The sequence below is a fragment of the Triticum urartu genome, chromosome 5A (genome assembly GCF_056163025.1).
Source record: "Triticum urartu cultivar PI428250 chromosome 5A, HENAU_Tu73, whole genome shotgun sequence".
Classification (NCBI taxonomy): Eukaryota; Viridiplantae; Streptophyta; class Magnoliopsida; order Poales; family Poaceae; genus Triticum; species Triticum urartu.
The window spans coordinates 379,269,599-379,341,687 of record NC_141877.1 but is presented as its reverse complement, the minus strand read 5'-3'; the positions used below and the strand labels follow the sequence as shown (position 1 = coordinate 379,341,687).

Sequence of the window (72,089 nt, the reverse complement as noted above, 5' to 3'; positions counted from 1 at the left end):
GTTCCATGCCCCTCCTCTAACCTCCATTAGTGCACCGCTCCAGCTCGGTTGTGAGCTCGAGAAGCCTCCGCTTGGCTATATAAGGCATACCCGAGGTCCCCCGCTCCTCATTGCTCCCTCCCTCGCCTCATTTGCTCTCTGGAATCGCCCCACCTCGCCTCGGATCACCTCCGTCCTCCATGGCCCCCTCGGCCTGGGCATGATTCTGGCCAACCCAAGCTCCCTCTCGCCTCCCTGACCTGTCCACCGACTTCCCCTCTTTCTACTCAGCCGCCCCACCCCCTTGCCCCCTCACCGGAGTGGCCGCAACGCCGAGCCCCTCCACCACCGGCCGCCTCTGTCTCCCTTCGGTCCTCCTCCGCCCCCGCGTCCTCCTCTCCTCCCCGGGGCCGGCCGACCCCCTGAACGGACGCGCCACGCCGGGTCGCACCCTCTGGTGGCCTCGCCCTGGCCAGGGACGGCCGGAGCCGGCCAGGCCGCCGCCGCTCCCTTCCCTGCTCCTCTCCTCTGTTCACGTGAGAACAGGAGCGAGAGGAGGAAGACGACGTGCGCCCGTGCCTCCCTCCCTTGTCCCTGGGCCCAGCCCGTCAGTGGCCCAGGCGCCCCCGCTGACGTGTCAAGTGGACACGTATTACGGTGAGTGCGTGTTCAGTTCCCGTAACTGTATTTCTTTCCTTCTTTGCCGAAAATGTGTTTTCCGTTAAGGGAAACGGATTTCTGTCTACTGCGGCACGGAATGCGTTTTCTTTTCCAGAAAACGTAAACAGCCCGAAGACGTTTTCAGTTTTCTCCCAGGGGCCTGTTTGCTGAAGTTTATTCACAGATTGGTCCCTGATCTTCTACACCTCATAACTCCGCAACCGTAACTCCGATTGAGGTGAAACCAGCGCTCACTTCTTCGTCTCGTCGAGCTCTATCTTTTGGTAACATTTTCACCAAGTGGTTTCATAGTGAAAATGACAATTTTGCCCTTTTCTCTAATCAGCCTCCTTCGAGAGAAAACCGTCCGACGTTTCGTTCCGCGGCTTCACCGCACTTCTTCCTGGAGTCTCCGTCACCCCAGGCAAGCCACAATACCCACTTGCATCATAGTCATGCAGTAGACATGGTTTTCAACTTGAATATTTATTAAATGACTGCTTGTTTAAAATATGGTTATCGTTGTTTCGGAAATGCTTCTGGGATTGTGCTTACTTGTTTGCTATGTTGTTATGCACCTGGTTATCCTGCCCTGCTAGTTGCTAGTATTGCTTTCATATTGCCATGCTTGATAGTAGTACATGTTGGGTTGGTCATGTTCTTCGGTGCATGATTAACGTCGGTTATCGAGTACTGTTACTATGCGTTGTTCCTTTGCTGTTAGTTGGTTAAGCGTTACTCGGTAATATTATTGATGGGTTCTTGCATGTTATTTATGGTTGATGATAATGGTCATGTTATGTTATACTATGAGTAGTGTTGCACTTGTAATATTTATGCTCGTCATTATGCCATGTTCAGTTGGAGATTATTTCATAGTTGATGTGGTGGATAGTTATGTTGCATCCCGTGATTATGTTGATATCATGCTCATGCATTGTAATCGCATCATGTTATTTTATCATGGCTCAACATTTTGCATTCAAGTTTAACCGGATTTAATTGAACTTGAACAACTGTTGGCTGAGTCATGGTGCCGCCAGATCAAAACTGACCAGTGCAACCACACTTACCGTATGGGTAAGGTCCTAACTGGGTCTATTGTCGTGCATCTCGCCGGTGCCTCCCACGAGGGAAGGTTATGGGCGTGCTTACCCTGATCAGGTAGGCGGACATAACCTTGTGTGCCCTTTGTTTTTATTTTTATGGATCTGATCCCCGTGAGGGAGTTTTGACCATGACGGTGGTCGGGGTGTCTTTGGTAGACATGGGGCCACCCAGGACTAGCCCAGTTGGGAGTGTGTCGGAGTGACCGGGAGAGTGTCACGACAGTAGATCCGTTTTGTCGGAACGCCGTTGGTCCACCCGAATGGGAGTGCGAGGCCATGGGTTCCGTGGTGTGGGTACAGTGTGCTACCTCTGCAGAGTGTATATTAAGTCTATCGATAGCAACAGTTCGTGTCGGTCCCACCGTGAGTCAACAGTATTAATAATAACTTGATTAATGACAACCCCGGTTCCATGAGGAGATAAGTTGGTTGTGATCGCTGGAATGATCACTGTTTGAGAACAAGTGTTGGTCATGGTTGTGATCGCCGGAATGATCACCGTGGTATCGAGGATACCAAGTTGTTGGATATTCATGATGTTGTGCGAGAAATCATGGGTAAAGATCAAGCTCCTTGTGGTCATTTAATGATTACTACGGTATTGTATATACCAAGCTTGATTTGATCCTGAGATGATCGTGTAATGTCCGAGGTGGGTAAGTGATGCGCGTGATGGTTACGAGATAACCCGAGCAGAATAATTGGTGCATATAGTGTCATCATGTTGCATGCTAGTATCGTCAGATTTATATGTTCATGCCATGCTCATATTGTTCTAGCTGTATCAGGTTCATATTGCCTTTGGATTGTTTGTGGCTATTATGATTATTTTCATGATGGTATCTGGTATTATTTGGAGTATTACTTTGGATATCATGTGCTCATGTCATGTTGTTATAATGATCTCATGTTAATTCCTGCTTAACCTATAATTGCCTTGCTGTTGTTTGTCTTGAATGCTTCTGGTTATTGTGAGCTTGCAAGTACATTCAATGTACTGACCTGGTGTGTCATGCTAGCTTGCAGGTCGTGCCTGGATTGCTTGCTTGTTTGGTGTTGTTCCTGTGTTCGCGAGCTAGGATAAACGTTCCAGCCAGAGTCCCTGCGGACTGGAGTCCATCATCGTCGTTCGTTGTTCCGCTGCTTCGAGTTATTATGCTGCTTGTATAGAGCAATCGTGGTTGGCGTAGTGTCGCCGTGCCGGTGTTATTCATTGTAATATCGGAACCCTTGTAATCATATTCGTGTTGTAATACAGAGTTGGTTTGTTCTATGCTAAGCAGTGTCGTATTCCAGAAGACTTCACCTCGATCTCTGGGCTGGAATACGGGGCATTCCGGTTTTCTCTGAGCTGGGGTGCCACAGTAAAAGGAGGGTAGAGAAGGTTGTGCCTTCTAGTTTCATCCATCTCATGCTCATCAAAAGGAATCCACTAACAAGGTTGATCAAGTCTTGTTAACGAACTCATTCCGAATAACATGGAACCAGAGAAATTTCGAATAACACTACGTTACCTCAACGGGGATATGCACATCCCCAATAATAAGAATATCATATTTCTTCTTGGCAGTAGGAAGAGGAAATTCAAAACCTCCAAATATAATCGATGTAATTTTTCCAATAGAGTTGATACTATGAACTTGAGGTTGTTTCCTCGGAAAGTGTACCGTATGCTCATTACCATTAACATGAAAAGTGACATTGCCTTTAGTGCAATCAATAACAGCCCCTGCAGTATTCAAAAAGGGTCTTCCAAGAATAATAGACATACTATTGTCCTTGGGAATATCAAGAATAACAACGTCCGTTAAAATAGTAACGTTTGCAACTACAACAGGCACATCCTCACAAATACCGACAGGTATAGCAGTTGATTTATCAGCCATTTGCAAAGATATTTCAGTAGGTGTCAACTTATTCAAATCAGGTCTACGGTATAAAGAGAGAGGCATAACACTAACACCGGCTCCAAGATCACATAAAGCAATTTTAACATAATTTCTTTTAATGGAGCATGGTATAGTGGGTACTCCTGGATCTCCTAGTTTCTTAGGTATTCCACCTTTAAAAGTATAATTATCAAGCATGGTGGAAATTTCAGCTTCTGGTATCTTTCTCTTATTTGTAACAATTTCTTTCATATACTTAGCATAAGGATTCATTTTAAGCATATCAGTTAATCGCATATGCAAAAAGATAGGTCTAGTCATTTCAGCAAAGCGCTCAAAATTCTCATCATCCTTTTTCTTGGATGGTTTGGGAGGAAAAGGCATGGGTTTCTGAACCCATGGTTCTCTTTCTTTACCATGTTTCCTAGCAACAAAGTCTTTCTTATCATAACGTCGATTCTTTGATTGTGGGTTATCAAGATCAACATCAGGTTCAATTTCTATATCATTATCATTACTAGGTTGAGCATCATCATGAACATTATCACTAGTTTCAGGTTCATTACCAGATTGTGTTTCAGCATCAGAAATAGAAATATCATATGGATTCTCAGGTGTTTCAGCAATAGGTTCACTAGAAGCATGCAAAGTCCTATCATTTTTCTTTTTCTTCCTTTTAGAAGGACTAGGTGCATCTATATTATTTATCTGGGAATCTTGCTCAATTCTCTTAGGATGGCCTTCAGGATACAGAGGTTCCTGATTCATTCTACCAGCTGTAGTAGCCACTCTAACAGCATAATCATTATTCTTACTATTCAATTCATTGAGCAAATCATTTTGAGCTTTAAGTACTTGTTCTACTTGAGTGGTAACCATATAAGCATGTTTACTAATAAGTTTAAGTTCACCTTTAACATTAGCCATATAATCACCCAAGTGTTCAAGCATATTTGAATTGTATTTCAATTGTCTACCAAAATAAGCATTGAGGTCTTCTTGCTTAACCATAAATTATCAAACTCATCTAAGCATGGGCTAGCAAACTTAGTAAATGGGATTTCAGCTTTATCATATCTATAGAGAGAATTTACCTTTACTACCTGTGTCGGGTTATCAAGACCATGTATTTCTTCAATAGGTAATGGATTAAGATCATATGTTTCTTCAACAGGCGGTAAATTAAGACCGTGTATTTCTTCAATAGGAGGTAAATTCTTAACATCTTCGGCTTTAATACCTTTTTCTTTCATAGATTTCTTTGCCTCTTACATATCTTCAGGACTGAGAAATAGAACACCTCTCTTCTTCGGAGTTGGTTTAGGAATAGGCTCAGGAAGTGTCCAATTATTTTCGTTAGTCAACATATTATTCAATAGAATTTCAGCTTCATCCGGTGTTCTTTCCCTGAAAACAGAACCAGCACAACTATCCAGGTAATCTCTGGAAGCATCGGTTAGTCCATTATAAAAGATATCAAGTATTTCATTTTTCTTAAGACGATGATCAGGCAAAGCATTAAGTAATTGGAGAAGCCTCCCCCAAGCTTGTGGGAGACTCTCTTCTTCAATTTGCACAAAATTATATATACCCCTTAAAGCAGCTTGTTTCTTATGAGCAGGGAAATATTTAGCAGAGAAGTAATAAATCATATCCTGGGGACTACGCACACAACCAGGATCCAGAGAATTAAACCATATCTTAGCATCACCCTTTAATGAGAACGGAAATATTTTAAGGATATAAAAGTAGTGAGTTCTCTCATCTTTAGTGAATAGGGTGGCAATATCATTTAATTTAGTAAGATGTGCCTGACAGTTTCAGATTCATAGCCATGAAAAGGATCAGATTCAACCAAAGTAATTATATCAGGATCAACAAAGAATTCATAATCCTTATTAGTAACACAGATAGGTGAAGTAGCAAAAGCAGGGTCATGTTTCATTCTAGCATCAAGAGATTGCTGCTTCCATTTAGCTAATAACCTCTTAAGCTCGTATCTATCTTTGCAAGCTAAAATAGATAAAGTAGCTTCCTTTTCAAAAAATAACCCTCGGGAATAACAAGTGATTCATATTCATTAGAGGGAGAGTCTTCATCATCACTTTCATCAATATTATCAGATTCAATATTTTCACTCTCTCTAAACCTAGCAAGTTGTTCATCAAGAAATACACCAAGTGGCACAGTAGTATCAAGCATAGAAGTAGTTTCATCAAAAGTATCATGCATAGCAGTAGTGGCATCATCAATAACATGCGACATATCAGAACGAATACCAGAAGAAGGTTTAGGTGTCGCAAGCTTACTCAAAACAGAAGGTGAATCAAGTGCAGAGCTAGATGGTAGTTCCTTTCCTCCCCTCGTAGTTGAGGGATAAATCTTAGTTTTTGGATCTCTCAAGTTCTTCATAATGATAAGCAGATATAAATCCCAAGTGACTCAAAGAATAGAGCTATGCTCCCCGGCAACGGCACCAGAAAATAGTCTTGATAACCCACAAGTATAGGGGATCGCAACAGTTTTCGAGGGTAGAGTATTCAACCCAAATTTATTGATTCGACACAAGGGGAGCCAAAGAATATTCTCAAGTATTAGCTGCTGAGTTGTCAATTCAACCACACCTGGAAACTTAATATCTGCAGCAAAGTATTTAGTAGCAAAGTAATATGATAGTAGTGGTAACGGTAGCAAAAGTTAATGATAGCAAAAGTAATGTTTTTTGTATTTTGTAGTGATAATAGCAATAGCAACAGAAAAGTAAATAAGCGAAGAACAATATATGGAAAGCTCGTAGGCAATGGATCGGTGATAGAGAATTATGTCGGATGCGGTTCATCATGTAACAGTCATAACCTAGGGTGACACAAAACTAGCTCCAATTCATCAATGTAATGTAGGCATGTATTCCGAATATAGTCATACGTGCTTATGGAAAAGAACTTGCATGACATCTTTTGTCCTACCCTCCCGTGGCAGCGGGGTCCTAGCGGAAACTAAGGGATATTAAGGCCTCCTTTTAATAGAGTACCGGACCAAAGCATTAACACATAGTGAATACATGAACTCCTCAAACTACGGTCATCACCGGTAAGTATCCCGATTATTGTCACTTCGGGGTTAACGGATCATAACACATAATAGGTGACTATAGACTTGCAAGATAGGATCAAACTCTCATATATTGATGAAAACACAATAGGTTCAGATCTGAAATCATGGCACTCGGGCCCTAGTGACAAGCATTAAGCATAGCAAATCATAGCAACATCAATGTCAGAACATAGTGGATACTAGGGATCAAACCCTAACAAAACTAACTCGATTACATGATAAATCTCATCCAACCCATCACCGTCCAGCAAGCCTACGATGGAATTACTCACGCTCGGCGGTGAGCATCATGAAATTGGTGATGGAGGAAGGTTGATGATGACGATGGCAACGGATTCCCCTCTCCGGAGCCCCGAACGGACTCCAGATCATCCCTCCCGAGAGGTTTTAGGGCTTGGTGGCAGCTCCGTATCGTAAAACGCAATGAATCCTTCTTCCTTATTTTTTCTCCCCAAAAGTAAATATATAGAGTTGGAGTCGAGGTCGGAGGAGCTCCAGGGGGCCCACGAGGTAGGGGGGCGCGCCCTAGGGGGTAGGCACGCCCCCACCCTCGTGGCTAGGGTGTGGGCCCCCTGGTCTTCATCTTTTGCAAGGATTTTTTATTATTTCTGAAAAGATGTTCCGTGAAGTTTCAGGTCATTCCGAGAACTTTTGTTTCTGCACATAAACAACACCATGGCAATTCTGCTGAAAACAACGTCAGTCCGAGTTAGTTCCATTCAAATCATGCAAGTTAGAGTTCAAAACAAGGGCAAAAGTGTTTGGAAAAGTAGATACGATGGAGACGTATCAGCCGGCTAGGCTCTCAGCGTAAGCCGGTGCCACCTAATACCTTTTTAGATATTCTGCATAACCGCTAAGTCAAATTGCCTACAGAGGAAGACCTTGCTATTCCTGACCCGGAACACAATTTGTGGCGGCTCTTCATGTAATTCATGATTGGACAGTTCCATATTTGGCTTATATGACACGGGGTGAGTTACCTGAGGATGAAACTCCGGCCAAGCAGATAACCCGGCGGTCCAAGTCAATGACCATTGTCAATGGAGAGCTAAATCATCGTAGTGTCACATGGGCGTTTCAATGTTGTGTTTCACCCGAAGAAGCCCATGAGATTCTGCGAGAGATTCATGAAGGAGATTGTGGTCATCATGCCGGTTCTAAATTTCTTGTGGCTAAAGCTTTTCGTCATGGATTTTATTGGCTGACGGCTCATGGTGATACTGAAGACCTGGTCAGTAAGTGTGATGGATGTCAGAAATTTTCACGATGAGCCCATGTGCCGGCTCAAGAATTGAGGATGATTCCAATTACTTGGCCGTTTGCAGTCTGGGGGCTTGATATGGTTGGACCTTTCAAAAGGTCCAAGGATAAAAAATACGCCTCCTGGTGGCAGTTGACAAATTTACAAAGTGGGTTGAGGCAGAGCCAGTCAGTAAATGTGATGCGGCAACAGCGGTTCAGTTCATTAAAAAGGTGATTTTTTGTTTTGGCTTTCCCCACAGTATCGTAACTGATAATGGCACTGAGGGAGTCCTGGATTAGGGGGTCTCCGGACAGCCGGACTATCTCCATTGGCCGGACTGTTAGACTATGAAGATACAAGATTGAAGACTTCGTCTCGTGTCCGGATGGGACTCTACTTGGCTTGGAAGGCAAGCTAGGCAATACGGATATGAATATCTCCTCCTTTGTGACCGACCTTGTGTAACCCTAACCCTCTCCGGTGTCTATATAAACCGAAGGGTTTTAGTCCGTAGGACAACAACCATAACATACAATCATACCATAGGCTAGCTTCTAGGGTTTAGCCTCTCTGATCTCGTGGTAGATCTACTCTTGTACTACCCATATCATCAATATTAATCAAGCAGGACATAGGGTTTTACCTCCATCAAGAGGGCCCGAACTTGGGTAAAACATCGTGTCCCCTGCCTCCTGTTACCATCCGGCCTAGACGCACAGTTCGGGACCCCCTACCCGAGATCTGCCGGTTTTGACACCGACATTGGTGCTTTCATTGAGAGTTCCTCTGTGTCGTCGCCGTTAGGCTTGATGGCTCCTACTATCATCGATAGCGATGTGGTCCAGGGTGAGACTTTTCTCCCCGGACAGATCTTCGTATTCAGCGGCTTTGCACTGCGGACTAATTCGCTTGGCCATCTGGAGCAGATTGAAAGCTACGCCCCTGGCCATCAGGTCAGATTTGGAAGTTTGAACTACACGGCCGACATCCGTGGAGACTCGATCTTCGACGGATTCGAGCCACAGCCGGGCGCGCCGCACTGTCGCGATGGGTATGACCTAGCTCTGCCGCCGAACAATACCCCAGAGGCCGCGCCCGCATCAGCTCCGACCCTTAGCTCGGAGCCAACTACGCCAATCAAGGACGGGTGGCTAGACACCGCCTCAGGGGCTGCAGTCTCGACGGCGATCGAGCGAAACACCAACATAATCCTCTACGCAGCCCGTGACTCCAAGGTGCCGGACTCTTTTCCGGACTCCGAACCATCCGCGCCCCTGCCAATCGAATCCGATTGGGCGCCGATCATGGAATTCACCGCCACGGATTTCTTTCAACACTCGCCCTTCGGCGACATTCTGAATTCACTAAGGTCTCTCTCTTTGTCAGGAGAGCCCTGGCCGGATTATGGCCAACAGGATTGGGATGCGGACGACGAAGAAATTCGACGCCCACCCACCACCCACTTCGTAGCCACTGTCGATGATTTAACCGACATGCTCGACTTCGACTCCGAAGACATCGACGGTATGGACGACGATGCGGGAGACGAAGAGGAACCACTACCCACAGGGCACTGGAAAGCCACCTCGTCATATGACATATACATGGTGGATACACCCAACGAAGGCAATGGCGACGAGATAGCGGAGGATGACCCCTCCAAGAAGCAACCCAAGCGCCGACGTCAGCGGCGCCGCTCTAAGTCCCGCCAAAGAAAAAGTGGTGATACCGGCACAGGAGATAATAACACTCCGGATAGTGCCGAAGACAACAACAATCCCCTCCAGCAAGATTTAGAGCAGGAGGATGAAGGAGCCAGCTCTCCTGAGAGAGCGGCAGACGGAGAGGAGGAGGATGATCACATGCCCCCCTCCGAAGATGAGGCAAGCCTTGGCGATGATGAATTCGCCGTACCAGAGGATCTCGTCGAACAAGAGCGCTTCAAGCGCCGGCTTATGGCCACGGCAAATAGCCTGAAGAAAAAGCAGCAGCAGCTTCAAGCTGATCAAGATTTGCTAGCTGACAAATGGACTGAAGTCCTCGTGGCCGAGGAATATAAACTCGAGCGTCCCTCCAAGAGTTACCCAAGGCGCAGGTTACTACCCCAACTGGAGGAAGAAGCGTATGATATGGCTGATCGGCCACCTAGTGGCCGCGATAGAGAGGCATTCCAGCCAAAAGCTCAGCCTCCACCCCGACGCCATTCAAATAAAAAGGCATGGGGAGATACGCCAGACCTGCGAGACATATTGGAGGACAAGGGAAAGCATTCAAGACCGATCTACGGATCACGAGGGCGCACCACTCTGCGAGACGACAAACGTCACGCCGGATACAGTAAATGCAAATCCGGCCGGGCCGAACACAGTGGGCAAGACCCATTCGAGCTGCGTCGCGATATAGCCCAATACAGAGGCGCCGCACACCCCTTATGCTTCACAGACGAAGTAATGGAACATCAATTCCCAGAAGGTTTCAAACCTGTAAATATTGAATCATATGACGGCACAACAGATCCCGCAGTATGGATTGAGGATTTCCTCCTCCACATCCACATGGCCCGCGGCGATGACTTACACGCCATCAAATACCTCCCACTAAAGCTCAAAGGACCAGCACGGCATTGGCTTAACAGCTTGCCAGTGGACTCCATTAGCTGTTGGAAAGATCTGGAAGCCGCATTCCTCGACAACTTTTAGGGCACTTATGTGCGACCACCAGACGCCGATGACTTGAGCCACATAATTCAGCAGCCAGAAGAGTCGGCTAGGCAATTCTGGACTCGGTTCCTTACAAAGAAAAATCAAATCATCGACTGTCCAGATGCGGAGTCCTTAGCGGCTTTCAAGCACAACATCCGAGACGAGTGGCTAGCCCGGCACCTTGGTCAGGAAAAGCCGAAATCTATGGCAGCTCTCATGACGCTCATGACCTGCTTTTGTGCGGGAGAAGACAGCTGGCTGGCTCGCAGTAATATATCAAAGAACCATGGTACCTCAGATACCAAGGACGGCAATAGCAGGTCACGTCGCAACAAGCATAAGCGCCGCATTAACAGCGAAAATACTGAGGATACGTCAGTCAATGCCGGATTCAAAGGCTCTAAACCCGGTCAGCGGAAAAAGCCATTCAAACAAAGTATGCCGGGTCCGTCCAGCTTGGACCGTATACTCGATCTCTCATGTCAAATACACGGCACCCCAGACAAGCCAACCAATCACACCAACAGGGATTTTTGGGTGTTCAAGCAGGCCGGCAAGTTAATTGCCGAAAACAAGGACAAGGGGCCGCATAGCGATGACGAGGAGGAGCCCCGGCAACAGCACACTGGAGGACAGAAGAGGTTTCCCCTGCAAGTGCGGACGGTGAACATGATATACGCAACCCACATCCCCAAGAGGGAGCGGAAGCGTGCGCTCAGGGACGTATATGCGTTGGAGCCAGTCGCCCCAAAGTTCAACCCTTGGTCCTCCTGTCCGATCACCTTCGATCGAAGGGACCACCCCACTAGTATCCGTCATGGCGGATTCACCGCACTGGTCCTAGACCCAATCATCGACGGATTTCACCTCACTCGAGTCCTTATGGACGGCGGCAGCAGCTTGAACCTGCTTTATCAGGACACAGTGCGCAAAATGGGTATAGACCCCTCAAGGATCAAACCCACAAAAACAACCTTTAAGGGCGTCATTCCAGGCGTAGAGGCCCATTGCACAGGCTCAATTACACTGGAAGTGGTCTTCGGATCCCCGGATAACTTCCGAAGCGAAGAGTTAATCTTCGATATAGTCCCGTTCCGTAGTGGTTATCACGCGCTGCTCGGGCGAACCGCATTTGCTAGATTCAATGCGGTACCACATTATGCATACCTCAAGCTCAAGATGCCAGGACCTCGCGGAGTTATTACAGTCAATGGAAACACAGAGCGCTCTCTCCGAACAGAGGAGCACACCGCGGCCCTCACAACAGAAGCGCAAAGCAGCCTCTCAAGGCAATCAACCAGTTCGGCGCTTCAAAGCCCGGACACCTTCAAGCGTGCTCGGGGCAATCGGCAAGTAGACCGCCTGGCGCGATCTGAGCTCGTGTAGCAATACGGCGGTCACCCCAATCCCAGCCCAACAGCGATATCCGTGCCGCGCGTACATAATTACGCATTAAAAATACCATGGGCACAGGTGGGGAGGGGGGCACAACTGCGGCACGCCCCAAAACATGGCCTCAACCGCACTAGGGGCTTCCCGTTTGGTTATTTTTCTTTTTCTTTCAGGATCTTAATCTCTGGAAACACTGTCCGTTAGCACTATTGCCGAACACATGATGCAACAACCAAGGAGGCAGATAGCTACGTCATACCACGGAATTCCCAGGTTGATTACAGTAACGAGTGAAATATTCAATTTAATATCATTCCTCAGCTTGCCCTTGGAAGGGACATAGTCCTACTCTTTGCTTATCGCACTATCTGTATCACTCTGCTTTAATGCAATTTTTCAATAAACAATGCATGACATTATGACTATTATTGCATTCTTGTTGTATATATATATATATGTGTGTGTGTTCATTAATGATGCCTTGCAACCATACACTATGGTACGACCAATACACCAGGGGCTTACGTACCCCACAATGCGGTGTGAAAAGTCCGAACACTTTCACAAGTGCGGCACCCCGAACTTATAGCATTATATGCATCAGCTCCGAATCATGTCTTTGATCAAATGTTGGGTTTGCCCGGCTCCTATGTTTTGGTACCTTACGTTCTGCTCTATCGGCTAAGGTAGCGCTAGGAGAACTACTGCGATTGTGCCCCGGTTCTGCTGGGTTTAGCACCTCAGTAGAGAAAGCTAAAACTGACTGTCATGATAAGGCGAGAGACTGGTCGCTGTTCGGCGAGGTTTTTCGAGTCCCTAAAGACTTATGCCGCTTAGGGCGAGGGGCCGGCCCTGTCCGACTTACAGGCGTGTATCGCGCCCCGAATTCGGCCTTCCGAATACCAGGGGCTTCGCCGAAATTTAAAATTATAGAATTCTATGGCTAAGTGAGAGTGATAAAGCATTATTAGTCCGGTTGCCTTGTTCGTTGTGCTGAACACCTCCATCGAAGGACCCAAATATGGGAACAAGAGTGCTCAGGTTTATCCCGAACACCCCAGCACTCGTGGCATGGGGGCAGAAGCCGAGGGCTAGCCATCTCTTAGATTGGATAAACAGCCAAACAGAAGGTAATATTTTAAATTCAAGCAAGCGTTGCATAGCGCATATGAAACAAGTTTTCATAAATACAGGATAAAACGAGAAAGTTTACTCAAATATTACATCTTTTGAACACTCATCCGCGATGAGACGGGCACCCGGCAGAACACCCTCGTAGTACATCTCGGGGTGGCGGTGCTCCTTGCCCTCCGGTGGCCCCTCCTTGATCATCTTCACGGCGTCTAGCTTGACCCACTGCAATTTCACACGGGCGAAAGCCCGACGTGCACCTTCAATGCAGACAGATCGCTTGACGACCTCCAGCCGCGGACAGGCATCCACAAGCCGCCGCACCAGGCCGAAGAAGCTGTTCGGAAGGGCGTCGCTAGGGCAAAGCCGGATAATAAAGCTCTGCATGGCCCGATCGGCCGCCTTATGTAGCTCGACCATCTGCTTCAGCTGGTCGCTCATTGGCACCGGGTGTTCGGCCTCAGCATACTGAGACCAGAACAACTTCTCCATTGAGCTTCCATCCTCGGCCTGGTAAAATTGTGCGGCATCGAACACACTGCGGGGCAGATCTGCGAATGCTCCTGGAGAGCTCCAGATTCGGGTAAGTAATAGGTAATTTACTTTTACATGCTTTCTTTGCATATAGAAAGCCTTACCCGCTGCTATCTTCTTCATCGTGTCGATCTCTTGGAGGGCCTTTTGGGCTTCGGCCTTGGCACTTTTTACACTCTCGAGGGCCGCGGCAAGCTCAGACTGCCGCGTCTTGGAGTCAAGCTCCAACGCCTTGTGCTTCGCCACAAGAGCCTGGAGCTCTTGCTGCACCTCGCCCACCCGAGCCTCGTGCTTCTCTCGCTCGGTGCGCTCCTTGGCCGCTTTATCTTCGGCCGAGGTTAGCGCTTGCTTCAAGGTCACCACCTAGGTCGTGGCCCCTGGCAAACATACGATGATCCTGTCATTTTGAAATCGCGTCCTCTTTTATATATATATATACATATCTGTAGACAGGGTATTACTTACCCTTGTTCTCCTCGAGCTGCCTCTTGGCAAGGCCAAGCTCTTTCCTGGACCCCTCGAGGTCCTGCTTTAGTACGGCGACCTTCGCAGCCAGTGCGGCGGACGCCAGCAGTGAAGCCTGCATATGCATATTGACACAATTATTTTAGACTCCTGCGATATTATTTGATCCTCTGTTCGGCTTTTCTTTGTGAACACCGAACAAAGCATCAGGGGCTACTGTCTATGCGGTAATACTTCTACTACATTTTAAAACACTTACCTCGAAGCCTGTTAGAAGGCTGGCACAGGCTTCAGTCAATCCGCTCTTGGCGGACTGAACCTTCTGGATCACTGCACTCATGATAGTGCGGTGCTCCTCGTCGATGGAAGCGATGCGAAGCGCTTCCAGCAGATTGTCCGGCGCCTCTGGATGGACAGAGGTCACCGGCACAGGCGTCTTGCCCCTCTTAGAAGGAGGCCGCCTGCCCGAGCCTGGAACCACTGGAGGTTCCGGTGCGGTGTTCGGCTGAGGGCCGAACTCGGAGCTCTCAGGGGCTCCGTCCCCTCGGCTCCCGGAGTCCGGAAGGTCGCCTTGAGGTGCCTCCGGGACTGTCTCTCCGGTGCCTCTTGAGACAACACCTCGGCGTCGTCGGCAGGATGAGGGGAGGTGGCGGTCGGGACTGGATCGCTATCCATGTCCGACAAGCCCAAGGAGCCGTCCGATGATACATTGATGCTGGTTCGCGGTGGCCTGCATAATCATGTTCGGTGTTAGGGAAAGCAGTGCGACAAAGGAATGCTATGAGTTACTCTGGTATCCGAATACTTACGATCTCCCCGGGGGCTTGGCCCGGGGCAACCACTCGCCTTCGCCCTCGTCGGCGGCGGTGGAACTGTCCGGAAGGAGAGTCCTCCCCTTCTTGGACCCTCCGGCCTCCCCAGTTAGGGCGGCCTTCCTTTTCTTGTCTCCCCCATTCGGTGGGGGAGCATCTTCTTCTTCTTCCACGTCTTCGGGGGAAGAGTGCGCCGCAGAGTTATCGAACGGTGAGTCCGACGACGCCTCGCGTCGGGAACTCTTTCGGGTTCCCTTGGCCTTCTTGGTCTTCTCCGGCACCTTATAAGGGGCCGGAGTCAGCATCTTCGCCAGATGAGTGTCTGCGGGGCCTTCGGGCAAAGGTGCCCGACAGTCGATCTGTCCGGCCATCTTCTGCCAGTCGTGTCAAAGGTACGGGAGTTTAGATCCCGCATAGAGTCAATCTATATAAAAAATAAGTATCCTATGAAAGGTAAAGCAGCTTACCTCACTGGCTTGGCGCTTCGCGCTGAATCCGCGATCCTCAGTAATAGGGGGAGGGACCTCGACACTTTTGAACAGCACCCTCCAGGCGTCTTCATGAGTCGTGTCGAAGAGCCTGTTCAGAGTTCGGTGTTGCGCCGGATTAAACTCCCACAAATTGAACTCCCGTTGTTGGCATGGGAGTATCCGGCGGATGAGCATAACTTGGACTATGTTGACAAGCTTGAGCTTCTTGTCCACCATGTTTTGAATACATGTTTGGAGTCCGGTCAGCTCTTTAGAACTACCCTAGGATAGGCCCTTCTCTTTCCAGGAGGTGAGCCGCATGGGGATGCCAGATCGGAACTCGGGGGCCGCTACCCATGCGGGGTCGCGCAGCTCGGTGATATAGAACCACCCCGACTGCCACCCCTTTATGGTTTCCACAAAGGAGCCCTCGAGCCATGTTACGTTGGGCATCTTGCCCACCATGGCGCCTTCGCACTCCGCCTGGCGGCCGCCCACCACCTTCGGCTTGACATTGAAGGTCTTCAGCCATAAGCCAAAGTGGGGTTTGATGTGGAGGAAGGCCTCGCACACGACGATAAACGCCGAGATGTTGAAGATGAAGTTCAGGGCCAGATCGTGGAAATCCAGGCCGTAATAAAACATGATCCCCCGGACGAAGGGATGGAGAGGGAATCCCAGTCCGCGGAGGAAATGGGTGAGGAATACTACCCTCTCATGGGGCCTGGGGGTGGGGATGAGCTGCCCCTCATCCGGGAGCCGGTGCGCGATGTCGTCGGGCAGGTATCCGGCTCTCCTCAGTTTCTTGATGTCTCCCTCCGTGACGGAGGAGACCATCCACTTGCCTCCCGCTCCGGACATGATTGGAGAAGGTCGAGGTGGGAAGTGCGGACTTGGGCGCTAGAGCTCGAGTGTGCGAAAATGGATGGGTAAGGGAGGAAGAAGGCGTGGATAGAAAGGTGAATCCTTATCCCTTTATATGGGCGGACGAAACTAAGCGTCCCCACTTGCCTGGTAAAACTCGCTTATCCCCCAAGCGCCGCAATTGATGGCGCAGTTGGGTTACCCACGCCCGTATTGATGAGAATCCCGTAATAAGGGGACACGATCTCTGCTTTGACAAGACGTGTCGAAAAACTGCCTCGCGTTATGTCGGGGCTGGTTAAAAGGAACGGTTCGAATAATCACCGGGCCATGACGTAACGTCATGCTGCGGGTTCGGACGCCATCCTCGTCACGGAGGCCATGACAAGCCAGCAAATTAGATCTGTGAAAATATTATTCTCTCTACGGTGGAATGTGGAACTTATTTTGCAGGGTCGGACACTATCCTCGTATTCAAATTCTTCTGTGATGTATTCGGAGAAGGAACCTGCCTTGCAATGCCGAAGACAATACTGCGCGTCGGACTCATCGCCATTGAAGCCTGGTTCAGGGGCTACTGAGGGAGTCCTGGATTAGGGGGTCTCTGGACAGCCGGACTATCTCCATTGGCCGTACTGTTAGACAATGAAGATACAAGATTGAAGACTTCGTCTCATGTTCGGATGGGACTCTACTTGGCGTGGAAGGCAAGCTAGGCAATACGGATATGAATATCTCCTCCTTTGTAACCGACCTTGTGTAACCCTAACCCTCTCCGATGTCTATATAAACCAAAGGGTTTTAGTCCATAGGACAACAACCATAACATACAATCATACCATAGGCTAGCTTCTAGGGTTTAGCCTCTCTGATCTCGTGGTAGATCTACTCTTGTACTACCCATATCATCAATATTAATCAAGCAGGACGTAGGGTTTTACCTCCATCAAGAGGGCCCGAACCTGGGTAAAACATCGTGTCCCCTGCCTCCTGTTACCATCCGGCCTAGACGCACAGTTCGGGACCCCCTACCCGAGATCCGCCGGTTTTGACACCGACAGGCACTAATATATCCAAGGGTGCTATGAAAGAATTTTGTCAACATGAGCATATCCGGCTTGACGTGTCATCAGTGGCTCACCCCCAATCTAATGGTCAAGCCGAGAGAGCCAATAAAGAGATCCTGAGAGGCATCAAGCCCCGGCTTATGGTTCCCCTGCAAAGAACGCCGGGCTGTTGGGTAGAGGAGCTACCTTCCGTGTTATGGAGCATTAATACCACCCCCAACAGATCTATGGGTTACACGCCTTTCTTCATGGTTTACGGAGCAGAGGCAGTTCTCCCTAGTGACATCCGGCATAACTCGCCCCGTGTGCCGGCTTATGTTAAAGCTGACAATGAAAAAGTACGCCAGGAAGCACTTACCTACTAGATGAGGAGTGTGATATCATGGCGGTTCGTTCAGCCATTTACCAGCAAGATCTACGCCGTTATCACAGGCGCCGGGTTAAAACCAGAACTTTTCAAGAAGGAAATGTGGTGCTCCGGCTCATCCAGGATCAAACTGACATACACAAGTTATCCCCACCTTGGGAAGGACCTTTTGTGGTCAATAAAAATCTGAACAACAGATCATACTACCTTATCGACATTCGGGAACACAAGGATTCACGTAAGTCAGAAGAGGAGACCCACCGGCCGTGGAATATTGCTCATCTTCGGCCTTACTATACTTGAGTCACCGGCTCTTCCAATGTACACATTTTTGACAATGTATGTATTATATTTTTAATAAAGCCGGCATCCCTGAGAAAGCAGGGCCTCTGCTGTTTCATTTCCAAGAATAATGAGTCTTTGTTACTTACAATATGATCACTTGGGGGCTTTCTGTTCAAACATAGGTGTATTCACCAAAGAGAACATAGCATCACTACCCTTTTGATCCGGTGCAATGCCACAATTATGGTTACTTGGGGGCTTCCTGATCGTATTCGAATCATAGCGTTACTACCCTCTTGACTGAATATGTCACTTGGGGGCTTCCTATTCAAACATAGGTGTATTCACCAAAGAGAACATAGCGTTACTACCCACTTGATCTTCGTAATTCGGTTATCAAGCCAATATGATAATGTCATAAGAGCACAACTCTGGTTATCTTGGTAATTCGGCTACCAAGCCAATATGAAAATTCATAAGAGCACAGCTCTGGTTATCCTGGTAACTCGGCTACCAAGCCAATATGATAAATTCATAAGAGCACAGCTCTGGTTACCTTGATAATTTGGCTACTAAGCCAATATGATAGTTTCATAAGAGCACAACTCTGATTACCTTCATAATTTGGCTACCAAGACAATATGATAATTTCATGAGAGCACAACTCTGATTACCTTGGGATTTCGGCTCTCAAGCCAGTATTATAATTTCGTATGGGCATAGCTCTAACCTACTTGGCAGATTAATGACCGGTTTACACAGACCAAAGAGAGTCTGACTGCGTAGCACAGCTCAAAAATAGGTTTGTGATAACCCGACAGCATATGATGGCATTCAGTACTTGGAATTATTCTCCTCTAAGTTTTGGGTCATCACCCATACTGCATTGACATAATAAGCCAGCAGTTTTTTTATCATATATCACAGGTATGATATTTTTGAATATATTCAATCATGATTAAACCGGCCCTGGTTATGAACTATTTTAGTCACCAGCGGTTTTATATTGGGCATTATGACCCATCCTGCGGTAAACCGCCAGGACACTTGTGATCTGTTTGTATGCAGGAACAGATTCAAATTGCTAAATAACATAAGCACAAGTGGCAGATCTTACATTGGCGGATCAACAGTGTCATGCAAAGCAAAATATGCACGATGGCATAGTCAACAAAGAATTCAAGGTAGCCTATTACAAGGCATTGAATGGCCCAATGAGAATAAGCACTCATCAAAATTATCCGTACATTAAAGTATTCTGATAAGTACACCGGCTTATGATTCTTGGCGGGTTGAGGCCTCAGGATCTCCCTGCACCTCTTCTTCCTCTTCAACTCCTTGCTCATCCATCGGCTGGAAGTCAGGCATAGCCCAATTGATACCGGTCAACGCTCTAAACACAGCTTCATCATCAATAAGATTGGATGGATCAATGTCAGGGGCAAAGGTGTGCTTACGAATCAGAGGAATGAGATCTGTTGGCTCATGAACCGGCGCCCCAATCTTCTTGTTGTCAGCATCATAAGCCGCCTGGTATGTGGTTAAGCTGGTTTTGTCCGCTAGCTTGCTTGCTAACGGATGCACATCTCTTAATATTGCTGCAAAGTCATCAGCACTGAAGTCAGACCCATCTTCTTTAACACTGGGGCAACCGTTGGCCAAATCTTCTGGGTCAAGATCAGCTTGCCATGCTTTGGCCCGGCTTAATGCAGTTAAAGCGCCAGCTCTAGCGGCTCCCCGTTTTAAGTCCTCAATTATTTTGGGCAACACTAATAATTGATTCGGAGTTTCTTGGATAAGTGTTGAAGGAGTTTTCTTATGCATTGTCGCACGATGGTTCGTTGGGCACCAGTATATAGCTGCTCTACAAGAGTGTAGACCGCCTTAAGCCGGATGCGCATATCTGAGCCCAATTTAGCACTCCGAGAACCTGTATCAGTAAAGTTATGGGTAAGCCGACAGACGTTTCCAGTATGACATATACAGTACAAGGGGGGATATGTTCTTACCAAAGATGGCTGTTGACATAATATTAATCTGCTGCTTTAGGCCGAATAACTCCTCAGTTACCGGTTTAAGCGCAGCTTCAGCATCCTCAGCTCTCTTCAGCAGGGCTGACCTTTCTGTATCCCAACCTGTTTCTTTAGCTTTCAAGCTTTCCTTCAACTTTTCCATCGCTGCTAAAGCATTGGTCACTTCATCCTTGGCTTTGGAGGTTTCTGCTTGTTGAGACTTGATATTTTCTCGAAGGTCAGCAATTTGGGATTCTTTACTGTTCAGCTCAGCCTGCAAGAGATAATTAATTCGTGAGATGGCAATAATATTATAAGAAGTCCCAAACATAATACAAGTATTATGCTTAGCACTTGGGGGCTAATGTCTATTGCTTCTTCAAATACTACGAAGTCCCAAGCACAATACAAGTATTGTCCTTGGCACTTGGGGGCTAATGCATCGCTCTTGTCAAGAATGAATATATTTGTTGACCCGGACAAAGGGTGGTGATCCGGCTTATGAAGATTCTGAACAGTATTATTTCAAAGATGATAAGTCTCGACTTAACATAATTTTTAAGCCGACCCTTGGGGGCTACATATGCAGAGTTGAAGTACTATTATCATAAGTCCTGCTTCATATTTAAAATATAAACCGATCCTTGGGGGCTACTGGGTTTTATCTATGCAACTATTGAAGTTTACTGCACATTCTATTCTGTCATGTCCAGTAAGCTTGGTGGCTAAGGGAAATATATTTATATGAAAGGGATTGCAGTATTTACCTCATAGCGTTCCTTCATCAAGTTAACTAAGTCGGCTTCAAAATCACGGCTGGTATACAGACGATTCAGATAGCCAAAATGGAGGTCTTGGGCACTGAAATGAGTGTGACTCTCCAAGTCTACTTTCCACTTGCCTTTATCCTCAGCAGAAATTTCTTCTTTGGTGGTGTGCTTGGACAAAGCAGTAGGACGACTCGGGGCTATGAAACCATGACTAGTAATGGTGACATCATCATCTTTTTCCTCCGCCGACTTAATAGGACTGGTTGTTCTGATAGGACTTGACGGATTGGTGTCAGACAGGTTAGCATTCATTGGATCAATATCAACATTATGGTCTTGTGGTGGCAAAGCATCAACAATATTGTCAGCGGTTGGGTGAGAAAGTTCTGGTTGTTGTTTTTCCGGCTCAGACGGATTGGAGTCATTAACCGGCTTATTTAGCCTGGCCTTCTTACTGGGTTTAGCTTGGCCCCTGAAAAACAAGAAGTAAAAAGAAGTCAAGGTGATGATCAAGCACAACAATTGGAATAGTTGAAAATAGTTTTACCCAAGTACAGTCTTGAAAGCTGGTGAGAAAATCACGTTCCCGAAGGTTTCATTCCGTTTGGACTCTGTTTGATATTCCTTTTCTTCGAAACCCTAAAATAGGCAAAAAACAACAATTCTGGGCTAGGCCTCCGGTTAATAGGTTAGTCCCAAAAATAATATAAAAGTGTATAATAAAGCCCAATAATGTCCAAAACAGTAGATAATATAGCATGGAGCAATAAAAAATTATAGATACGTTGGAGACGTATCAAGCATCCCCAAGCTTAATTCCTACTCGTCCTCGAGTAGGTAAATGATAAAAACAGAATTTTTGATGTCGAATGCTACTTGGAATATTTTCAATGTAATTCTTCTTAATTGTGGTATGAATATTCAAATCCGAAAGATTCAAGATAAAAGTTTAATATTGACATATAAATAATAATACTTCAAGCATGCTAACTAAGCAATTATGTCTTCTCAAAATAACATGGCCAAAGAAAGTTATCCCTACAAAATCATATAGTCTGGCTATGCTCTATCTTCACCACATAGAGTATTTAAATCATGCACAACCCCGATGACAAGCCAAGCAATTGTTTCATACTTTTGACATTCTCAAACTTTTTCAATCTTCACGCAATACATGAGCGTGAGCCATGGACATAGCACTATAGGTGGAATAGAATGGTGGTTGTGGAGAAGACAAAAAGGAGAAGATAGTCTCACATCAACTAGGCGTATCAACGAGCTATGGAGATGCCCATCAATAGATATCAATGTGAGTGAGTAGGGATTGCCATGCAATGGATGCACTAGAGCTATAAGTATATGAAAGCTCAAAAAGAAACTAAGTGGGTGTGCATCCAACTTGCTTGCTCATGAAGACCTAGGGCATTTTGAGGAAGCCCATCATTGGAATATACAAGCCAAGTTCTATAATGAAAAAAATCCCACTAGTATATGAAAGTGATAACATAGGAGACTCTCTATCATGAAGATCATGGTGCTACTTTGAAGCACAAGTGTGGTAAAAGGATAGTAGCATTGTCCCTTCTCTCTCTTTTTTTCTCATATTTTTTTATTTGGGCCTTTTCTCTTTTTTTGACCTCTTTTTATTATTATTATTTTTTGTCCGGAGTCTCATCCTGACTTGTGGGGGAATCATAGTCTCCATCATCCTTTCCTCACTGGGATAATGCTCTAATAATGATGATCATCACACTTTTATTTACTTACAACTCATGAATTACGACTCAATACTTAGAACAAGATATGACTCTATATGAATGCCTCCGGCGGTGTACCGGGATATGTAATAACTCATGAGTGACATGTGTGAAAGAATTATCAACGGTGGCTTTGCCACAAATACGATGTCAACTACATGATCATGCAAAGAAATATGACAATAATGGAGTGTGTCATAATAAACGGAATGGTGGAAATTTGCATTGCTATATATCTCGGAATGGCTATGGAAATGCCATAATAGGTAGGTATGGTGGCTGTTTTGAGGAAGGTATATGGTGGGTGTATGATACCGGTGAAAGGTGCGCGGTATTAGAGAGGCTAGCAATGGTGGAAGGGTGAGAGTGCATATGATCCATGGACTCAACATTAGTCATAAAGAACTCATATACTTATTGCAAAAATATACAAGTTATCGAAGCAAAGTATTACACGCATGCTCCTAGGGGGATAGATTGGTAGGAAAAGACCATCGCTCCTCCCCGACCGCCACTCATAAGGAAGACAATCAATAAATAAATCATGCTCCGACTTCATGCGTGCATGCTATGGGAATCACAAACTTTAACACAAGTATTTCTCAAATTCACAACTACTCAACTAGCATGACTCTAATATCACCATCTCCATATCTCAAAACAATTATCAAGTATCAAACTTCTCATAGTATTCGACACACTCATAAGAGAATTTTATTATTAATCTTGTATACCTTGCATATTAGGATTATTTAAGCAAATTACCATGCTATTTAAGACTCTCAAAATAATCTAAGTGAAGCATGAGAGATCAATAGTTTCTATAAAACAAATCCACCACCGTTCTCTAAAAGATATAAGTGAAGTACTAGAGCAAAACTATATAGCTCAAAAGATATAAGTGAAGCACATAGAGTATTCTAATAATTTCCGAATCATGTGTGTCTCTCTCAAAAGGTGTGTACAGAAAATATGATTGTGGTGAAATAACAAATAAATACTCAAATCATACAAGACGCTCCAAGCAAAACACATATCATGTGGTGAATAAAAATATAGCTCCAAGTAAAGTTACCGATAGAAGTAGACGAAAGAGGGGATGCCTTCCGGGGCATCCCCAAGCTTTGGCTTTTAGGTGTCCTTATATTATCTTGGGGGTTCCATGTGCATCCCCAATCTTAGTCTCTTGCCACTCCTTGTTCCATAATCCATCAAATCTTTACCCAAAACTTGAAAACTTCACAACACAAAACTTAAAGTAGAAAATCTCGTGAGCTTCGTTAGCGAAAGAAAACAAAAGACCACTTCAAGGTACTGTAATGAACTCATTATTTATTTATATTGGTGTTAAACCTACTGTATTCCAACTTCTCTATGGTTTATAAACTATTTTACTAGCCATAGATTCATCAAAATAAGCAAACAACACACGAAAAACAGAATCTGTCAAAAACAGAACAGTTTGTAGTAATCTGTGGCTAGCACAAGATCTGGAACCCCAAAAAGTATAAAGTAAATTTCTGTACGTGAGGGATTTATCTATTAATCATCTTAAAAAAGAATTAACTAAATAGCACTTTCCAAATAAAAATGGCAGCAGTTCTCGTGAGCGCTAAAGTTTCTGTTTTTACAGCAAGATTAACAAGACTTTCCCCAAGTCTTCCCAACGGTTCTACTTGGCACAAACACTAATTAAACACAAAAAACACAAAAAAAACACAGGCTTGATAAATTATTTATTACTAAACAGGAGCAAAAATCAAGGAATAAAAATAAAATTGGGTTGCCTCCCAACAAGCGCTATCGTTTGCCCCTAGCTAGGCATAAAAAGCAAGGATAGATCTAGGTATTGCAATCTTTGGTAGGTAATTATTCAATGAGGCATCTACCATCCTAAGGAATTTCTTTATTTTTATTGATTATCAAACTTTTAGGCACTAGATCGAAAATTCATTTGTAACAAATGGTTCCTTAATGATAGCAAAAAGATTGGGATGAATACTTATAGATTTGAGATCCGCAGTTTCCTTACTAGAGGATTCACCCTTATTTTTAGGAACATACATAATCTTAGCAATTTTAGTGGGAAGACTTGGAGTATTCTTTACGGAAGAAAAAGCGGTTCCCAAGTTGGTAATAATACCCTCAAATTTATCGATTCTAGTGGAATCCTGATTTATTTCCTCATTAACTATAGGTTCCTTTTCTTTAATATTTTTCAAAGTGACTCCTACTTTATATCCATATTGAGTGTTTCGGTTGTGGATCTTTTTATCCAAATTTTCAATTAACTCTACAGTAGCAACCTTATTCTCAATAATTTCAAGTCTTTGCATTACATGCTCCAAAGTTAACATAGTTCCATTAACCAAAAGAGGTGGTGAGCCAAACAAATCTATCATAGCATTATAAGAATCAAAAGTATGGCTACCCAAGAAGTTCCCTCCGGTAATGGTATCAAGGATATATCTGTACCAAGGAGTAGCGCCTACATAAAAACTGCAAAGAAGAACGGAAGTAGATTGCTTCCTGGTAGATCTATTTTGAGCATTGCAAATTCTATACCAAGCGTCTTTTAGATTTTCTCCCTCCCTTTGCTTAAAATTTAGAACTTCATTCTCGGGAGACAATAGAGAAGATAGAGGACTCACCATAACGACAAGCAAACGGAAAGGAGAGGGAGGATAGAGAGAGAGGGCGAATAAAATGGCAAGAGTGAAGTGGGGGAGAGGAAAACGAGAGGCAAATGGCAAATAATGTAATGCGGGAGATAAGGGTTTGTGATGGGTACTTGGTATGTTTGACTTTTGCGTAGACCTCCCCGGCAACGGCGCCAGAAATCCTTCTTGCTACCTCTTGAGCACTTGCGTTGGTTTTCCCTTGAAGAGGAAAGGGTGGTGCAGAAAAGTAGCGTAAGTATTTCCCTCAGTTTTTGAGAACCAAGGTATCAATCCAGTAGGAGGCTACGCGCGAGTCCCTCGCACCTACACAAAACAAATAAATCCTTGCAACCAACGCGATAAGGGGTTGTCAATCCCTACACGGTCACTTACGAGAGTGAGATTTGATAGATATGACATGATAATATTTTTGGTATTTTTATGATAAAGATGCAAAATAAAATAAAAGCAATGAAAATAACTAAGTATTGGAAGATTAATATGATGAAGATAGACCCGGGGCCATAGGTTTCACTAGTGGCTTCTCTCAAGAGCATAAGTATTTTACGGTGGGTGAACGAATTACTGTTGAGCAATTGACAGAATTGAGCATAGTTATGAGAATATCTAGGTATGATCATGTATATAGTCATCACGTCCGAGACATGTAGACCGACTCCTGCCTGCATCTACTACTATTACTCCACACATCGACCGCTATCCAGCATGCATCTAGAGTATTAAGTTCATAAGAACAGAGTAACGCCTTAAGCAAGATGACATGATGTAGAGGGATAAATTCATGCAATATGATAAAAACCCCATCTTGTTATCCTCGATGGCAACAATACAATATGTGCCTTGCTGCCCCTATTGTCACTGGGAAAGGACACTACAAGATTGGACCCAAAGCTAAGCACTTCTCCCATTGCAAGAAAGATCAATCTAGTAGGCCAAACCAAACTGATAATTCGAAGAGACTTACAAACATAACCAATCATACATAAAAGAATTCAGAGAAGATTCATATATTGTTCATAGATAAACTTGATCATAAACCCACAATTCATCAGTCTCAACAAACACACCGCAAAATAAGATTACATCGAATAGATCTCCACAAGAGAGGGGGAGGACTTTGTATTGAGATCCAAAAAGAGAGAAGAAGCCATCTAGCTAATAACTATGGACCCGTAGGTCTGAGGTAAACTACTCACACTTCATCGGAGAGGCTATGGTGTTGATGTAGAAGCCCTCCATGATCGACGCCCCCTCCGACGGAGCTCCAGAACAGGCGCCAAGATGGGATCTCATGGATACAGAAAGTTACGGCGGTGGAATTAGGGTTTTGGCTCCGTATCTGATCGTTTGGGGGTATGTAGGTATATATAGGAGGAAGAAGTTCGTCGGTGGAGCAATAGGGGGCCCACGAGGGTGGAGGGCGCGCCTGGGGGGGGGGGGGTAGGCGCGCCCCCTACCTCGTGGCCTCCCTGTTGGTTGCTTGACATATGTTGGATGTGGGTTCCGGCAGACCCTTAAGGTTCGAACACTAGGGTGCGCACGAAGTCTTCCCCTCCTACTGATCTATGCTCTAGCTCGCTAAGATCTTGCGGACGAACTCGACGAACTCACGACACAGAAAGACACGGGGTTTATACTGGTTCGGGCCACCGTTGTGGTGTAATACCCTACTCCAGTTTGGTGGTGGTGGATTGCCTCTTGGGCTGATGATGAACAGCACAAGGGGAAGAACAGCCTCCTGAGGTTGAGGTGTTCTTGTGCGTATGAACTTGTGTGTATCTCTATGTCTGATGAGATCTCTCCTATGGGTCTCATCCTCTACTGTGGTGGCTAGTCCTATTTATAGAGGCCCTGGTCCTCTTCCCAAATATTGAGCGGGAAGGGAGCCAACAATGGCGGGCTAATTTGAAGGGGGATAGCTAGTACAAGCTATCCTGACAAAAGGGGTCTTCGCCTGTGAAAGGCTCAGGTGGGATGCCGTCTTGGGCTCCACGATGACCTCCGCCTTGCCGTCCGCCTGGTCTTGGTCTTGTTGCACCGAAATGGCAACCTTTGCCTGAGGCCTTGGTACTCCGCGGCTGCGCTTGCCTCCCTTGCAGCAAAGAGGAAACAAGGACGCTACACGCGTTGGTGCCTGCCTGGCGCCCACCTGGTGCCGATCGTCATGGATCACGTCACGAGAGCCTCGCGAGGTTCGCCTCGCCTTGATATCTCCGCTCCTTGTGGGCCTGCCTAGCTCGGACACTCCAGAGGAGGTCTCGCATCATCCGCCTCGCGAGGCTTGGCCCCTCCCGAGGGTCTTGGGTGCCTTGTTTGTGAAGATGGGTCGTACGGCCTGCTGCTTGGCCACGCCGCGGGCCGCAGGCAGGCACGTCTAGGGACCCCAGTTCCCAGAACGCCGACAGTAGCCCCCGGGCCCAAGGTGAGCTCAGGCTTGGCTTCGCGGCGAAGCCAAGGGTCAAGTTCGGAGCACCGTGGGCCCCCAAAGCTTGCGTCCTTGGTTGACGCGTGGCGGCTGATTGGACGCGGGCGTCTTCGCTTCCCCATGTTGCCTCGGCAACTGCTTGACTTGACAAAAGGCTGGCGCGGGCGGCACTTGCCTTCATTGCTTCTTCCTTGGCTCGCTCCAGATCCCCCTTTTTCGCTCTTCACCGCCGCTACCTATAGATCTGCTCCGGCCTTGCTCTGCATCTACCACCCATGGCGCCGCGCAAGGTCAAGGCTTCCTTGCCTCCGGCTTGGTACGAGCCCGCTCTTGAGGCGCCCACTGTCATGGAGAAGAGCCTTGCCTCTGTGCGCCTGCTGACGGCGGGAGAGAGCAACGAGTGGGGGAAGACGGAGCTCCGGCTTGCCTCCGACGAGCCGGAGCGTGAGGGGAGCACCTTCTTTCCCTTCTTTTCGAGCAGCGTTGCCGTCGGGTTGGTTCCTCCCTTCTCTGATTTCTTCTATGAAGTCCTTGACCACTGATGTGTCTCCAACGTATCTATAATTTTTGATTGCTCCATGCTATATTATCTACTATTTTAGACATTATTGGGCTTTATTTTCCACTTTTATATTATTTTTGGGACTAACCTATTAACTGGAGGCCTAGCCCAGAATTGTTTTTTTTGCCTGTTTTAGGGTTTGAAGAAAAGGAATATCAAACGGAGTCCAAACAGAATGAAACCTTCGGAAACGTGATTTTCTCATCAGATAAGATCCAGGAGACTTGGACCCTCCATCAAGAAAGCCACGAGGTGCTCACGAGGGTAGGGGGGCACCCCCCTAGGGTGCGCCCCCTGCCTCATGGGCCCCTCGAAGCTCCACTGACATACTTTTTCCTCCTATATATATCCACGTACCCCCAAACGATTGGGGACGGAGCCAAAAACCTAATTCCACCGCCGCAACTTTCTGTATCCACGAGATCCCATCTTGGGGCCTATTCCGGAGCTCCGCCGGAGGGGGCATCGATCATGGAGGGCTTCTACATCATCATCCAAGCCCGTCCGATGAAGTGTGAGTAGTTTACTTCAGACCTACGGGTCCATAGCTAGTAGCTAGATGGCTTCTTCTCTCTTTTTGCATCTCAATACAATGTTCTCCCCCTCTCTCATGGAGATCTATTTGATGTAATCTTCCTTTTGCGGTGTGTTTGTTGAGACCGATGAATTGTGGGTTTATGATCAAGTCTATCTATGAATAATATTTGAATCTTCTCTGAATTCTTTTATGTATGATTGGTTATCTTTGCAAGTCTCTTTGAATTATCAGTTTGGTTTGGCCTACTAGATTGGTTGTTCTTGCCATGGGAGAAGTGCTTAGTTTTGGGTTCAATCTTGCGGTGTCCTTTCCCAGTGACAGAAGGGGCAGCAAGGCACGTATTGTATTGTTGCCATCGAGGATAACAAGATGGGTTTTTTATCATATTGCATGAAATTATCCCTCTACATCATGTCATCTTGCTTAAGGCATTACTCTATTTTTAACTTAATACTCTAGATGCATGCTGGATAGCGGTTGATGAGTGGAGTAATAGTAGTAGATGCAGGATCGTTTCGGTCTACTTGTCTCGGACGTGATGCCTATATACATGATCATACCTAGATATTTTCATAACTATGCTCAATTCTGTCAATTGCTCAATAGTAATTTGTTCACCCACCGTAGAATACTTATGCTCTTGAGGGAAGCCACTAGTGAAACCTATGGCCCCCGGGTCTCTTTCTCATCATATCAATCTCCATCACTTTATTATTGCTTTGCTTTTCCTTTACTTACTTTGCATCTCTATACCAAAAATACCAAAAACATATTATTTATCATCTCCACCAGATCTCACTTTCGTAAGTGACCGTGAAGGGATTGACAACCCCTAAGCGCGTTGGTTGCGTTGAGCTATTGTTTTTGTGTGGGTACGAGGGACTCGAGCGTAGCCTCCTACTGGATTGATACCTTGGTTCTCAAAAACTGAGGGAAATACTTACGCTACTTTGTTGCATCATCCCTTCCTCTTCGGGGAAATCCAACGCAGTGCTCAAGTGGTATCAAGAAGAATTTCTGGCGCCGTTGCCGGGGAGTCTACGCAAAAGTCAACATACCAAGTACCCATCACAATCCCTATCTCCCGCATTACATTATTTGCCATTTGCCTCTCGATTTCCTCTCCCCCCAATTCACCCTTGTCGTTTTATTCGCCCTCTCTCTCTATCCTCCCTCTCTATTTGCCTCTTTTGCCCATTTGCTCTTGTTTGCTCATGTGTTGGATTGCTTGTTTGTCGCGATGGCTCAAGATAATACTAAATTGTGTGACTTCACCAATACCAATAATAATGATTTCCTTAGCACTCCGATTGCTCCTCTTACCGATGCTGAATCTTGTGAAATTAATATTGCTTTGTTGAATCTTGTCATGAAAGATCCGTTCTCCGGCCTTCCTAGTGAAGATGTTGCTACCCATCTTAATAGCTTAGTTGATTTGTGTGACATGCAAAAGAAGAAAGATGTCGATAATGGTATTGTTAGATTGAAGCTATTTCCTTTTTCGCTTAGAGATCGTGCTAAAGCTTGGTTTTCATCTTTGCCTAAAAATAGTATTGATTCATGGAACAAGTGCAAAGATGCTTTTATCTCTAAGTATTTTCCTCCCGCTAAGATCATCTCTCTTAGAAATGATATTATGAATTTTAAACAACTTGATCATGAACATGTTGCACAAGCTTGGGAGAGAATGAAATTAATGATACGTAATTGCCCTACTCATGGTTTAAATTTGTGGATGATTGTTCAGAATTTTTATGCCGGATTGAATTTTGCTTCTAGAAATCTTTTAGATTCGACCGCGGGAGGCACTTTTATGGAAATCACTTTAGGAGAAGCTACTAAACTCCTAGATAATATTATGGTTAATTATTCTCAATGGCATACTGAAAGATCTACTAAAAAGGTGCATGTGATAGAAGAAATTAATGTTTTGAGTGGAAAGATGGATGAACTTATGAAATTATTTGCTAATAAGAGTGTTTCTTCTAATCCTAATGATGTGACCTTGTCTACTTTGATTGAGAATAATAATGAGTCTATGGATGTGAATTTTGTTGGTAGGAACAATTTTGGTAACAACACGTATAGAGGAAATTTCAATCCTAGGCCTTATCCTAGTAATCCCTCTAATAATTATGGTAATTCCTACAACAATTCTTATGGAAATTATAATAAGATGCCCTCTAATTTGAATCTAATATTAAAGAATTTATTTCTTCGCAAAATAATTTCAATGCTATGATTGAAGAAAAATTGCTTAAGATTGATGATTTGGCTAGGAACGTTGATAGAATTGCTCTTGATGTTGATTCTTTGAAACTTATATCTATTCCACCTAAGCATGATAACAATGAGTCTCTCAAAGCCATGAGAATTTCCATTGACGAGTGCAAAGAAAGAACCGCTAGGATGCGTGCTAAGAAAGATGCCTTTATAAAAGCATGTTCTTCTAGTTCCTATGAAAATAATGATGAAGATCTAAAAGTTATTGATGTGTCCCCTATTAAATCTTTGTTTTGCAATATGAATCTTGATAATGATGGGACTGAATATGATCCACCTTTACCTAGAAGGCGTTCTAAGAATTTGGAATTTGTTGATCTTGATGCTAAGTTTGATAAAAGTGGGATTGAAGAAATTAAAACCCTAGATGTTGCTAAACCCACTATTATGGATTTCAAGGAATTTAACTATGAAAATTGCTCTTTAATTGATTGTATTTCCTTGTTGCAATCTGTGCTAAAATCTCCTCACGCTTATAGTCAAAATAAAGCGTTTACTAAACATATCGTTGATGCCTTGATGCAATCTTATGAAGAAAAACTTGAATTGGAAGTTTCTATCCCTAGAAAACTTTATGATGAGTGGGAACCAACTATTAATATTAAAATTAAAAATTATGAGTTTTATGCTTTGTGTGATTTGGGTCCTAGTGTCTCTACTATTCCCAAAACTTTGTGTGATTTACTAGATTTCCGTGATTTTGATGATTGCTCTCTAAACTTGCATCTTGTGAATTCCACTATTAAGAAACCTATGGGAAGAATTAATGATGTTCTTATTGTTGCTAATAAGAATTATGTGCCCGTAGATTTTATCATTCTTGATATAGATTGCAATCCTTCTTGCCCTATTATTCTTGGTAGACCTTTCCTTAGAACGGTTGGTGCAATTATTGATATGAAGGAAGGGAATATCAGATTTCAATTTCCATTAAAAAAGGGCATGTAACACTTTCCTAGAAAGAAAATAAAATTACCATATGAATCTATCATGAGATCCACTTATGGATTGCCTACGAAAGATAGCAATACCTAGATCTATTCTTGCTTGTTATGCCTAACTAGGGGCGTTAAACGATAGCGCTTGTTGGGAGGCAACCCAATTTTATTTTTATTCCTTGCTTTTTTCTCCTTTTTAGTAATAAATAATTTATCTAGCCTCTGTTTTGGTTGTGTTTTTTGTGTTTAATTAGTGTTTGTGCCAAGTAGAACCATTGGGAAGACTTGGGGAAAGTCTTGATTGAACTTGCTGTAAAAAACAGAAACTTTAGCGCTCACGAGAACTGCTGTCATTTTTAATTGGAATTTGATATTTAGTTAATTCTTTTTGAAGACGATTAATATATAAATTCCTCACGTCCAGCAATTTATTTTAATTTTTTTGGGGTTCCAGAGCTTGCTCTAGATACAGATTACTACAGACTGTTCTGTTTTTGACAGATTCTATTTTTCGTGTGTTGTTTGCTTATTTTGATGAATCTATGGCTAGTAAAATAGTTTATAATCCATATAGAAGTTGGAATACAGTAGGTATAACACCAATATAAATAAATAATGAGTTCATTACAGTACCTTGAAGTGGTCTTTTGTTTTCTTTCGCTAACGGAGCTCACGAGTTTTCTACTTTAAGTTTTGTGGTGTGAAGTTTTCAAGTTTTGGGTAAAGATTTGATGGATTATGGAACAAGGAGTGGCAAGAGCCTAAGCTTGGGGATGCCCATGGCACCCCCAAGATAATCTAAGGACACCTAAAAGCCAAAGCTTGGGGATGCCCCAGAAGGCATCCCCTTTTTCGTCCACTTCTATCGGTAACTTCACTTGGAGCTATATTTTTATTCATCACATGATATGTGTTTTGCTTGGAGCGTCTTTTATGATTTGAGTCTTTGCTTATTAGTTTAGCACAATCATCCTTGCTGTACACACCTTTTGAGAGAGCCATACATGATTTGGAATTTGATAGAATACTCTATGTGCTTCACTTATATCTTTTGAGCTTTATAATTTTGCTCTAGTGCTTCACTTATATCTTTTAGAGCACGGTGGTGGATTTGTTTTATAGAAACTATTGTTCTCTCATGCTTCACTTAGATTATTTTGAGAGTATTAATAGCATGGTAATTTGCTTAAAATCCTAATATGCTTGGTATGCAAGATTAATAATAAAACTTTCTTATGAGTGTGTTGAATACTAAGAAAAGTTTGATGCTTGATGATTGTTTTCAGATATGGAGGTAATAATATCAAAGTCATGCTAGTTGAGTAGTTGTGAAATTGAGAAATACTTGTGTTGAGGTTTGCAAGTCCCGTAGCATGCACGTATGGTAAATGTTATGCAACAAATTTGATACATGAGGTGTTATTTGATTGTCTTCCTTATGAGTGGCGGTCGGGGACGAGCGATGGTCTTTTCCTACCAATCTATCCCCCTAGGAGCATGCGCGTAGTGCCGAGGTTTTTGATGACTTGTAGATTTTTTCAATAAGTATGTGAGTTCTTTATGACTAATGTTGAGTCTATGGATTATACGCACTCTCACCCTTCCACCCTTGCTAGCCTCTTTGGTACCGTGCATTCCCTTTCTCACATTGCGAGTTGGCGCAAACTTCGCCGGTGCATCCAAACCCCGTGATATGATACGCTCTTTCACACATAAACCTCCTTATATCTTCCTCAAAACAGCCACCATACCTACCTATTATGGCATTTCCATAGCCATTCCGAGATATATTGCCATGTAACTTTCCATCATTCTGTTCATCATGACACATTCATCATTGTCATATTGCTTAGCATGATCATGTAGTTGACATAGTATTTGTGGCAAAGCCACCGTTCATAATTCTTTCATACATGTCACTCTTGGTTCATTGGATATCCCGGTACACCGCCGGAGGCATTCACATAAAGTCATCTTTGTTCTAGTATCGAGTTGTAAATAAATAGAAGTGTGATGATCATCATTATTAGAGCATTGTCCCAAGTGAGGAATAAATAAAAAAAGAGAGAGAAAGGCCATAAAAAAGAGAAGGCCCAAAAAATGAGGGAAAAAGAGAGAAGGGACAATGTTACTATCCTTTTACCACACTTGTGCTTCAAAGTAGCACCATGATCTTCATAGTAGAGAGTCTCTCATGTTATCACTTTCATATACTAGTGGGAATTTTTCATTATAAAACTTGGCTTGTATATTCCAACAATGGGCCTCCTCAAGTGCCCTAGGTCTTCGTGAGAAAGCAAGTTGGATGCACACCCACTAGTTTCTTTTGTTGAGGTTTCATACATTTATAGCTCTAGTGCATCCGTTGCATGGCAATCCCTACTCCTTGCATTAAGATCAATCGGTGGGCATCTCCATAGCCCATTGATTAGCCTCGTTGATGTGAGACTTTCTCCTTTTTTGTCTTCTCCACATAACCCCCCTTCATTATATTCTATTCCACCCATAGTGCTATGTCCATGGCTCGCGCTCATATATTGCGTGACAGTTTATAGGTTTGAGGTCACTAAAGTATGAAACAATTGCTTGGCTTGTCATCGGGGTTGTGCATGATGATAGCATTCTTGTGTGACGAAAATGAAACATGACTAAACTATATGATTTTGTAGGGATGAACTTTCTTTGGCCATGTTATTTTGAGAAGACATAATTGCTTAGTTAGTATGCTTGAAGTATTATCATTTTTATGTCAATACGAACTTTTGTCTTGAATCTTTCAGATCTGAATATTCATACCACAATTAAGAAGAATTACATTAAAATAATGCCAAGTAGTACTCCGCATCAAAAATTCTGTTTTTATCATTTACCTACTTGAGGACGAGCAGGAATTAAGCTTGGGGATGCTTGATACGTCTCCAACGTATCTATAATTTTTTATTGCTCCATGCTATATTATCTACTATTTTAGACATTATTGGGCTTTATTTTCCACTTTTATATTATTTTTGGGACTAACCTATTAACCGGAGGCCCAACTCAGAATTGCTGTTTTTTTGCCTGTTTTAGGGTTTCGAAGAAAAGGAATATCAAACGGAGTCCAAATGGAATGAAACCTTCGGAAACATGATTTTCTCATCAGATAAGATCCAGGAGACTTGGACCCTCCGTCAAGAAAGCCACGAGGTGCTCACGAGGGTAGGATATAGTCCGACAGTCCGGCCAAAGGATATAGTCCGGCTGTCCGGAGACCCCCTAATCCAGGACTCCCTCAGTAGCCCCTGAACCAGGCTTCAATGACAACGAGTCCGGCGCGCAGTGTTGTCTTCAGCATTGCAAGGCGGGTTCCTGCTCCAAATACACCACAGAAGAATTTGAATACAAGGATAGTGTCCGACCCTGCAAAATAAGTTCTACATACTACCGTAGAGAGAATAATATTTCCACAAATCTAATCTGCTGACACGTTTTGGCAACATGACATTACGCCACGGCCCGGTGATTACTCGAACCGTTTCATTAAACTAGCCCCGCACATAACGCGAGGCAGTTTCTTGACACGTCTTGTCAAAGCAGAGATCGTGTTCCCCTTATTACGGGATTCTCATCAATACGGACGTGGGTAACCCAAACGCACCATCGACTACGGCGCTTGGGGGATAAGCGAGTTTTACCAGGCTAGTGGGGGCGCATAGTTTTGGCCGCCCTTATAAAGGGACAAGGTTTAACCTTTTTCTACCCACGCCTTCTTCCTCCTTGCTCATCCTCTCTTGCGCACTCGAGCTCCAACGCCCAAGCCTACATCCTTCCTCTCAACCTTCTCCAATCATGTCCGGAGTGGGAGGCAAATGGATGGCTTCCTCTGTCACGGAGGGACACATCAAAAAGCTGTGCAGAGCCGGATACTTATCTGCGAATATCGCACATCGGCTGCCCGCTACGGGGCAGATCGTCCCCACCCCGGAACCTCACGATAGGGTAGTCTTCCTCCACCACTTCCTCCGCGGACTGGGGTTTCCCCTCCATCCATTCGTCCGTGGTCTTATGTTCTACTGCGGGCTGGACTTTCATGATCTGGCCTCGAACTTTATCCTCAACATTTCGGCATTCATCATCGTGTGTGAGGCTTTCCTCCGCATCTGGCCCCACTTCGGCCTGTGGCTGAAGACCTTCAATATCAAGCCGAAGGTGGTGGGAGGCCAACAAGCGGAATGCGGCGGAGCCATGGTGGGCAAGATGCCCAATGTTACATGGCTTGAGGACTCCTTCGTGGAGACCATAAAGGGGTGGCAATCGGCCTGGTTCTACATCACCAAGCCGTGCGATGCCAACTGGGCGGCAGCCCCCGAGTTTCGATTCGGAATCCCCACGCGGCTCACCTCCTGGAAAGAGAAGGGTCTGTCTTGGGGTGCATCGGCGGAGCTGGACGGACTCCACAAATGTATCCGGAATATGGCAAGCAAGAAGCTCAAGCTCATCAACATAGTCCAAGTCATGCTCTTCCGCCGGATCCTCCCGTGCCAACAATGGGATTTCAATTTATGGGAGTTCGACCCAGCCCGGCACCAGACTCTCAGCGAGCTCTTCGATACAACGCACAAGGACGTCTGGAGGGTGCTTTTCAAGGGCGCTGAGGTCCCTCCCTCTCTCACCGAGGACCGCGGGCTAAGCGTGAAGCGCCCTGCAAATCTGGTAAGTTCTGTACATCTGGTAGGATATTTACTTCCCATTGCTTAACCACGTGCAGGGTCTGAGCTCCCATGCCTTTGACAGGACTGGGTGGAGGCATCGGAGCAGATCAACTGTCCGGCCCCTCTGCCCGAAGACACTGCGGATGCTCTCCTGACGGAGATGCTGACTCCGGATCCTTACAAGGTGCGGAGAAGACCAAGAAGGCCAAGGGAACCCGAAAGAGTTCCCGGCGCCAGGTAGTATCGGACTCGTCGTCCGTTGACTCCTCGGCGAACTCTTCCGATGAAGATGAGGAGGAAGATGAAGACTCTCCCCCTCCAGTCGGGGGAGACAAGAAAAGAAAGGCCGCCCCAACTAGGGGGGCCGAAGGGTCCAAGAAGGGAAGGACTCTCCTTCCGGATAGTTCCACCACCGCCGCCGAAGGCAAAGACGAGTGGCTGCTCAGAGCCAAGCCCCTGGTGAAGTCGTAAGTATTCGGATACCAGAGTAACTCATAGCATTCCTTTGTCGCACTGCTTCTCCTAACGCTGAATATGATTATGCAGACCGCCTCGTGCCTGTATCGACGTATCTTCGTCGGACGGCTCCCTGCACTCATCGGATATGGATAGCGATCCACTTCCGACCGCCACGTCCCCTTGCACTACGGACAATGCCGAGGTATTGTCTCAAGAGGCACCGGGTCAAGGGGAGACAGTCCCGTAGGCGCCTCAAGGCGACCTTCCGGACTGCGGGAGCAAAGGGAGTAAGGCTCCCGAGGGCCCCGAGTTCGGACCCACAGTCGAACACCGCGCCGAAACCTCCAACGGTCCCGGATTCGGGCAGGCGGCCTTCTTTCAAAAGGGGCAAGACGCCTGTGCCGGTGACCTCTGTCCATCCAGAGGTGCCAGACAACTTGCTGGGAGCGCTTCGCAGCGCTTCCATTGATGAAGAGCACCACACTATTATGAGTGCGGTGATCAAGAAGGTTCAGTCCGCCAAGAGCGGACTGACTGAAGCCTGTGCCATCCTTCTAACAGACTTTGAGGTAAGTGTTTAAAATATGGGAAAAATATTACCACATAGACAGTAGCCCCTGATGCTTTGTTCGGTGTTCACAAAGAAAAGCCGAACAGAGGATCAAACAATATCGCAGGAGTCTAATATAAGTATGTCAATATGCGTATGCAGGCTTCGCTGCTGGCATCTGCCGCACTGACTGCGGAGGTCGCCGCACTGAAGTAGGACCTTAAAGGGTCCAAGGACGAGCTCGGCCTTGCCAAGAGGCAGCTCAAGGAGAACAAAGGTAAGTAATACCTAGTCTATGGATATGTATAAAAAGAATGCGATTGCAAAATGACAGGATCATCATAAATTTAACAGGGGCCACGGCCGAGGTGGCGACCCTGAAGCAAGCGCTATCCGAGGCCGAAAACAAAGCGGCCAAGGAGCGCACCGAGCGGGAAAGGCATGAGGCACGGGTGGGCGAGGTGCAGCAAGAGCTCCACGCTCTCGTGACGAAGCATGATGCATTGGAGCTTGACTTGAAGACGCGAGAGTCTGAGCTTGCTGCGGCCCTCGAGAGCGCAAAGAGTGCCAAGGCCGAAGCCCAAAAGGCCCTCCAGGAGATTGATGTGATGAAGAAGATAGCGGCGGGTAAGGCGTTCTATATGCAAAGCAAGCATGTGAAAGTAAATTACTTGTTACTTACCCGAATCCGGAGCTCTCTAGGAGCATTCACAGATTTGCCCCGCAGCGTGTCGGATGCCGCAATGTTTTACCAGGACGAGGAGGGAAGCTCAACGGAGAAGTTGTTCTGGGCCCAATATACTGGGAGCGAACACCCGGTGCCTATGAGCGACCAGCTAAAGCAGCTGGTCGAGCTACACAAGGCGGTCGAACAGGCCATGAAGGGCTTTATAGTCTGGCAGTGGCCTGGCGACGCCCTTCCGAACAGCTACTTTGGCCTGGTGAGGCGGCTTGTGGATGCCTGCCCACAGCTGGAAGTCGTCAAGCGGTCCGTCTGCATCGAAGGTGCACGCCGGGCTTTCGCCCGTGTGAAGGCGCAATGGGCCAAGCTAGACGCCGTGAAGCTAATGAAGGAAGGGCCGCCGGAGGGCAAGGAGCATCGCCACCCCGAGATGTACTATAAGGGTGTCCTGAAGGGTGCCCGTCTCGTAGCGGACGAGTGTACCAAAGATACAATATTTGAGTAAATCCGCTCGTGTAATCCTGTATTCATGAAAACTTGTTCATATGCGCTATGCAACGCTTGTTTGAATTTAAAATATTACCTTCTGTTTGGCTGTTTATCAAATCTGAGAGATGGCTAGTCGTCGGCTTCTGCCCCCCATGCCACAAGTGCTGGGGTGTTCGGGATAAACCTGAGCACTCTTGTTCCCATTGTTGGGTCCTTCGAGGGAGGTGCTCAGCACAACGAACAAGGCAATCGGACTATAATGCGTTATCACTCTCACTTAGCCATAGAATTCTATAATTTTAAATTTCGGCGAAGCCCCTAGTATTCGGAAGGCTGAATTCAGGGCGCGATACACGCCTTAAGCCGGACAGGGCCGACTCCTCGCTCTAAGCGGCATAAGTCTTTAGGGACTCGAAAACCTCTCGAACAGCGACCAATCTCTCGCCTTATCATGACAGTCAGTTTTAGCTTTCTCTATTGAGGTGCTTAGCCCAGCTGAACCGGGGCACAATCGCAGTAGTTCTCCCAGTGCTACCTTAGCCGATATAGCGGAACGTAAGGTACCAAAACATGGGAGCCGGGAAAACCCAACTATTGACCAAAGACATGATTCGGAGCTGATGCATATAATGCTATAAGTTCGGCGTGCCGCACTTGTGAAAGTGTTCGGACTTCTCACACCATATTGTGGGGTACTTAAGCCCCTGGTGTATTGGCCGTACCAAAGTGTACGGTTGCAAGGTGTCATTAATGAACACACACACACACACATATATAAGGAAGAATGCAATACTAGTGTTAATGCTATGCATTGTTTATTCAAAAAGGTGCGTTAAAGCAGAATGATACAGGTAGTGCAATAAGCAAAAAATAGGACTATGTCCCCTCCAAGGGCAAGCTGAAGAATAGTATTAAAGCAAGTATTGCACTCGTTATCGTAATCCACCTGGGAGTTCCATGGTGTGACGTAGCTTTCTGCCTTCTTGGATGCTGCATCATATGTTCGGCAATCATGCTGCCGGACAGAGTTTCCAGAGATTCAAGTCCTGAAAGAGAGAAAAATAACAAAGCACGAAGCCCCTAGTGCGGTTTAAGCCGCGTCTTGGGGTGTGCCGTAGTCATGCCCCCTTTCCCGCCTGTGCCCATGGTATTTTTAATGCGTAATTATGTACGCATGTCATGAGTTTCGCCGTTTGGCTTGGGCCGGGATGGGGGCCGCATTGCTATGCAAGCTCGGGACGTGCGAGGCGGTCATGTTGCCGATTACTCCGGGCTCGCTTGAAGGTGTTCGGGTCCTTAAACACCGAACTAGTGGATTGCCTTAACAGGTCGCTTTGCGCTTCCACTGCGAGGGCCGCAGTGTGCTCCTCCGTTCTGAGAGAGCGCTCTGTGTTTCCATTAACTGTAATGACCCCCCCCCCCGAGATCCTGGCATCTTGAGCTTGAGGTATGCATAATGCCGTACCGCATTGAATCTCGCAAATGCGGTTCGCCCGAGCAGTGCATGATAACCACTGCGAAACGGGACTATATCGAAGATTAACTCTTCACTTCGGAAGTTATCCGGGGATCCAAAGACCACTTCAAGTGTGACTGAGCCTGTGCAATGGGCCTCTACTCCTGGTATGACGCCTTTAAAGGTCGTTTTTGTGGGTTTGATCCTTGAGGGGTCTATACCCATTTTGCGCACTGTGTCCTGATAAAGCAGGTTCAGGCTGCTGCCTCCATCCATAAGGACTCGAGTGAGGTGAAATCCGTCAATGATTGGGTCTAGGACCAGTGCGGCGAATCCGCCATGATGAATACTAGTGGGGTGGTCCCTGCGATCGAAGGTGATCGGACAGGAGGACCATGGGTTGAACTTTGGGGCGACTGGCTCCAACGCATATACGTCCCTGAGCGCACGCTTCCTCTTCCTCTTGGGGATGTGGGTTGCGTATATCATGTTCACCGTCCGCACTTGTGGGGGGAACCTCTTCTGTCCTCCGGTATTCGGCTGCCGGGGCTCCTCCTCGTCATCGCTATGTGGCCCCTTATCTTTGTTTTCGGCAATTAACTTGCCGACCTGCTTGAACGCCCAACAATCCCTGTTGGTGTGGTTGGCTAGCTTGTCAGGGGTGCCGTGTATTTGACACGAGCGATCGAGTATACGGTCCAAACTGGACGGGCCCGGAGTGCTTCTTTTGAATGGCTTTTTCCGCTGACCGGGTTTAGAGCCTTTGAATCCGGCATTGACTGTCGTATCCTCAGTATTGTCACTTTTAATGCGGTGCTTATGTTTGTTGCGACGTGGCCTGCTATTGCCATCCTTGGTATCTGAAGTACCATGGTTCTTTGATATGTTTTTACCGCAAGCCAGCCAGCTGTCTTCTCCCGCACAAAAGTGGTTCATGAGTGTCGTGAGGGCTGCCATAGATTTCGGCTTTTCCTAACCAAGGTGCCGGGCTAGCCACTCGTCGCGGATGTTGTGCTTGAAAGTTGCTAGGGCCTCTGCATCCGGACAGTCGACGATTTGATTTTTCTTTGTTAGGAACCGAGTCCAGAATTGCCTGGCTGATTCTTATGGCTGCTGAATTATGTGGCTCAAGTCATCGGCATCTGGTGGTCGCACATAAGTGCCCTGAAAGTTGTCGAGGAATGCGTCTTCCAGATCTTCCCAACAGCCAATGGATTCTGCTGGCAAGCTATTGAGCCAATGCCGAGCTAGTCCTTTGAGTTTGAGTGGGAGGTATTTAATGGCGTGTAGATCATCACCGCGTGCCATGTGGATATGCAGGAGGAAATCCTCGATCTATACCGCAGGATCTGTTGTGCCGTCGTATGATTCTATATTTACGGGTTTGAAACCCTCGGGGATTTGATGATCCATTACTTCATCTGTGAAGCATAAGGGGTGTGCGGCACCTCTGTACTGGGCTATATCGCGACGCAGCTCCAATGAGTCCTCCCGCTGTGTTCGGCCCGGCCAGATTTACCTTTACTGTATCCGGCGTGACGTTTATCGTCTCGCACAGTGGTGCGCCCTCGTGATCCGCAGATCGATCTTGCCTATTTTGCTTTGTCCTCCAATACGTCTCGCGGGTCTGGCGTATTTCCCCATGCCTTTTTATTTGGATGTCGTCCGGGTGCACGCTGAGCTTTTGGCCAGAATGCCTCTCTATCGCGGCCACGAGGTGGCCGATCAGCCGCGTCATGCGCTTCTTCCTGCAGTCGGGGTAGCAACCTGCATTTTGGGTAACTCTTGGAGGGGCGTTCGAGTTTATATTCCTTGGCTGCGAGGACTTCAGTCCATCTGTCAGCGAGCAGATATTGATCAGCTTGAAGCTGCTGCAGCTTTTTCTTAAGGCTATTTGTCGTGGCTATAAGCCGGCGCTTGAAGCGCTCTTGTTCGACGGCACGACGAATTTGTCATCGCCGAGGCTTGCCTCATCTTCAGAGGGGGGGCATGCAATTATCATCCTCCGCCTCTCCATCTGCCGCTCTCTCAGGAGGGCTGGCTCCTCCATCCTCCTGCTCTAAATCTTGCTGGAGGGGATTGTTGTTGTCTTCGGCACTGTCCGGAGTGCTATTATCTCCGGTGCCGGTATCACCACTTTTGCCTTGGCGGGACTTAGAGCGGCGCCGCTGACGCTGGCGCTTGGGTTGCTTCTTGGAGGGGTCATCCTCCGCTGTCCCGTCGCCATTGCCTTCTTTGGGTGTGTCCACCATGTATATATCGTATGATGAGGTGGCTGTCCAGTGCCCTGTGTGCAGTGGTTCCTCTTCGTCTCCCGCATCATTGTCCATACTGTTGATGTCTTCGGAGTTGAAGTCGAACATGTCGGTTAAGTCGTCGACAATGGCTACTAAGTGGGTGCTGGGTGGGCAGCGAATTTCTACGTCATCCGCATCCCAATCCTGCCGGACATAGTTCGGCCAGGATTCTCCTGACAAGGAGAGAGACCTTAAAGAGTTCAGTATGTCGCCAAAGGGCGAGTGCTGAAAAATGTCCGCGGAGGTAAACTCCATGATCGGCGCCCAATCGGATTCGCTAGGAACGGGCGCATGCGGTTCGGAGTCCATGGCCGGAGAAGGATCCGGCAGTCTAACAACACGGCTCTCGTGGAGGGTAAGGTCGATGTTCGGCTCGATCATCGCTGTGGGTAAGGCCTCCGTGGCGGGGTCCATCCACTCGTCCATGGACGGCGCAACTGGCTCCGAATTGAGGGTCGGAGCGGCTGTCGGTGCAATCTCCTGAACACTGTCTGATGGTAGAGCTAAATCGTACTCATCGTGACCGCGTGACGCACAAGGCAGAGGCTCAAATCCGTCGAAGATCAAGTCTCCGCGGATATCGGCCGTGTAGTTTAAGATTCCAAACCTGACCTAGTGGCCAGGGGCGTAACTTTCGATCTTCTCCAGATGCCCAAGCGAGTTAGCCCGTAGTGCGAAGCCGCCGAACACAAAGATCTGTCCAGGGAGAAAAGTCTCACCCTGGACGGCATCGCTATCGATGATCGTAGGAGCCATCAAGCCTAACGGCGACGACACAGAGGAACTCTCAATCAAAGCACCAATGTCGGTGTCAAAATAGGCGGATCTCGAGTAGGGGGTCCCAAACTGTTGCGTCTAAGGCGGATGGTAATAGGACGCAGGGAACATGATGTTTTACCCAGGTTCGGGCCCTCTTGATGGAGGTAAAACCCTACGTCCTGCTTGATATATTCTTGATGATATGAGTGTTACAAGAGTTGATCTACCACGAGATCGGAGAGGCTAAACCCTAGAAGCTAGACTATGGTATGATTGTAGGTTGTCCTATGGACTAAAACCCTCCGGTTTATATAGACATCGGAAAGGGCTAGGGTTACACAAGGTCGGTTACAAAGGAGGATATATACATATCCATATTTCCTAGCTTGCCTTCCACGCCAAGTAGAGTCCTATCTAGACACGGGACGAAGTCTTCAATATTGTATCTTCATAGTCCAACAGTCCGGCCAAATGATATAGTCCGGCTGTCCGGAGACCCCCTAATCCAGGACTCCCTCAATCCACGTACCCCCAAACGATCGGGGACGGAGCCAAAAACCTAATTCCACCGCTGCAACTTTCTGTATCCACGAGATCCCATCTTGGGGCCTGTTCCGGAGCTCCGCCGGAGGGGGCATCGATCACGGAGGGCTTCTACATCATCAGCCAAGCCCCTCCGATGAAGTGTGAGTAGTTTACTTCAGATCTACGGGTCCATAGCTAGTAGCTAGATGGCTTCTTCTCTCTTTTTGGATCTCAATACAATGTTCTCCCCCTCTCTCGTGGAGATCTATTTGATGTAATCTTCTTTTTGCAGTGTGTTTGTTGAGACCGATGAATTGTGGGTTTATGATCAAGTCTATCTATGAATAATATTTGAATCTTCTCTGAATTCTTTTATGTATGATTGGTTATTTTTGCAAGTCTCTTCGAATTATCAGTTTGGTTTGGCCTACTAGATTGGTTGTTCTTGCCATGGGAGAAGTGCTTAGCTTTGGGTTCAATCTTGCGGTGTCCTTTCCCAGTGACAGAAGGGGCAGCAAGGCACGTATTGTATTGTTGCCATCGAGGATAACAAGATGGGTTTTTTATCATATTGCATGAAATTATCCCTCTACATCATGTCATCTTGCTTAAGGTGTTACTCTGTTTTTAACTTAATACTCTAGATGCATGCTAGATAGCGGTCGATGAGTGGAGTAATAGTAGTAGATGCAGAATCGTTTCGGTCTACTTGTCTCGGACGTGATGCCTATATACATGATCATACCTAGATATTCTCATAACTATGCTCAATTCTATCAATTGCTCAATAGTAATTTGTTCACCCACCGTAGAATACTTATGCTCTTGAGAGAATCCACTAGTGGAACCTATGGCCCCCGGGTCTCTTTCTCATCATATCAATCTCCATCGCTTTATTATTGCTTTGCTTTTACTTTGCTTTTACTTTACTTACTTTGCATCTCTATACCAAAAATACCAAAAAATATTATTTATCATCTCCATCAGATCTCACTTTCGTAAGTGACCGTGAAGGGATTGACAACCCCTAAGCACGTTGGTTGCGTTGAGCTATTGTTTTTGTGTAGGTACAACGGACTCGAGCGTAGCCTCCTACTAGATTGATACCTTGGTTCTCAAAAACTGAGGGAAATACTTACGCTACTTTGCTGCATCATCCCTTCCTCTTCGTGGAAATCCAACGCAGTGCTCAAGAGGTAGCAACCACTATGGGCTGCAAGCATTGCATCTCCATCCCAACTCTGTCCTCCTCCTGTCCATCTTTGCCTACTACTGTGAGGCGTACCTGGGCGTGATGCCATCCGTGGCGCTCCTGCGCCATTTCTTCTTCCTCCATGTCAGCGAGGGTCACATCTCTGGATGCGCCAACTTCGTTGCGTCCGGCAAGGCCAACTCGATCTCGAGCACTGGGAAGAGGGCCGACAACATTCGATCCAAATGGGCTATGGTGGATGCCAAGCTCGCCCATCCGCGCCTGGTGTTGCCGACGGAGGCGCCCCGACAAGGCAAGGAGTGGCCCAGGGCGGAGCTTGTCGACGAGCAGGCATCGTCAGTGCTGGGGCAGATGATGACGGACCTGAAGCCGGGCAATGCGAGGGCGGCCAAAATTATGGGAGCGATGCTCCTGAGGGAGTTCTTGACGCTGCGGGTTGCCCCACTCCAGGCGCGCGCGCTTCTTCCGGGAGCTTGAAGGAGGGGAAAACAAGGCCCGCCTGAGGCCGGGGGACCTGCCTGACAACAAACTGGATGCCGTCCTACGTCTCATAGTCGGAGACAACCAGGAGTACCCGCCTAGCGCCTTCATTCCCCTGTTCCAACGCAGGGACCGGAAGGAATTCGTCGCCTCCAGGATGACTTTTGATGTGCGCGGGCTGGTGCCGCCGGTGTTTTCAGGAGCTGCTACGGCGCAGAAACTGGGGGAGGTGTCTTCTGGCGAGTCCCGCGGAGAGGGGGTGAAAGTGCAACTTTCCCTAGGTGGTTTTGGTAATTCATAACAACATATAGCTCATTGAGCTAATGCTATTCCAAGATGATTATTTCAGGAAAGCTCAATGATTGGCATGGCATGGATGTGAAAGTGGAACCCTCAAAATGCTAAGGACAAAGGATTGGCTCAATCTCAAAAGCTCAAGACTCTTCATTTTATATTTTAGTGATCCAAGATCACATTGAGTCTTTAGGAAAAGCCAATACTATCAAGGAGGGATGAGGTGTTGCTTAATGAGCCTCTTGCTTCATGTGCTTAGTGATATGCTCCAAAACCCTCAACTACTTTCCCATATCCACATATGACCTAAACCCTAAGCCAAACTCGGTCCTACTGATTCTTCCTATCCGGCGCCACCGAGTTTCACTTGTCATTAGCCACTGCCAAACCCTAGCATTTCGGTTCTACCGATAAGGATCTCGGTCTCACCGAGATGGGATAGCAAACTCTCTGTTTCCCTTTCGTAAATTTTCGGTCTCATCGAAAGAGCGAATCGGTCCCACCGAGATTGCAATGTAAACTCAGTGTTTCCCCTTTGTAACTTTTCGGTCTCACCGAGTTCCACTCGGTCTCACCGAAAGAGCAAATCGGTCCCACCGAGTTTGCCTGACCAACTCTCTGGTTAGCTAATTACCAAATTCGGTCTCACCGAGTTTGTGTAATCGGTCTCACCGAGATTACGTTGTGCCCAAACCCTAACCATATCGGTCCTACCGAGTTGCATGTCAGTCCCACCGAAAATCTCTAACGGTCACTAGGTTTACATTTTCGGTCCGACCGAGTTTGTTGATTCGGTCCCACCGAGATTGGAAAACTGTGTGTAATGGTTGGATTTTGTGTGGAGGCTATATATACCCCTCCACCTCCTCTTCATTCGTAGGAAAGCTAGTGGAGAGAGCAATTAGAACACACACACCATTCCAACTCATATGTTCTGAGAGAGAACCACCTACTCATGTGTTGAGACCAAGATATTCCATTCCTACCATATGAATCTTGATCTCTAGCCTTCCCAAGTTGCTTTCCACTCAAATCTTCTTTCCACTAAATCCAAATCCTATGAGAGAGAGTTGAGTGTTGGGGAGACTATCATTTGAAGCACAAGAGCAAGGAGTTCATTACCTACACACCATTTGTTACTTCTTGGAGAGTGGTGTCTCCTAGATTGGCTAGGTGTCACTTGGGAGCCTCCGACAAGATTGTGGAGTTGAACCAAGGAGTTTGTAAGGGCAAGGAGATCGCCTACTTCGTGAAGATCTACCGCTAGTGAGGCAAGTCCTGTGTGGGCGATGGCCATGGTGGGATAGACAAGGTTTCTTCTTCGTGGACCCTTTGTGGGTGGTTGCTTCTTCGTGGACCCTTCGTGGGTGGAGCGCTGTGTGGACTCGCGCAACCGTTACCCTTGGGTGGAGCCCTGTGTGGACTCGCGCAACCGTTACCCTTCGTGGGTTGAAGTCTCCATCAACGTGGATGTAGGATAGCACCACCTATCCGAACCACGGGAAAAACATCCGTGTCTCCAATTGCGTTTGAATTCTCCAAACCCTTCCCTTTACATTCTTGCAAGTTGCATGTTTTACTTTCCGCTGCCTATATACTCTTTGCATGCTTGCTTGAATTATGTGATGATTGCTTGACTTGTCCTAAAATAGCTAAAATCTGCCAAGGACTAAAATTGGGAAAAGGTTAAGTTTTTATTTGGTCAAGTAGTCTAATCACCCCCCCTCTAGACATACTTTCGATCCTACAGGGGGAAGTGGAGGTGGACTCGGAGGAGATCCCGGAAGAGGTGGGGTAGACCTCCCCTCCGAGCAAGGCCGAGATTCTTCGCGCCCTTCCTGATGATGCCGAGGCCGACGCCTACCAAGGGGGGAAGGAGCAACCCCTTGTCCCGACGAAGGGTAGGTCATCGCTGGTGGCCCGTGGTGCCGCCTCCACCCCAACACCTCCTGGGGCTGGATCCGGTTCTTCCTCCGCACCGCATGACGCCGCCAGAGCCCGAATGCCTGCCCCTCAGGTCCCAATGCTGTCAGGCCTCAAGCTTCACAAGCGGATGGTGGAGTACCTCGCGGTGGACCGGTAGGTGTCTCGAGCTTCGCTTTATCCCTAGTGGTACTTGTTATTTCCTGACACTCGCCTTTGGTTGATCAGGCCGACATCTTCGGCGAAGAGGAGGAAGGAGGGTACGGTGGCGGTGCCTCCCTCCGCAGAGCAAGGAGGCAACATCACCCGTGTCTCCCCAGCCCGGTCGCCCTTGCGGGGCCAGGAGGAACATCACCGCATGGAATCAGCCCCCATAGCCCCGCTGGCTCCGGAAGTGCCGGTGCTTGGCGCGGCTGACGAGGCCCCAGCTGCTCCGGGGCCTGCTGTCTCCCAAGTCCTGGTGACGGCGTCGCTTCCTCCTATTGCTGCACCTCCACTCCTTGGTTCTTCTGCTCCTGCTGCCGTCTTGGAGCATGCCCTTTCAGAGATGACCCGACTGTAGGCAGATCTCCTGAGCGCTGACCTGCACCTGATGGCCGGGCGTCTGGAGTTGGCCTCTGGCTGGCTTCATTATGACCTGGCGGTACGCGCGGCGCTGGGCTAGGCTATTGCGGCTTCCGAGAGGGAGAAGCAAGGAGCCGTCGGTGCTGCAGCCGATCGTGAGGCGGGGCTGAAAGACGCCAAGGCCGCCCGTGACCACTGCCAAGTGCTGGAGGGCGAGTTGCAGAGCCTGCGCGATAAGCACGCTGAAGAGGTACGCCGCCGCCAAGCAGAGGAGAAGGAGATGAAGGCCTGGGAGGAAGCCGTCAAGAACCGTGATGCTGAGCTGGCGGAGCTGGGGAAGAAGCAGGCTGCCGAGCACAACCGGTTGGAAGAGTTGGAGCAGAAGATGGGGGCGAGGGAGGCCGATCTTGACGCCAAGGCGCGAGTCCTGGCCGAAGACCGTGTGGCCTTCGCCGATCTCGAGAAGAGATCTCGCAAGGCGCTGAGGACGCTCTACGAGCATGGCCTGGAGAAGCCGCTGGACACCGACGAGGACGGCCCCGCCCAGCTGCTTCCTCTTGTGGTGAAGGCGCTTGAGGAGTTCGTTGAGGGCCTCGGTCCTATGGCGAGGCAGAAGCTCACGTTCTGTCTTCAGCCGCACTGAGTCGCGTCCTCAGCCATCTGCACCTCCACTACCCCAACGCCCGCCTTGACGAGCTGCTGGAGCCTGTAGCTGAAGACCTCTGCGAAGCCGCCGCCGTAGCTGTTCAAGTTCAAGTGGAGGCTTTGCTGGGGAAGTTCCGCGGCTTTGTCTCCGATCCTCTGTCTGGCGATGCCGTGGATCCTGCGGCTGGTGGTGAAGGTGAGAGCATCGTCTCCCACGGGGGAGCATCTTCCGCAGGCGATGGCGACATCCAGGGGTGACCTATTCTTCTCGTTTCATTCCTGCGACATACATTAGGCCTCGTGGAGGCGTTTAGACTTTTCATTTGGTATTGTGAGAACAATATGCTTGTAATATTTGCTTCAAGATTTCGCGTTTTCCTTCCTATTTGCTTTGTTCTACGTCGGCAGAGCCCGGCCCAGCGCATACCTCAACCGCCATTGGGCCGACCGGAGACCAGGATGGTCCAAGGAGTGAGGGGCTACGTGACCAGTTAGGCTCCTGAGTCGCGATGCTTAGGAGTCCCCCTTGACGTGCGAACAGCATATAGGGAGAGTTTGTGAGGATAGATTAATGTTCTACGTCGGTAGAGCCCGGCCCCGCGCATACCTCAACCGCCGTTGGGCCGACCAGAGACCAAGACAGACCAAGGAGTGAGGGGCTACGTGACCTGTTAGGCTCCTGAGTCGCGATGCTCAGGAGTCCCCCTTGACGTTCAAACAATTTCCATACCTACCCTCACCGAGGCCTAGGGAGGGGCGCGTGATGCCTAGGTCCGGGGGACCTGGTTGGGTGGCGTGCGCTTGGGCGTGACCCGAGCGCAGCCCCCTTGCGCGACTCTCCCAAGGGGAGGCATCATGGTGAGGCTGGGCGCTGAGCTCTGGGCTCCCTAAGGTTGGCACGACCATGGGGTCGCCCTCAGTTGTTTATCACCAGCGCGGAGCATAGTGCTTCCGCTTGTGCGTGGGCATAGCCGCTCCTCGGCAGTGTCGACAGCCAGCGCGGAGCATGGAGCTTCCACTTGGGTATGGGATGGGGCCCCCCCCTCCGGGAGGAGCCCCCGGGGCGTGTACAGCCCCGCCCTGACACGTGGCTTGCACGGCAGGGCTGCGAGGTGTATGTGGGCACTCGTGAGCCAGCGCGGGACTCACGAAGCCCTACCTCAAGGCGGGTTGCGCCTGGTCTTGAGTCTTGGTGACTGTATGTCCCTGCAAGGCGGTTAGTTGCAAGCACTCTACGTCCTCAGGTCCCGGCCCTCGAGCGAGCTCAGCCACCGCTGGTATGCTGTGGTCAAGGCCAGGGGGTGAGGGCTGGAGAGCCAGTAAGAGCTCCTGAGTCGCGATGCTCAGGAGCCCCCCTTTTAGCATGCAAGCGGGTTGCATGGGATAAACAGACCCGCAGCGGGCGACAACCGTGCAGGCGATAGCCGTCGGCGGGTTAAGCATGAAGAGCAGATCGACTTGGGTAAATGCAGGAAGATACATGCCACTGGGTCTAGCCCGAGCGGCTTAGGGATGATGCAGCCTGAGGGGCGCCCCCAGCAAGGTAAGCTAAAGACTTAATCAAAAGGGATACACGCCACAGGGACGGACCCGTGTGGCCTGGGAACAATGCAGCCCGAGGGGCGCTCCCAGCTTAAATGAACTTGGAAGATGTCACCTGGTTCTGTAGACGAAGTTGAGTTGGTGCAGCCGAAGCCTCGCTGAGGGAGTCCTGGATTAGGGGGTCTCTGGACAGCCGGACTATATCCTATGGCCGGACTGTTGGACTATGAAGATACAAGATTGAAGACTTCGTCCTGTGTCCGGATGGGACTCTCCTTGGCGTGGAAGGCAAGCTAGGCAATACGGATATGGAGATCTCCTCCCTTGTAACCGACTCTGTGTAACCCTAGCCCCCTCCGGTGTCTATATAAACCGGAGGGTTTAGTCCGTAGGACAACACACAATCATACCATAGGCTAGCTTCTAGGGTTTAGCCTCTACGATCTCGTGGTAGATCAACTCTTGTAATGCTCATATCATCAAGAACAATCAAGCAGGACATAGGGTATTACCTCCATCAAGAGGGTCCGAACCTGGGTAAACATCGTGTCCCCTGCCTCCTGTTACCAACCGCCTTAGACGCATAGTTCGGGACCCCCTACCCGAGATCCGCCGGTTTTGACACCGACATTGGTGCTTTCATTGAGAGTTCCACTGTGTCGTCACCATAAGGCTTGATGGCTCCTTCGATCATCAGTAGCGATGCGGTCCAGTGTGAGGTTTTCCTCCCCGGACAGATCTTTGTATTCGGCGGCTTCACACTGCGGGCCAATACGCTTGGCCATCTGGAGCAGATCTAGAGCCACGCCTGTCGGTGTCAAAACCGGCGGATCTCGGGTAGGGGGTCCCGAATTGTGCGTCTAGGCCGGATGGTAACAGGAGGCAGGGGACACAATGTTTTACCCAGGTTCGGGCCCTCTTGATGGAGGTAAAACCCTACGTCCTGCTTGATTGATATTGATGATATGGGTAGTACAAGAGTAGATCTACCACGAGATCAGAGAGGCCAAACCCTAGAAGCTAGCCTATGGTATGATTGTATGTTGAGGTTGTTGTCCTACGGACTAAAACCCTTCGGCTTATATAGACATCGGAGAGGGTTAGGGTTACACAAGGTCGGTTAGAAAGGAGGAGATATCCATATCCGTATTGCCTAGCTTGCCTTCCATGCCAAGTAGAGTCCCATCCGGACACGAGACGAAGTCTTCAATCTTGTATCTTCATAGTCTAACAATCCGGCCAATGGAGATAGTCCGGCTGTCCGGAGACCCCCTAATCTAGGACTCCCTCAACGCCCCTGGCCATTAGGTCAGATTCGGAAACTTAAACTACACTGCCGACATCCGCGGAGACTTGATCTTCGACGGATTCGAGCCCGTGTCAGGTGCGCCGCACAGTCACGACGAGCACGACGTAACTCTGCCATCGGACAGTGTTTGGGAGATCGCATCTGAAACTACTCCGTCCGTCAATCCGGAGCAAATCGCGCCATCCGAGAGCGGAGGGATAGACCCCACCATGGAGGCCGCACTCTCAGTGGCGATAGAGCCGGATACTGACTTCACCTCTTACGACAGCCGTGTCGCCGAACCACTGGATTCACCTCCGGCCACGGACTCCGAGCCGCCTACATCCGTGCCCGTCGAATCCGACTGGGCGCCGATCATGGAGTTCACCTCCGCGGATATCTTTTAGCACTCGCCCTTCGGCGATGTGCTAAATTCATTGAGGTCCCTCTCCCCGTCAGGAGAACCTTGGACGAACTATGTCCGGCTAGAATGGGATGCGGACGACGAAGAAATTTGCTGCCCACCCACCACCCACTTAGTAGCCACTGTCGACGATTTAACCGACATGCTCGACTTCGACTCCGAAGACATCGACGGTATGGACGACAACGCAGGAGACGAGCAGGAACCACCGCCCACAGGGCACTAGACCGCTACATCACCATACAACATATATATGGTGGACACCCCTAAAGAAGGCAATGGCGATGAGACAGCGGAGGATGACCCCTCCAAGAAGCAACCCAAGCGCCGACATCAGCGGCGCCGTTCTAAGTCCCGCAACGGCAAAAGTAGTGATACCGGCACAGGAGATAATAACACTCCGGATAGTGTCGAAGACAATCAAAATCCTCTCCAGCACGATGTCGAGCCGAAGGATGAACAAGCCAGCCCTCCAGAGCAGGCAGCAGATGGAGAACTAGAAGAGGACAATTACATGCCTCTCTCCAAAGACGAGGCGAGCCTCAGCGATGAAGAATTTATTGTGCCTGAGGACCCCGTCAAACAGGAGTGCTTCAAGCGCCGACTTATAGCCACAGCAAATAGCCTGCAGAAAAAGCAACAACAGCTTCAAGTTGATAAAGACTTGCTAGCAGACAGACGGACCGAAGTCCTTGCGGCCAAGGAATACGAACTCAAGCGCCCCTCCAAGAGTTATCCAAAACGCAGGTTGCTACCTGACCTCGAGGAGGAAGCATTGAAACCCCATGCACCAGTGTACGATGCGGCTGACCGGCCACTACGTGGCAGAGCCAAAGAGGCGTTTCAACCTGAAGTTCAACCTGCAGCCCGCCACCACTCAATCCAAAATACCAAGGCTTGGGGAAACACACGGGACCTACGAGACGTATTGGACAGTAAGGCAAAACTTGCAAGGTCAATATACGGGTCATGGGCACACGCGCCAACACGGGATGATGATCGTCGCGTCGGATACGCCAAAAGCAGATCCGGCCGGACCGAATATAGCAGACAAGACTCATATGAACTGCGTCGGGATATAGCCCGGCACAGAGGCGCCACACACCCCCTATGCTTCACTAATGAAGTTATGGATCACGAATTCCTGGAGGGTTTCAAACCCGTAAATATCGAATCATATGATGGTACAACAAATCCCGCCGTATGGATTGAGGATTTCCTCCTTCACATCCACATGGCTCACGGTGACGATCTACACGCCATCAAATACCTCCCACTAAAACTCAAAGGACCAGCTCGGCATTGGCTGAATAGCTTGCCAGCCGACTCCGTTGGCAGTTGGGAGGATCTGGAAGACGCATTCCTTGACAACTTCCAGGGCACTTATGTGCGACCACCGGATGCCGATGACTTGAGCCATATAACTCAGCGGCCAAGGGAATCGGCCAGACAATTCTGGACTCGGTTCTTGACTAAGAAAAACCAAATTATCGACTGTCCGGACGCAGAGGCCCTCGTGGCATTCAAGCACAACATCCGTGACGAGTGGCTTGCCCGCCACCTTGGCCAGGAGAAGCCGAAGTCTACGGCAGCCCTCATGACACTCATGACCCGCTTTTGGGCGGGCGAGGATAGCTGGCTGGCTCGCAGCAATAACACATCGAGGAATCCGGGCACTCCAGATAACAAAGAGGCCAACGGGAAATCACGACGCAAAAAACACAAGCGCTGCAAATATGGTGATAAAACCAATAATACGACAGTTAATGCCGGGTTTAGGGTCTCAAAGCCCAGTCAATGGAAAGGGCCCCACAAAAATACAAATCCGGGTCCATCCAGTCTGGACCGCATACTCGCTCACCAATGCCAAATTCATGGCACCCCAGAAACGCCAGCCACCCATACCAACAGAGAACGCTGGGTCTTCAAACAAGTCGGCAATGCATGTGCCAAACACGAAGAGGGGTCTCAAAGCGACGATAGCAATGAAGAGCCTAGTTTCCGAACACAGGAGGGCAAAAGAAATCCCCCCATACTCAATCGGTGAATGTGGTAAATACCACCCAACCGGCCCACTTGGTGTAAGCTAGGGCCGGTCACCTTCAACCGCACGGATCGTCCGGTTAAAGCCAATTGGGGCAATCCAGCCGCACTAATCCTCGACCCAATAGTAGACGGCTTCCACCTCACTCGAGTCCTTATGGACAGAGGTAGCAGTTTAAACCTGCTTTACCAGGATACAGTGCGCAAGATGGGCATCGATCAGTCAGCGATCAAGGCCACTAAAGCCACTTTTAGAGACATCATACCAAATAGGGAGTAACTATCAAGCACTGCTTGGGCGAACCGCTTTCGCTCGATTCAACACGGTACCACATGGTGCCTACCGTAAGCTCACAATGCCCGGTCCACGCGGCGTCATCACGGATCATGGCAAGGCCGAATTTTCTTTTGACGCCAACAAATACATCACTGCCTTAGCAGCAGGAACACCGAGCAGCACCTCGCAGCCGAACCTCGAGTCGACACCTAGGCTCCCGGACACCGTCAAGGGGCTCCGAACTACTTCATGGAAGGATACTCTGGCTCGTCTAGGGTTCAATTAAACACTCCGGCGAAGGCCACGACAGGCCAAACTCAGCGGCTCAACCGCCCTTCGGCACGCAAAACATTTCTTATATTTCCTTCGCAGGTCCACCTTCGCACCAACCAAGACGGACTCCACAGGGGCATCTCGAACGCGCCTCAGGATCCTTAGACATTTCCTGCAGCGACCGTCCGGGCACAATACGAACCCGCACTCAACCTTTTCCCCTTGTCACAGCAGGTTTTGCTATCACAACTCCTTTTTTTAATTATTTATCACATTACTTGTACCATACGCATAGACGTATTATTTATACAACATGTGGATTCATATGATGTTTACCTGCTGGTTATTTCTTATCGAAATCATTTTGTCAAATGGCATCCGTACACAGCGGTATACCCTATATATGCCAGGGGCTTCGTCTTCCCTGTAACACATCAATAAACATCCGAACACCTTCACAGAAGTTTGGCACCCCGAACTTATAGCATTATATGCATCAGCTCTGAATCATGTCTTGGATCAATAGTTGGGTTTGCCCGGCTCCTATGTTTTGGTACCTTACGTTCCACTATATCGGCTAAGGTAGCACTGGGAGAACTACTGCCATTGTGTCCCGGTTCTTCCGGACGAGCACCTCAGTATAGAAAGCCGAAAACTGACTGTCATGATATGGCGAGAGCTGGTCAGCTTCTCGAGCGGTCACAAAATCTTTATGGATTTCTCCCGCACAATGCCATAACCAATGTAGCGTGCGACGGGTCGGCTTTTTTCCCGATCAGGCGCTTATAGAGCCCCTAGTATGGTCCTCCAAACACAAGGGGTTGCGCCGACCATACTAAAGCTCCTCTGGCTAAGTGAGAGTGATAAAGCCCTATAGTCCGATTGCCTGGTTCATTGTGCTGAGCACCTCCCTTGGAGGACCCAAAACTGGGATAAAGAGTGCTCAGGTTTATCCCGAACACCCCCTGCTACCTCTTGATCACTGCGTTGGCTTACCCCGAAGAAGAAGGGATGATGCAGCAAAGTAGCGTAAGTATTTCCCTTGGTTTTTGAGAACCAAGGTATCAATCCAGTAGGAGGCTATGCGCGAGTCCCTCGCACCTGCACAAAACGAATAAATCCTTGCAACCAACGCAAATAGGGGTTGTCAATCCCTATAAGACCACTTACGAGAGTGAGATCTGATAGATATGATAGGACAATATTTTTGGTATTTTTATGATAAAAGATGCAAAGTAAAATAAAGGCAAAGTAAATAGCAAAGGAAATAACTAAGTAGTAGGAGATCAATATGATAAAGATAGACCCGGGGGCCATAGGTTTCACTAGTGGCTTCTCTCAAGAGCATAAGTATTCTACGGTGGGTGAACAAATTACTGTTAAGCAATTGACAGAACTGAGCATAGTTATGAGAATATCTAGGTATGATCATGTATATAGGCATCACGTCCAAGACAAGTAGACTGACTCCTGCCTGCATCTACTACTATTACTCCACTCATCGACCGCTATCCAGCATGCATCTAGAGTATTAAGTTAAAAATAGAGTAACACCTTAAGCAAGATGACATGATGTAGAGGGATAGACTCATGCAATATGAAGAAAACCCCATCTTGTTATCCTTGATGGCAACAATACAATACGTGCCTTGCTGCCCTTACTATCACCGGGAAAGGACACCGCAAGATTGAACCCAAAGCTAAGCACTTCTCCCATTGCAAGAAATATCAATCTAGTAGGCCAAACCATACTGATAATTCGAAGAGACTTGCAAAGATAACCAATCATACATAAAAGAATTCAGAGAAGATTCAAATATTATTCATAGATAGATGTGATCATAAACCCACAATTCATCGGTCTCAACAAACACACCGCAAAAACAAGATTACATCAAATAGTTCTCCACAAGAGAGGGGGAGAACATTGTATTGAGATCCAAAAAGAGAGAAGAAGCCATCTAGCTACTAACTATGGACCCGTAGGTCTGAGGTGAACTACTCACACTTCATCGGAGGGTCTTGGATGATGATGTAGAAGTTCTCCATGATCGATGCCCCCTCCGGCGGAGCTCCGGAACAGGCCCCAAGATGGGATCTCGTGGATACAGAAAGTTACGGCGGTGGAATTAGGGTTTTGGCTCCGTTTCTGATCGTTTGGGTGTACGTGGATATATAGGAGGAAGGAGTACGTCGGTGGAGCAACAGGGGCCCACGAGGGTGGAGGGCGCGCCTGGTGGGGGTGGGCGCGCCCCCCTACCTCGTGGCCTCCTGTTTCCTTTCTTGACGTAGGGTCCAAGGCTCCCTGGTCTTGTTCGTTGAGAAGGGGTGGGCGCGCCCCCCTACCTCGTGGCCTCCTGTTTCCTTTCTTGACATAGGGTCCAAGTCTCCCTGGTCTTGTTCATTGAGAAAATCACATTCCCGAAGGTTTTATTCCGTTTGGACTCCGTTTGATATTCCTTTTCTTCGAAACCCTAAAACAGGCAAAAAACAACAATTCTGGGCTGGGCCTCCCGTTAATAGGTTAGTCCCAAAAATAATATAAAAGTGGATAATAAAGCCCATTAATGTCCAAAACAGTAGATAATATAGCATGGAGCAATCAAAAATTATAGATACGTTGGAGACGTATCAAGCATCCCCAAGCTTAATTCCTGCTCATCCTCGAGTAGGTAAATGATAAAAAACAGAATTTTTGATGTGGAGTGCTACTTGGCATAATTTTAATGTAATTCTTCTTAATTGTGGTATGAATATTCAGATCCGAAAGATTCAAGACAAAAGTCCATATTGACATAAAAATAATAATACTTCAAGCATAGTAACTAAGCAATTATGTCTTCTCAAAATAACATGGCCAAAGAAAGTTCATGCCTACAAAATCATATAGTTTAGTCATGTTTCATTTTTGTCACACAAGAATGCTCTCATCATGCACAATCCCGATGACAAGCCAAGCAATTGTTTCATGCTTTAGTAATCTCAAACCTATAAACTTTCACACAATATATGAGCGCGAGCCATGGACATAGCACTATGGGTGGAATAGAATATAATGAGGGGGGTTATGTGGAGAAGACAAAAAAGTAGAAAGTCTCACATCAATGAGGCTAATCAATGGGCTATGGAGATGCCCACCGATTGATGTTAATGCAAGGAGTAGGGATTGCCATGTAACGTATGCACTAGAGCTATAAATGTATGAAAGCTCAACAAAAGAAACTAGTGGGTGTGCATCCAACGGATGCACTCTCTAACATGAAGATTATGGTGCTACTTTGAAGCACAGGTGTGGCAAAGGATAGTAACATTGTCCCTTCTCTCTTTTTCTCTCATTTTTTTTCTTTGGGCCTTTTCTCTTCTTTTTATGGCGTTTCTCTTTTTTTTGGGGCCTTCTCTTTTTTATGGCCGTCGGTGTCAAAACTGGCGGATCTCGGGTAGGGGGTCCCGAACTGTGCGTCTAAGGCGGATGGTAACAGGAGGCAAGGGACACGATGTTTTACCCAGGTTCGGGCCCTCTTGATGGAGGTAAAACCCTACGTCCTGCTTGATTATTCTTGATAATATGAGTAGTACAAGAGTTGATCTACCACGAGATCGGAGAGGCTAAACCCTAGAAGCTAGCCTATGGTATGATTATATGTTGTCCTATGGACTAAAACCCTCCGGTTTATATAGACACCGGAGGAGGTCTCTGCACAAGGTCGGTTACAAAGGAGGAGATATGCATATCCGTATTGTCTAGCTTGCCTTCCACGCCAAGTAGATTCCCATCCGGACACGGGACGAAGTCTTCAATCTCGTATCTTCATAGTCCAACAGTCCGGCTGTCCAGAGACCCCCTAATCCAGGACTCCCTCAGTAGCCCCTGAACCAGGCTTCAATGACGATGAGTCCGACGTGCAGTGTTGTCTTCGGCATGGCAAGGCGGGTTCCTCCTCCGAATACACCACGGAAGAGTTTGAATACAAGGATAGTGTCCGACCCTGAAAAATAAGTTCCACATACCACCGTAGAGAGAATAATATTTCCACAAATCTAATCTGCTGACACATTTTGGCAGCATGACATCACGCCACGGCCCAGTAATTATTTGAACCGTTTTTCTTTAACCAGCCCTGTACACAACGCGAGGCGGTTTCTTGACACGTCTTTTCAAAGCAGAGATCGTGTTCTCCTTATCACGGGATTCTCATCAATACAAACGTGGTTAACCCAACCGTGCCTGTTGGTATGACTCCTGGATCTTAGGTAAGTCTCAAACGGCCACGAGGAGGACGCCTGATATTCATCCCCTTCATAAAGGGACAAGGCTTTTTCTTTTTTCCCTCCCGAGCTCAATCAAATCCTTCCCTCGCCTCGAGTTCTAACACCCAAAGCCCAGGTCAGGTGCTTCGGACCTTCAATCATGTACGGATCTAGCCTTCAAGGCCGGTGGATGCCTTCCTCCGTCACGGAGGAGGACGTCAAGAAGTTGAGGGAGGCCAGATATCTGACCGCCGAAATTTCGCATAGGCTCCCCGCCCGAGGGCAGGTCGTCCCTACTCCCGAACCCAACGAGAGCGTTGTGTTCGTCTCCCACTTCCTCCGAGGACTAGGCCTCGCTCTGGATCCCTTTGCTAGGTGTCTTATGTTCTATTACGGGCTGGATTTTCACGATCTGGCCCCGGATTCCCTTTTTCACATCTCGTCATTTATTGTCGTTTGTGAGGCCTTCCTCCGCATTACCCCTCACTTCGGCCTGTGGCTCAAGACCTTTGATGTGAAGCCGAAGATGGTCGAGGGGCAGTATGCAGCGTGCGGAGGTGCTCTAATAAGCAAAATTGCTGACGCTCCATGGCCAAAGGGTTCCTTTCCAGAGGTGTCCAGATTGTGGCAACGGGAGTGGTTCTATGTCACAGCTTCCCCAAGTGCCAAGTGGGTAGCTGCCCCCACCTTTCGCTCGGGCCCTCCTCCACAACTGATGTCATGGATCAGCAGGGGGCTGAGCTGGGGTCTAGCCAAGGACGTGCCAATACTGCAGAGCCGTATCCGAGATCTCTTCGAGGGAGATTTCAGTCTGGTTATGGTAACACAAGTTATGCTGGTTCGTCAAGTCCAGCCTTGCAAACGCCGGCCCCTCCGCATGTGGGAATTCAACCTGGAAGGACCACGCACTATTCAGAATTTCCTCGGCATGACGCACGAGGAGATGTAAAAATCGTTCTTTAGACCCCAAATAGAGTGTCCGGACACTACTGAGGACGTGGGCCTGAGCTGTAACCGCCCCGCTGCCCAAGTAAGTAATCCCGTGGCCGAACACACTGTCCTTTTATTTATCATGACATCATTCTGAAGAATCGCTCTTTGACCAGGAATGGATAACAAAGGCGAAGATGATCTGGTGTTCGGCCCCTTTCCTGAAGGCTTGGACAATCCGGTGCTGGAAAAGATGCTCGAGCCAGCACCTTGTCTAGTGCCCTCAAAGGAAGATGAATGGGGGAATAAAGAGGGCGAAAGCGGGCCTCCATCGCTACCTATTCCAATCGAGGGAATGAGTGCCTCCGCGAGGGAGGATAACCAAGGGGAAGAATCTGACATTCTCTCTCCCCGGGGAAGGAAGAGGACTACCTTTGAAGATCCAGAAACTAAGGTTTCCAAATGGGAGAAGAAATCTCTGCCAGAGGGTCCTGCCTCGGAGGATATTCTTGCCGCACAATGTTCGCGCGGGGATCAGCCCTCTACCAAGTTGTAAGTAATCAAAAGGTACTTAATAGTGAAGATATCCTACCTTACTTCTGAAGAAAATAACCGATGCTTGTAAATTGTAGTCCGGATTGCAGCCCTTCTCGACAGAGTTCATCTTCGGGGGATCTTCTTCCGGAGATGATGGAGAGCGAAACGCCTCCCCCGGACTCCCCAGCTCAAGAAGCGGGCGACCTTGAAGTGTTGTCGCGAAGGGTATCTGCGGATCCAATATCGCCAGAGGATAACCCTTTGGCTGCCCGGCATCCCCAGTATCCGGCTCCCGAGGAGAGCGACAACACGGGTCCGTACTGTGTGCGGTCGGACGCGCTGAAGGATCTTCTGGAGAAAGCTGTCGTCTCGGAAGCGCATTGTACGCTAATGGGTACGATAATTGAAAGGATTTCATCCACCGAAAGCGGTTTGCACGAAGATTCTATGAGTCTTCTGAAAGGCTTCGAGGTACGTAAAATAATGTATGCCTTTTAATAGTACCACATACGTTAGGTATGCCCATGCAGATAGTAGCCCCTGAGACTCTGGTTGTCGTCGAGAACGGCGGCAAACAGAGGATCATAGTCCCAGGTAATAACTAGACCGCCTTTATGTGCAGGTGGTTGAAGCTCCGGTGGCTAGCCGGACTGATGGGTTTGCCAAACTAAAGCGGTAGCTAGATGCGGCAGATGCCGACATCGTGCTTGTCAACAAGCGGCTTGACGAGGCACAGGGTAGGTGATTTTTCTGGTGATTGTCACGTAATAAGAGCAGCATGATGCCAGTATCTTTAATATGTTGTGACTGCAGATGGAGATGCCACCATGGAGACCCTTCGGGCGGAGCTTGCCCGAGCCAAGGAGCAAGCAAGGAGTAGCAATGCGGCCGCTTTAAAGGCGGACGGAGAGTTAAGGGCCGAACAGGCCGCGCATTGCGAGAGCAAGGAAAAAATAGCCAAGATGGTTGTAGAGTTAAAAGATGCTGCTAACCGTTACCAGCTTCTTGAAGAAGAAAACCGGGCGAAGGCGACGGACCTGGAAAAGGCCCGGGTGGCTGCCAAGGAAGCCCGCTCCCAAATTAGAGCGACGAAGGAGGAGCTGCATCAAGCTGCAGATATTGTAACCGGGAAGCCCTTCTTGTTGTGGACTAAGTTCGGGGACCTGAAGTATGCACCTCTGGACCGGCTATGGAGTTTTGCGGACGCCTACGTGGATTTGGCTGCAAGTGCGGCTGATGCGGCCGAATACTTCAAGGATCGGAAAGATCACGAAGTGGAAAAACTGTTTTGGTCACAGTTTCATGCTCCAGCCCGTCCGCTGCTGTTGAATGAGCAAATGGCCGAGTGGGCCGAGCTCCATAGATTATCCGGACTTGCCATGAGGTCCGTTGTGGATCATCTGTGGTCGAGAGGGCCAAGGCCGAATAGCTACTTTAGCTTAGTGCAACAATTCCTTGGTGCTGTGCCACACATCGATGCTATAAAGAGGTCGGCGTGCATAGAAGGCTCGCAGATGACCCTTGCCCGTGTCAAAACATACTGGGCGGAGATGGATGCCACTACTGTTGTGGCACAGGGTTCGGCCATAGGCCGAGTGGCTGCCGAGGACTACTTTGAAGAAGTTCTTGAAGGCGCTCGTTCGATAGAGGCTCAGTGCTCTAAGAATATTATGTTTGAGTGACATGTATTCCCATTGTAAAAACAATGTTTTATTGAATTTATCAAGGCTATATTTATACTTTTGCCCGAAAGTGCTATGATGCCTCCTGTGCGGCCGTTTATGTATATATATATATAACCTGAAAGATGGCAGTCGTCGGCTTCAGCCCCCACACATATAATGCGGGGGTGTTCGCAGAAGACACATGTTCACACTTGATCCAACGTCTTGGTCCATTAAGGAGGTGATAGCGCAGCGAACTAGGCAACCGGACTATAATGCTTTAAGACTTCCACTTAGCCAAAGGAGTTTGACAATGGGGCTACTATATAGCCCCTGGTGGCTCTGTTCTCATCCGGATTTGGGGCACGTACATGCCTGGCCGGGAAACGGCCCTTCGTTAAGGCGGAGCAATCCTGAAGATTCCGCTAGGTCATCGAGTGGTTGGCCAGTCTCACGCTATATCATGACAGTTAGTTTTTGGCTTTCTCTACTGAGGTGCTCGTCCGGATGAACCAGGGCACAATCGCAGTAGTTCTCCTGGTGCCGCCTTAGCCGATAGAGCGGAACGTAAGGCAGCAAAACACAGGAGCCGGGCAAACCCAACATTTGACCAAAGACATGATTTGGAGCGGATGCATATAAGGCCAAACTCGCGACACCGAACACTCCCTAAGGTATTCGGTCTTTATGATGTAAACTGGGCCTAAATAGTGCCCTTTGTAATAAGCCCCTGGTGTCCAGGTACGTGCAATATTCTGACGTGGCCACATGCCAATATGTCAGCATCCTTCTCAATTGTACTGAGAATCCGAGGGAGGTGTATCAACAAGAGACAGTAAAAAAGGTTTACATAGGGTCTTAATCTAAAAAGAATCCTTGGAGCGGGTCCCTGCTGCACGTCTGCGCCTGTGTCTCCGTTGTGCCATGTCCTGGACGGGTGTAGCATGATGGTCATCTGTAAAAGAGAGGAACTTAGTTGAAAAGTTGTCGTGCAAAAAGGTAGGTTATACTAAATAAACTATATACAGTTCAAGATTAGTAAAGTTGAGCCTAATTGCCACTTGTTTGTGCGCGTTGAGCCCCTTGTATTGTAATAGGGGTATAGCCATCAAAACCTGTATCAAGTACATATAGCTGCGCCGGACTCGTCTAACCACGTCCGTGGTCTTAACGACCTGGCAGATGCATTAGTTGGTGAGGTCATTTAGTGTGCGGCTGCCAAGGCAGCCGCACAGTCTTTCGCGCGCAAGGAGCGCTCAGTATTTCCATTTACTGTAATGATGCCACGTGGACCGGGCATCTTAAGCATGGGAGAAGCGTAATGTGGTATTGCGTTAAAGTGAGCGAAAGCTTCGCGTCCGAGTAGTGCTTGATAGCCACTTTGGAACGGAGCGATATGGAACATTAAATTTTCACCGCGGAAGTTATCGGGAAAGCCGAATATAACCTCTAGTAGCAGGGAGCCCGTGCAATGGGCCTCTGGGCCTGGCGTTACTCCTTTAAAGGTAGTATTGCTGCGGCTAATTTTTGTTGGGTCTATCCCCATTTTGCGGACTGTGTCCTAATATATCAGGTTTAGACTGCTGCCGCCGTCCATCAGGACTCGTGTGAAGTGGTATCTGTCAATTATTGGGTCTAATACCAAGGCAGCCCGTCCTGCACGCCGGATACTTGCCGAGTAATACCGATGGTCGAAGTGATCGGTTGGGACGACCAGTGGCAGAACTCCGCGGTGATAGGCCTTGGGGAATGTGTCTCTAGGAGTGCCGCTTTGTTTCTCCCCTTTGTCACGTGTAACACGTTTACTGTTTTGACTTCTGGTGGGAATTTCTTCTGTTCCCCAGTGCTTTGCTTGCGAGGCTCGTCCTCGTCTTCGCTTGGTGTATCCTGCCCCTTATGTTCGGCGTTGAGCTTGCCAGACTGCTTGAAGACCCAACATTCTCTATGAGTATGATTTGCAGGTTTATCGGGGGTGCTATGGATCTGACATATTTGGTCCAGAATCTTGTTTAGGCTGGATAGTTCGTCTCTGTTGCCTTTGGAGAGCAGCTTTGCTGACCTGGACGAGGGCTTCTGAATCCGGAGTTTATCGCCGTGCTCTTCGGGCTGTCTTCTTTATTCCGGCGCTTGTTTTTGTTGTGTCGTGCTTTCCCGTTTCCGTCCCTGACTTCGGATGTACTTGGGTCGCTGGTGCTGCATCGGGCTAACCAGCTGTCCTCGCCCGCGCAAAAGCGGGTCATGAGGCTTGTTAATGCTGCCATTGTTCTCGGCTTTTCTTGGCCGAGGTGTCTGGCAAGCCATTCGTCTCGAACACTGTGCTTGAAAGCTGCTAAGGCTTCGGCGTCTGGACAGTCGACTATTTGGTTCTTTTTAGTGAGGAACATGTTCCAAAGCTTTCGGGCTGACTCTTCGGGCTGTTGAGTTATATGACTTAAATCGTCTGCATCCCGTGGTCAGACATAGGTCCCTTGAAAATTTGCCCGAAAGGCGTCTTCGAGCTCTTCCCAGCTGCCAATGGAGTTTTCGGGGAGGCTTTTAAGCCAGTGCCGAGTTGGCCCTTTGAGCTTGAGGGGTAAGTACTTGATGGCGTGGAGATCGTCTCCTCGAGCCATATGGATATGGAGGATGTAGTCATCAATCCAGACCCCAGGGCCTGTCGTTCCGTCGTACGCCTCTATGTTTACGGGTTTGAATCCCTTTGGAAATTCATGGTCCAGCACCTCATCAGTGAAACATAGGGGGTGTGCGGCACCCCTGTATTTGGGTGTACTATGGTGTTGGGATGTTTGTTGTGTTGCATTGCATGCTGGAGCGCGCTTGCGTGGCTCGTAGATGGATCTGGTTGCGCTGTACTTTTGATGCGAGCCCTCACGTGGATCGCGTACTGGCTTATGTGCGGCGTCGTTTGCCGCTCTATGTTAGCCACGAGGTCATCTATTCGACCGGATGGCCGTTTTGTTTTTTGGTTGCAGGGGATCTAAGGCCTCCTCATCGAATTCAGGTAGCAACTTTCGCTTCGGGTAGCTCTTGGTGTAGCGATTACCGCCGTACTTTGCTGCAGTGTTGAGTACTTCACTCCGTTTGATTCTGAGTGTGTCTTGTGCAGCCCTGAGCCTTTGCTTCTGCTTTTTCAGACTCCTCGCAGTGGCAACAAGCCTTTGATGGGCATTCTGTTGCTCCAGGTGCCTGTCCGGTGTGATGTCGTCCGGACTGTTATCTTCGACGGAGTCGGGTTGTTCGGTTTGATTCTCCGTGTTGTCGTGGTCTGGCGATGGTTCACCCTGCTCTATCGCTGGGTCTATATGATCGCTGTTTCTGCTGAGGTGGGATTTGGAGCGGAGCTTACGCCACCGCTTTGACTGCTTCTCGAGGGAACAACCCTTCGTTGCGTCCTTCCGTTCCTCATCATCATTTTCTTTGGGTGTGTCCACCATGTATACATCATATGATGAAGTGGGCGTCCAGTGCCCTGTGGGCAGTGGTTCCTGTTCGTCTCCTGCATCGTCGTCCATACCATCGATGTCTTCGGAATCAAAGTCGAGCATGTCGGTCAAATCGTCGACAGTGGCTACTAAGTGGGTGGTGGGTGGATAGCGAATTTCTTTGTCATCCGCATCCCAATCCTGCCGAACATAGTTCGGCCAGGACTCTCCTGACAGGGAGAGAGACCTTAATGAGCTCAGTATGTCGCCAAAGGGCGAGTGCTGAAAGATATCCGCGGAGGTGAACTCCATGATCGGCGCCCAGTCAGATCCGATAGGCACGGGCGCAGGTGGTTCGGAGTCCGTGGCCGGGGAAGGATCCCGCAGTTTGGCACCACGGCTCTCGTGAAGGGTAAGGTCGATACTCGGCTCGATCGCCGATGAAAATGCAGCCTCCGTGGCGGGGTCTATCCACCCGTCCCTAGATGGTGCAATTGGCTCCGAATTGAGGGTCGGAGCGGTCGCCGGTGCGATCTCCTGAACATTGTCCGATGGTAGAGCTAAATCATGCTCATCGTGACCGTGAGGCACACTCGGCAAGGGCTCGAATTCGTCGAAGATCAAGTCTCCGTGGATGTCGGTTGTGTAGTTTAAGTTTCCAAATCTGACCTGATAGCCAGGGGCGTAGCTCTCGATCTGCTCCAGATGGCCAAGCGAGTTGGCCCGCGGTGCGGAGCCGCCGAATATAGAGATCTGTCCGGGAGAAAAGTCTCACCCTGGACTGCATCGCTATCGATGATTGAAGGAGCCATCAAGCCTAATGATGACGACACAGAGGAACTCTCAATGAAAGCACCAATGTCGGTGTCAAAACCGGCGGATCTCGCGTAGGGGGTCCCAAACTGTGCGTCTAAGGCGGATGGTAACAGGAGGCAGGGGACACGATGTTTTACCCAGGTTCGGGCCCTCTTGATGGAGGTAAAACCCTACGTCCTCCTTGATTATTCTTGATAATATGAGTAGTACAAGAGTTGATCTACCACAAGATCGGAGAGGCTAAACCCTATAAGCTAGCCTATGGTATGATTATATGTTGTCCTATGGACTAAAACCCTCCGATTTATATAGACACCGGAGGAGGCTAGGGTTACACAAGGTCGGTTACAAAGGAGGAGATATGCATATCCGTATTTCCTAGCTTGCCTTCCACGCCAAGTAGAGTCCCATCCGGACACGGGACGAAGTCTTCAATCCCGTATCTTCATAGTCCAACAGTCCGACCGAAGGATATAGTCCGGCTATCCGGAGACCCCCTAATCCAGGACTCCCTCAATGGCCTTTCTCTTTTTTTATTCCTCACTTGGGACAATGCTCTAAAAAATGATGATCATCACACTTCTATTTATTTACAACTCAATTATTACAACTCGATACTAGAACAAAAGATGACTCTATATGAATGCCTCCGCCGGTGTACCGGGATATGCAATGGACCAAGAGTGACATGCATGAAAGAATTATGAACGGTGGCTTTGCCACAAATACTATGTCAACTACATGATCATGCTAAGCAATATGACAATGATGAATGTGTCATGATGAACGGAATGATGGAAAGTTGCATGGCAACATATCTCGGAATGGCTATGAAAATGCCATAATAGGTAGGTATGGTGGCTGTTTTGAGGAAGATATAAGGAGGTTTATGTGTGAAAGAGCATATCATATCACAAGGTTTGGATGCACCGGCGAAGTTTGCGCCAACTCTCAATGTAAGAAAGGGCAAGGCACGGTACCGAAGGGGCTAGCAAGGATGGAAGTGTGAGAGTGCGTATAATCCATGGACTCAACATTAGTCATAAAGAACTCACATACTTATTGCAAAAATCTACAAGTCATCAAAAACCTTGGGACTACGCGCATGCTCCTAGGGGGGTAGATTGGTAGGAAAAGACCATCGCTCGTCCCCGACCGCCACTCATAAGGAAGACAATCAAATAACACCTCATGTTTCAAATTTGTTGCATAACGTTTACCATACGTGCATGCTATGGGACTTGCAAACTTCAACACAAGCATTCCTCAATTTCACATCTACTCAACTAGAATGACTTTGATATTATTACCTCCATATCTCAAAACAATCATCAAGTATGATACTAAGTATTACCTCCATACCTCCATATCTCAAAACTTCTCTTAGTATTCAAAACACTCTTAAGAAAATTTTACTAACTTTGAATACCTAGATTATTTAAGGAAATTACCATGCTATTTAAGACTCAAAATAATCTAAGTGAAGCATGAGAGATCAATAGTTTCTATAAAACAAATCCACCACCGTGCTCTAAAAGATATAAGTGAGGTACTAGAGCAAAACTATATAACTCAAAAGATATAAGCGAAGCACATAGAGTATTCTAACAAATTCCAAATCATGTATGGCTCTCTCAAAAGGTGTGTACAGCAAGGATGATTGTGGTAAACTAAAAAGCAAAGACTCAAATAAAAGAATACGCTCCAAGCAAAGCACATATCATGTGGCGAATAAAAATATAGCTCCAAGTAAAGTTACCGATAGAAGTAGACGAAGGAGGGGATGCCTTCCGGGGCATCCCCAAGATTTGGCTTTTAGGTGTCCTTAGATTATCTTGGGGGTGCCATGGGCATCCCCAAGCTTAGGCTCTTGCCACTCCTTGTTCCATAATCCATCAAATCTTTACCCAAAACTTGAAAACTTCACAACACAAAACTTAAAGTAGAAAATCTCGTGAGCTCCGTTAGCGAAAGAAAATAAAAGACCACTTCCAGGTACTGTAATGAACTCATTCTTTATTTATATTGGTGTTATACCTACTGTATTCCAACTTCTCTATGGTTTATAAACTATTTTACTAGCCATAGATTCATCAAAATAAGCAAACAACACACGAAAAACAAAATCTGTCAAAAACAGAACAGTCTGTAGTAATCTGTAGCTAGCGCAAGATCTGGAACCCCAAAAATTCTAAAATAAATTTATGGACGTGAGCAATTTATCTATTAATCATCTTCAAAAATAATTAACTAAATATCACTCTCCAAATAAAAATGACAGCAGTTCTTGTGAGCGCTAAAGTTTCTGTTTTTTACAGCAAGTTCAACAAGACTTTCCCCAAGTCTTCCCAATGGTTCTACTTGGCACACACACTAATTAAACACAGAAAACACAACCTAAACAGAGGCTAGATAAATTATTTATTACTAAACAGGAGCAAAAAGCAAGGAATAAAAATAAAATTGGGTTGCCTCCCAACAAGCGCTATCGTTTAACGCCCCTAGCTAGGCATAGCAAGCAAGAATAGATCTAGGTATTGCCATCTTTGGTAGGCAATCCATAAGTGGCTCTCATAATAGATTCATAAGGTAATTTAATTTTGTTTCTAGGAAAGTGTTCCATGCCTTTCCTTAATGTAAATTGGAATCTAATATTTCCTTCCTTCATATCAATAATTGCACCAATCGTTCTAAGGAAAGGTCTACCAAGAATAATAGGACATGAAGGATTGCAATCTATGTCAAGAACAAGAAAATCTACGGGCACATAATTCCTATTTGCAATAATAAGAACATCATTAATTCTTCCCATAGGTTTCTTAATAGTGGAATCCTCAAGGTGCAAGTTTAGAGAGCAATCATCAAAATCACGGAAACCTAACAAATCATACAAAGTCTTTGGAATCGTGGAAACACTAGCACCCAAATCACATAAAGCATAGAATTCATGATCTTTAATTTTAATTTTAATAGTTGGTTCCCACTCATCATAAAGCTTTCTATGGATAGAAACTTCCAATTCAAGTTTTTCTTCATAAGATTGCATCAAGGCATGAACGATATGTTTAGTAAATGCTTTATTTTGACTATAGGCGTGAGGAGAATTTAGCACGGATTGCAACAAGGAAATACAATCAATCAAAGAGCTATTTTCATAGTTAAATTCCTTGAAATCCATAATAGTGGGTTCATTGCTATTTAAAGTTTTGACCTCTTTAATCCCACCTTTACCAATTTTTGCATCAAGATCTAAAAACTCCAAATTTTTGGAACGCCTTCTAGGTAAAGGTGGCTCATCTTCAGTCCCATCATTATCAAGATTCATATTGCAAAACAAAGATTTAATAAGAGACACATCAATCACTTTTAGATCTTCATCTTTATTATCATGAAAAATAGAAGAACATGCTTTCACAAAGTAATCTTTCTTAGCACGCATCCTAGCGGTTCTTCCATTGCACTCATCAATGGAAATTCTCATGGCTTTGAGAGACTCATTGATATCATGCTTACGTGGAATATATCTAAGTTTCAAAGAATCAACATCAAGAGAAATTATATCAACGTTCCTAGCCAATTCATCAACCTTAAGCAATTTTTCTTCAAGCAAAGCATTGAAATTCTTTTGTGAATTCATAAACTCCTTAACACTAGTCTCAAATTCAGAGGGCATCTTATTAAAATTTCCATAAGAGTTGTTGTAGGAATTACCATAATTGTTAGAGGAATTACTAGGAAACGGCCTAGAATTAAAATTACCTCTATACACGTTATTACCAAAATTGTTCCTACCAACAAAATTCACATCCATAGATTCATATTATTCTCAATCAAGGTAGACAAAGGCACATCATTGCGCTGCGCATGCTGGCGATTGTGGATTGAGGATTGTGGTTGAGACGCGATGAATGACTCTGCGTGATTTGCAGCAGTGGCACCACACCAACGGCAGCGAGTTGAGATGAGAAACCGGCTGTGGTGCGCGTGCCGGCGAGGGTGTGATGAGACCCACAGGCGATGGTACGGGTGGCGACTTGGCACATATTTGGTTGTTGCCTGCTGAAGAGCAGGTGGACGAGCAGCCAACGGACATGGTTGTTGCGGCCAGAGCTTCTGATGCTAGGCAGAGTAAGTAGAGAAGAGGAGAAGCGAATGTTGGATATGTCAGTTTCATTACTTGTAGAGTAGCATAGCACCATATATAGTCATAGTCTAGGTTTGGATTCGAACCAGCTACAGCAGCACGTCTCTCTTTTTTCTAAAACTCAACAACGTCTCTTTACTGGTACACTAGCTTGTTCTGTATGCCTTCTGAAGTCTTTGATTTCTCCACCTGACATCTGGGACCCACCAGAAGGGCCTCTGTATTTCGCAAAAAAATGTGCCCCCCGTTGACAGGTCGGACCCACCAGCTATCTGTGCACGCAAGGAAGTGCCTCCTTATTACGCAGAAAAAAATAACTACTCCCCCTGTCAGCTGGAACCCAGCATCGTGGGAGGTTGACTTGTGGGCCTACCAAGTTGACAGGGACGAAGGGCTTTGTCAACTTAGTCAATATGAACGATTCTAGCTCCAGTTACCATACGATGTTCATCCAACGGCAGTAGTGCTTCTTCAACCTCTGGTCTTCTTGCTCCAGCCGCCCAAACCAGCGCCGGTCGTGCCGCGTGCTCCTGCCTCCCATGGCTGAATGTGATGCCGTGGAGGCCTCACTGCCCCCTACTACTCCCACCGCTGGCCAGGGCATCCGCAGCCGAACCAGTGAACCCCCGTACTCCTCTCCGCGTGGGCATCCACTGCCGCGTCTTCGCCGGCTCCGCGTCGTCCCCTTCCTAGGCCTCACCGTCATCCACCGCCTTGGTGCTCTCGGCGCGGCGTGGTCAATGTGGTCAACGACCGACTTCCATCGGAAGAGTACTATACGTGGAGAGGCTGACAGCTGGGTCCACGGCTGCAGCTGGGTCCATGGCCACAACCCGGGTTTTTTGTGATTTGCCAAGTAAGTCACTTTGTTAGGCCTGTTGGGCTGCAAATCTTTCAAGACGAGGAGAGCTTCATTCGGCTGGCCGAGAAATGGCCTATCACTAATGAGAAATGGGGTGTACATTTTTAAAACACATCAAACCGGCAATTAGTTTCAAATTTCTTTTTTTCATTTCGAGATTTTAAATTGCATTGATTTTTATGCGTGGACAAATTGTTGGATTTTATATTGATATATATTTATTTTTAAAATCAGTTTGAATGTGACTCGAAATTTCGTGATTAAAAACAGTTCAGACCGCACCGAAATATGCAAAATTTCGTATAAATTTTTAACTGTGGCCACAATATGGGCTTTAATGCTCACAAAAAGAATATGGGCTCCAAAAAAACCTTAAGAATTAGCAAATGGGCTGTAAATTATTAGAAATAATGGCAGATGGGCTATATGATGTTTTTCACAGATTTGAAGCTTTCCTAAAAAAAGGTTGACGCACAAGCAGTGACTGTTGGATGTCCATCCAACAGCCGTCGTGCTTCTTCAATCTCTGCTCTTCCTGCT

At 47.4% G+C, this 72,089-nt stretch overlaps 1 long non-coding RNA gene across 1 annotated transcript in view; it reads left to right on the top strand.

The window, feature by feature from the left end:
- Positions 1-1,074, top strand: part of LOC147971464 (uncharacterized) — a 1,231-nt gene extending 157 nt beyond the window's left edge. The window contains exons 1-3 of the long non-coding RNA XR_015603315.1: positions 1-640; positions 755-877; positions 986-1,074. The exon at positions 1-640 is cut by the window's left edge and continues 157 nt beyond it. This is a non-coding gene — a long non-coding RNA (uncharacterized LOC147971464). The remainder of the gene's footprint in view (positions 641-754; positions 878-985) is intronic.
- The last annotated feature ends 71,015 nt before the right edge of the window (positions 1,075-72,089 follow it).